Raw genomic sequence first — 72089 nt, forward strand, 5'->3', positions numbered from 1 at the left:
ACCTGCTTGAGGAAACTGTCTGCTGCTCTGTGTGGGCAGGATTTCTTGAAAGCATTCAGCAGGCACATGTTGGCGATGCTACGTTTGACAAGCTTAGAATGGGACGAGCTAAAAGGTAGTAATGGTTTGTTAGCACGAGGCTCATACTGCCAACATGTATGATCAGTTGTTACAAACAATCTAAGATCTAAAAACCTTATAGTCGAATCGACCGAAAGTTCGTGTGTCACTATTAAGGGCGATAAAACAAGCCTAAAAATTGTTAAGGTGTTAGTAACGACTTGGTCGGTGTCCATGAACTTTTTGTCTATGAGAACTAAAAAATCATCTACAAATCTAAAAACCCTGATGACACCGCTACCTTCGAGAAGGCTAGAAATGGTCCTGCCTGCGCGAGCTAAAAACAGGTCACTTAAAAATGGCGCTAAACAGGAACCTATACAAACGCCACTCTTTTGCAGGTATAGGTTACCGTCCCACTCAACAAAAGTCGACCTCAAATACAAATCTAGCATTGCCATGAATTTTCCCTCTGGTATACCTGCGTCATTTTGAAATGACAGGGGGCCGTATTGGTCAATGCTGTCCTGAACACACTGAAGCAACGCATTTTTCGGTATAGAATAATACAAGTCTTTCAGATCAATGGAAAAGGCGTCGAGGGCTACCCCTACTTGCCCGGCAAGAAAGTTTACTACTTCGCTGGAATCTTTACCCGATAGGGATCGTCAACCTTAAGAAGCCGGAACTTATCGAGCAGAAAGACGGCAAGGCATTTCTGCCAAGTGTTACGTTCTGACACGATTACTCTGAGGGGGCAACCCTCCTTATGAGTCTTTGCACTGAAGAAGACCTCGAGAGTGCCTGATTTGCTGTTTGCGACGTCCCTAACCAACTTTGAAAGGTTCATACTCTCACATAGTTTTTTAGCTTCACTTTTTAGTTTGTTGATCTGGACGTTCTCGCGGCATTGAAATACAGAACTCAACGCTTCAAGCGCTTTCACCTTGTAAAGGTCCCGTGGGAAGACGGCGAATCCACCTTCCTTGTCCGAAGGGAGAACGCAGTATGAGTTCGTTTTCAGGTAGGACGCCAAACGACGAACAATAGGACGCCTTGGTTCCCGTTGGTCACGTAGAAGTACATCTACACCACTAGAAACACATCTATCCTTTTCACTCGCGGGAGCTAGGCCAGACACCTTGTGCACCAAGGAGAGCAGCTCCGGACCGGAGGTCCGCGGCTGCACGGCGAACTTTGGCCCTAAGGCGAGACCCTTGCAGATATCCTCTGGTAACGTGACGTTTCCTTCGGTGTAGATTCTGTTCACTTGTACCGTTTTCACTTTTGGACGATGATGTGCTCGCAGTTGTGACAAAGTGCACTGCCAGAGGGATTCGGTTGTCTGATTGGCCAGATGACTGAAATGCCGAAACGCCCGCTGTGCTTGCTCCGCTCCCAATGAGCTGTGTAGTTGGCCTTCAAGGTGTATTCGGTAAAGGCGTGCCTGCCTTGACCATTCCGACTTGAGGATGCTGCAGATGCGCTTCCCATGACCCATTGAAGGGCTGAAGCCTCCGAACAGTAGCCTCACGTCCTCAGGCAAAATCCGGTGACGATTGCAGAAAGACAGCATGCGAGCTTTGCATGTGGCGACGGCGATCAACGCGACTGTGGTGCTTGGATTGGAAACACATAAAAGAGAGCCCGATGTACTAGAAATATACGATGTAAGAATAGCAGACTGGGCTTGTTGGTTTAACATATTTGCAGCTTAAGGCGCGAAAACGACACGGACGAAGAGAGACAGTACACACACACCAGAGGGAAAATTCATGGCAATGCTAGATTTGTATTTGAGGTCGACTTTTGTTGAGTGGGACGGTAACCTATACCTGCAAAAGAGTGGCGTTTGTATAGGTTCCTGTTTAGCGCCATTTTTAAGTGACCTGTTTTTAGCTCGCGCAGGCAGGACCATTTCTAGCCTTCTCGAAGGTAGCGGTGTCATCAGGGTTTTTAGATTTGTAGATGATTTTTTAGTTCTCATAGACAAAAAGTTCATGGACACCGACCAAGTCGTTACTAACACCTTAACAATTTTTAGGCTTGTTTTATCGCCCTTAATAGTGACACACGAACTTTCGGTCGATTCGACTATAAGGTTTTTAGATCTTAGATTGTTTGTAACAACTGATCATACATGTTGGCAGTATGAGCCTCGTGCTAACAAACCATTACTACCTTTTAGCTCGTCCCATTCTAAGCTTGTCAAACGTAGCATCGCCAACATGTGCCTGCTGAATGCTTTCAAGAAATCCTGCCCACACAGAGCAGCAGACAGTTTCCTCAAGCAGGTTGACCGTCTTGAGCAGGCGGGCTATCCACAGCACACTTTGGTGTCAGTGGCGGAGAAGATTTTGAAGAAGTCGCGGAACTGCCACACAAGCGAAGGGTCACCCCAGGATAATGTTAAGCTTGCTGTGATTCCTTATATACACCGCGTATCCCATAATTTGAAAAAGATTGCCGAACAGGTTGATGTAAAGGTGGTCTTCTCTGCGCCGTTAAAACTTTCCAGGCTCTGCAAGTTGACTAACCCCTTTCTCAGGAAAGCTCCGGCCTGCAATGTGAACCACCAGAACAAGTATGTAATTTGTCAGAAGGGTGTGGTCTACGAGTTCCCCTGTTCGTGTGGTAGATGGTACGTAGGCCATACCGAGCAATGCCTGAATGATAGGCTAAGACAGCATAATAACAACGTCAGAAATGGCAGAGAGGGCCACCTCGCAATTCACTGCCGGGATTGTCATTGCGTTCCTAACTTTAGCGCCTGCGCGGTAGTCGCCCGAAGCCCTGATAAATCAGTAAGACTAATCATTGAGGCCAAGAGAATAATCGAATTAGGTGATCTGTGCGTCAGCGTAGCCTCCATTTCTTTATCGCCAAAGGAGTTACGCTACTTAAATGCGGCTGCGCATTAAGGTACGGTGACGGCGCGCGCGGTGTCTATATATGTTCTGTGCTCTTTCGAAATAAATCTTTGTTGGAAGTGGCGCCCAGTGTGTGTGTACTGTCTCTCTTCGTCCGTGTCGTTTTCGCGCCTTAAGCTGCAAATATGTTAAACCAACAAGCCCAGTCTGCTATTCTTACATAGTTCATGGCATGTGACCGTGGCGCAGTGGATAGCGTGCCCGGTAGCAGTCATCACCTACCAAGAGATCGTGGGTTTGACTCCTGTCAACAGCGTTTTGTCTTCTCATCTGTGATATTTCATACGTCATTTTCGTGACGGAAGTGCGTCACTGAAATCGTGGAGGACCCCGGCATAAAATGCCTTCGTGTTAAAAAAATCACAGCATATACAAGGAGTGAATGGTGATGAGTAGGGCGAAGCTTCGGAGGGATTTATCGGTAAACCGTGAATCCTTCCATCCGTCTGTCTGTCACTCACACGAGCGCTACCTGCTGAGTCATTTATAAACTAGGCGGCCACGAACCAGTCACAGTAAAAGAACAAACCCACGGCTTTAGGGGCTTCGCCCCTAAAAGTAAGGCAACTTGTGTATAAGTGACATGTTTTTGGCATTGTGCATGTCTGCATTCGAATCCTGTACTTCCTTGACGAATTATAAATGACTTTGCAATGCCGTCGTGCTTAATGTGTTTCTTTTTGTGTGTGTGTGTGTGTGTGTGTGGGAGTTGCAGCCTTTGTATTTCCTCCTGCTCTTCTGCGAATAAGATCGTTTGTGAGTGCGACACTTTTTTTCTCGCGCTTTTTTTTTCTGCTGTTGGTACTTAGACGTCTTTCTCAACAGTTATGTGCAGTTAGCCCAGGAACAAGTTTATGGTGGACACTAAATGCGATTTTATTTTCTTCATTTATCTGTTTATGCTGATAACCATCTTACGCGAAAGAGAGATGGATAGACCGATAGATGTATGAATGAAAAGTCGTCTTGGTGAGCTATCACATAAATATTTACGCATTAAATCGCCATAAATATAGGAACTAATAATATCTTCAGAGCTTTACGTGCCGAAATCGTCATATGATTATGAGGCACGCCTATAGTGAAGGTCTGCAGAAATTTTCACCCTCTGGTATTTTTCAACGTGCACTGACATCACGCAGTACACGTGCCTCAAAAATTTGCCTCCATTAAAATGCGATTCACCGTGGTTGGAATCGAAACCCACGACTTCCCGGTCGACCACTGAGCACCGTAGCCGCTACAACACCACGGTGGCCTGAAATAGAGAATGATAGTTAAAAGAGTCGCACGTTCGCCTGTATAAAAAGGAAAGATAAAAGTATAGGAGGAAAACTAGAACAAAGACGACGTCACCTCAAACAAAAAAAAAACTCCAATTATCCCTTACGCATTTTCCTTAAAGTGACTGGAAGCTGAGAACCGTCTTTTTTTTCTTCTTCTTCGCAGTCCATGTAATGATTCTTCACCCTCCGGATGCTTTCTGCGTCAGCTGCGGGGGCGAAGCGGTTATTGTGCTGGCCTGAAGGCCGCGGGTGTGATCCCGGCTGTGGCGGTCCCACTTCGATGGAGCCGAAAAGTGCAGTTAACTGGGCGATGTCAGTGCAACGTTGAAGAAACCCAAGTGGTCGAAATTTGCGGAGACATCTACTACGGCGTCCTTCCTAACCATATCGTGGTTTTGCGACGTAAAACCCGAGATATCATTAGAAAGCTTTCTGCACCTAACCTGGTCGTCGCACTGCTTCCATGATCGCACGTATGACAGGCATTCTGCAGTGGTTTGACCAAGCGACCATGTCATCGTGATGTGACGTAACGTTATGTGCCTCCATTGTGACGTCACAAAGTTTGGTGATTTGTGACATCATGACGACGTCATGAGATGAAGTCACATCTCGTGGTTGTTTTTTGCGTCCCTCGCACTGACTTCGGGGGCACCGGTGGTTGAACTTTAACATCCACAATATCATTATTAGGGACGCCAATGTAGAAGCCACAGTTAATTTCGACAACCCGGGGCTCATTAACATACTCCTAGCTTAAAATACACTGGCCTTCCCACCGCCAGCGCAATGAACGTTTGACGAGGCCTCTAAGGCCTTCGCCTTAAAGCTGTATTCATACGACAGATGAAATAGTTATTCAATCTCGGGGATCACGTACTACTTTACCATACGACACTCGTTCCTGCGCTTCTCCTCCAGTCCATGCGAAGCGATTCGTGAAACGGCGGAGACCCAAATCGCTGTTCGGATCAGTTGGGATTTTCGGTGAAAGATACAGAACTTCTGGCGGCGAAACGCGTTCGGCTGGCAACCACGGTTCTTTCCAATCCAAGGCAAGTAACTTGTACAGTTCGAGATCGCTGGCGAATACCTATTCGTGAAGCTGGTTTTGCATGCCAAGATAATCCAGATCGATCTTATCCCCTGAAGAAATCCAATCTCCTCTTTGTCGTCTGCTGCATCTTCTAGAGCAACAGCCATCTTGGCAAGGGTACTCGACGTCCATCTTGGTGATGTATCCTCTACTCCAGAGCTACCGCGGCCGTCTGCGTCATCGCCTACGGCTCCTGGGAGCGGAGGTAGCGGTGATTCGTTTCCGCCGTCATTTGCTTTTCTCCACTGTCGTGTGAATGCAAGCCACAGAGAGGTCCCGAACACGTCACATGTCATGTCACTGATTCATCCGCGATAATGTTCGTCGTGTGAATACAGCTTAATGTTGTTGATGCCTTTTTCGTGGAAATCTGGTATAACTCGAATGTAAACCGTACCTCCATAAATGTAGTTACGAAATATCAGAGCATCCCTTGTGTGCACTCAACACGGCTGTCACAACCAAACCAATGGCAAGACCCTATGCCCAAGCCTGCATACCCGACTGGACTAAATTTCGGAAAACCTACACTAATCTGGCGCCTATTCGCGAAACAGGTTACCACGCACGGTTACAAAAATTGTTCACACACCTTCGTTCAACGGAAACTCAAGCTCAACTCTCGGAGACTACGCCGGGGGTGGACAATCACATCCTTCACCTCTGTGAGGCGCGGCGCAGCCTCGTCCGCAGATGGCACCGTTAAAAACACAATCGGAAACTCATAATTCGGATTGCCGAGCTCATCCAACGAGTGGCAGAGTACGCGGCCCAGCTCGCCGACTCGAATTGGGTAGACCGATGCAACACAGGTGTTAGACAAATGTTCAGCCGGAACACTTGGCGTCTCTTTCGTGCCTTGATTGATCCGACCCAAACCAGAGCCGAGACACAAAAACATCTCCAACGTGCAATCTATGCCTTCGACGAAGACACCTCAAGGTTATCATGCAAACTACGCTATCAATGCCTATGTGTCCGACATGACACCCAAGGGCCAGCGTACTCGTATGCAGCTTCCAAAAACGTGGAGCTGGATCAACCGTTCCAGCTCCATGACTTGAGGGCGTCCCTGACTAAAATGAAGCGAGGAACGACGCCGGAGAGAGACAAAGTAACAGTGAAATTAGTTGCCAATCTTCCCGACCCGGCCTACGACGCACTTCTCGGGTACATAAACTCAATATGGTTTGGCAGAACACCCCTTCCAATCGAATGGAAGACTGCCTGGTCACTTTCATTCCGAAAGCCGGCAAACCATAAACACAGACAACCTTCACCCTATCTCTCTCACGTCTTGTGCGGTAAAGCTGATAGAGAGTGCCAGATCACTTGTCCGAGTTTTCGGAAAACCAACACATATTTGCAGACACAATGTTCGGGTTCCACCCGCACCGGTCCACACAGGATGTCTTGCTTCAATTAGACTGCGAAATTCTAAATCTTGTCGAATACTCTCTTAATGACAAGGCAGTACTCGCCCTTGAATTGAAGGGGACTTTTGACAACGTCACACATGACATAATACTGAAGCACTGTTCCCAAACCAACTGTGGACACAACATGTTTCAATACATCCGACAATTCCTCTCTGACCGACAATCATACATCCGAATACAAGATGAAGAACACGGCCCCTACCAATAAGGTACGAGAGGCACCCCACAGGGGGCGGTCCTCTCACCCCTATAGTTCAAAATGGCTATGATGAAACTCCCGGCTCAGCTGGATAATGTTGAAGGCATACAGCACGCGCTGTATGCTGACGATATTACCATTAGGACTGAACATGGCTCGGTAGAAGACATTGAAGACAACCTGCAGCAATCGGTGGAGATCATGGACGCCTACGCCCGCCGCTGCGGCCTCCAGTGCTCCCCGACCAAATCGGAATTTGCGCACATACGCCCCTCAGCAAAATGCACTACCCAAAATTGAACTATCCTGACAAAGCGGACCCATCCCAGAACACGATGAGATCAGAGTACTGGGTCTGTTTATTCATAAACATCGCCGATTCAATACAACATTGACAAAACTGCGTAAGGTGGGGGACCAGGTGGGCCGTATGATCCGGCAGGTTTCGAACAAGCCCTAGGGGGTTGCGCTGCAAAGATGCCTTGCGGCTGGCGCATGCATTTGTAACCAGTCGAGTCCTCGGCTCCTTACCTCCATCTGCACAAGTTCGACGAGAACGCCCTTAAGGTGATTCTCAGGAAGATGTACAAGCGTGCCCTCGATCTCCCAATAACCACGTCCAACCAGCGCTTTATGGGCCTGAGGATGGTAAACACTTTCGCAGAGCTCCGGGAGGCACACTTGATTAGCCAATACACGAGACTTTCGAACACTCCGTCAGGTCGCCGCCTATTAGCCCGACACACATCCACTACCCAACACAGACGGAGGAGCGCGTACGCATTCCAGAAGCATAGAGATACTTCTGCACGTGCTCCCTCTTCCGGCCAACATGACACGTGACGACCACAGTGGCAGGCGCCTTGCGCGGGTGGAGGCACTAGCCTGCCACTATGGGAACTAACACGGCATATTTTACGTGGACGCCTCCGGCCCTCAACGTGGGGTGTGGTACACGGCTGCAGTCGTCCATCAAAACATCGCGGTGAATGGTCTCACATTGAGAGCACAGGACATAACACGTGTGGAGGTAGCCGCCATCGCGCTAGCTGCTGCAGACCAGGACTTGCGCGTCATCATTACGGACTCGAGAGGGGCCTGCAGAAAAAATTGGCAGATCTCACGTACCTGGTAATCGACGTTATGCGAAGCATGCGGAGGGAAGGTGACTGTATTGCAATTTTTTATTGAGCGACTAGTCATACAACGACGCCAAATATATGAACAAATATTGCACGCACAGACATATATGTTGAAGACTTGCAGATGTTAATATAACCACTCATTTGAACTTGCGCAACGATGACCCTTGGAACATGCACAATAGCAACACCAGAAGCTGATAACAAGCGCTGATGCTCGCCAGCATGCTGGCCCTGGACGCTGCTACATAAATCAACTTCAGCGCATGACAACTAACCACAATTGACGTTAACCCGACGTGACGGCTGTATCAAAGGAGTACATATGTAATGTTTATAATATTAGGTAGGCAGCACTGCAATCACTATTGACGTTTCAAGAAGATTAGCGTCTATCGGAAAAGTAGTCTGGCGATCTGGCATAGCTCTGTGGTACAATGCTTCATTGCCACGCAAAATGCTTGGATTCGATTCCAGCTGGGACCATGACATGTATTTTTCGAAATAGTTGGGTTGATGCTACCGCTGTCAGGTATTACTTAACGCTCACGCGTTAAAATTGCCCAGGTGTGTCCTCGTCGTTCCTGGGTAGATACGAGGTGTCAATCACCTGTGGCACATACCCGCATATTATCGGCACATACCTGCCCGTCGGTATGTGCCACCATCTGGCGGAAAGAGTTTGATGACGTAGGTGACGGGATTGTGACAATATTCATGTCCTGACCAGCGCGGCGTACTTTTCAAACGATATTACCCACCCGTGCTAATTTTGGCTCACGATAAATTAAGGGAGTGACCACGAGAGCACCCAAACGTAAGTGGCTACATATATAGACAGATACGCTCAAAGTCGCCGAAGTTCACTAAGAAACGCTTCCCATTGAAAAAGTGCTTAACGATTTCGAGCACTTCGTGCTCAACTAAGGGAGAGCATTGGGCCGTCCCGACCACTTTGCGAAGCAAAGCCAAGAATTATTCACGTCTAGCGCCATTCATGATCGCAACGTAACGGCCGCTGCAATAGCATGTTAAAGTGAAAAGCCTGCGTGAAGGTTCTGGTTTGATTGGCTATTTTGTTCAGTGCATGTGAATATGGTATGACTCCAACGTAGCTCGAGCCTGTAAATCAAAGATGCGTTAGGTTTGATTTATATTTTTTACACCAACATCTCTCATCTTAATGCACACTGAATGTTCTTGAGGATGCAGCCAAACCATCTTTGCCACCCCAAGAAGAAGTATACGCTGACATAAAAGAAAATTGGCAGATCCCACGTACAGTGTGAATCGATGATGTGCGAAGCACGAATGAGAAAGGTTGATATGTCACTTTAAAATCAGCGCAACGTTACAAGGTGCAAGTAAATGATGCCGAACGTGACTTCCGTGTCATGATTATCATGTTTGGATGTTTCATTTAGCTTCGTCATCTATTCACGTCACGTAATACCAAATTTGATATATGTGAAGCCAACTAAACGGCAGCGAGCCCGCTATGAGCGTGGTATGTTGTCATGTTCTTACATGACACGCGTGTCAGGATTATCATGTTGGCACCATTCATACATTTCGTCATCCATTGACGTCACGTAACACCAGATTTCGTATATCTGGAGCTAGCAAAACGATAGCGAGTGCCCCATGACGGGCCCATAATACTGCAATGTAGCGTTGACGCGCGCGCTCACTGGACACAGCGATGCTACGTTAGGAAAACGCGAGCACTCTATAGTCTGACTGACGCCAGGCGCGACCGGCGCGACCAGCGTCCGTCGGCGCGGCCCGACAGCAACCGGCGCGAAATGCTACGTGCTGCATTTCGCGCTGATGCGTTACCCAGACAACACTGCGTCTCCCTCTTTTCGTGACGGAGGGACGCCGGACGCGCAGAAACGCGCATGCGTCTAAGCAACGCAGCACGGCGGCGCCACCAGTGTATATGGTAGGACCGGCGCCTGCATGGCGTGCGAACGCCGGCATGACGCGGCTAAATGAACGCCGGTGAGCACGCGCACCGCGTCACGTCGAAATGTATTGGCGTCTTGACTGTGGCATGTAGCCATGTTCTCACATGACACGCATCTCATGATTATCATCTTTGCATCAGTCACATACCTTCGTCATACATTGGCGTCACGTAATTCCAAACTTGATATGTGAAGCTAACGAAACGCCCGCGAGCGCATCATTAGTGTGGCATGTAGTCATGTTGTTACGTGACACCCATGTCGTGATTATCATGTTTGGATGTGTCATTTGCCTATTTCGTCTGTTCACGTCTTGTAATGCCGAGTTAGGTACATTAAAGCGAGCGAAACGGCCGCGAGCGCATCATGAGCGTAGAATGTAGTCATGTTTTTTTATGACATGCATCTCATGTTCATCATGTTTGCACCATCAGTCACATAACTTCGTCATCCATTCATGTACTGTAATACGAAATTTGGTATATGTGACGCTAGCGAAACGGCAGCGAGCGAATCATGAGCGTGACATGTAGTCATATTGTTACATGACACGCATGTCGTGATTTCCAGGTTAGGGTCTGTCACTTGTGTTGGTCATACAGTCATGTCATACCTTGCCAATTTTGCAACTTCTCATGTGAACAAAGCCACCGCAAGAGCAGCAAGGCCATGAAATCTAAATAATGACATTCATTGCATACATGTCATGATAGTCATGTTATGACAAGTCAAATATGTTCTTCATACAGTCATGTTATGCCATACCAAGTTTGGTATCGATACCATTATCGAAACGACCAGAAGAGCCAAACGTCGTAGGTGGCTAGACAGACAGACAGACAGACAGACAGACAGACAGACAGACAGACAGACAGACAGACAGACAGACAGACAGACAGACAGACAGACAGATAGATAGATAGATAGATAGATAGATAGATAGATAGATAGATAGATAGATAGATAGATAGATAGATAGATAGATAGATAGATAGATAGATAGATAGATAGATAGATAGATAGATAGATAGATAGATAGATAGATAGATAGATAGATAGATAGATCCTCAAAGTCACCGAAGTTCGCTAAGAAATGCTTCGCATTTAATATTAAACGGGGTTACGTACCATACCTGGCGTACTGCATCTTACAAAATAGTAATTACGTCGGGGCCCCCTCGATCCGTAGCATCATATGGGCTCCAGCTCACACGGGCCTCGAAGGCAATGAAACGGCAGGCGCCGCTGCCCGCACGCTCTCTCTCCGGGTAACGCCTTCAGACCCTTCCGAAATGGATCCCGAACCTAATCCGGCCTTAACATTTCGAGAACTAGCTGAATTCTATCGATTCGGCCACGCGATTTACGATAAACCCTGTAAGGGCTTCACAATGGCAGAGGAACGCTTACTCCTCCACCTTTACCCCAAACACTGCTGTGCCAGGCAGTTTTCAAATATCTTCATCCCGCGTGTACAGGAAAATGCCCGCACTGTGCGGAGAAGTCCTCTGACATCTTCCACGTGGTGTGGGCATGCCAATCAACTCTGCACCTCAGCCCAAAACCAAACCCCACCCGGGAGTACTGGGAGGCAGCCCTGCTCAGTTGTTCCGATCTGGCGAGCCAGAAGGCCCTGGTCAACCGAGCTCGAGTCGCGTTGGCTGCCAATGGACTCTTGCAACGAGGAGCCCTCCTAGTGTGTGAGAGGGATGGCCCACCCCAGGCCGTCTCCCTCTTACTCCTTGTATATATATATATATATATATATATATATATATATATATATATATATATATATATATATATATATATATATATATATATATATATATATATATATAGTTTTTCTCTCTCTCACTTGTGCGCAACAAATAAAGTGTGCAGTTGTGTGCAAATGAATGTGTTTATACTTTTTGTTCGGTGTTGCAATCACCAACGAATCTATATCAGCCCACATCCTGGCGCTAAACGAACGTCAAGATTAGTCAGGAATTTCCAGCTCGGGGCACTCGTATCCTGGACCAATCTCAGTGCAGAGACTGCCGAAATTTCCAGGAAAATCATACATTTTTTTTCACTTATGCTGAGAATTTCGTAGTCTCAGATAAAAACGTCACGCAGAGGTCAAAATGCTCGGACATTAGCTTGAAAAACATAAAATTTAAAGATTTTTCTACGCAAACTGCCGACGAAATTGCCGGACAGGCCTATCGCAGACTTTAAGGGTGTGTACAGTGGCGTGTAGAAGACTACCCGTTTTTTCAGAACGTGTATGAATTAAACAATACCGGCTATGATGGACAGATGCTGCTTGAGATTTGTCAAGTTGGACTCATTAAATGTTAAAGCATTACCGATTTTTCGTAAACCGGCTCCTAGTGAGACAGGCCCACGGGACGGCCCTATGCTCTCCTATAGAAGAGTACCAAGTACTTTAAATCGTTTGCCACTTTTTCTAAATACAGTGGTATGTACTCTACATCGTTAAGCACACATTCCCACCGTTGCTTCGTGTTGAGGCAACGCCAAGTTTTGCCTATGCGCAATTGTAGCAATGTAACATCCATTACGTATTGCCGCAAAAACTACAAGCCCTCGAGTGCCACGCACATCCCTGTCGTGAACCAAGCGAAACTCGAATAGCCCCGTTGGGACAAGCGAAGCCTGGTGCAGTGCACGTGCCAGCCCTGCACGCGCAAGAGCTCTGGCCTAGAGACCAGAGCACGCAACGAGCCGAAGAAAGCGAGGTTAGAGGCCAGTAGCTTGTGATATCGAGACTCTGCGTTCGCTCTGACGTCCTTGTTCAGTGTCAGTTACATCTGTGATGCCTTTCACCGTAGTAAGGAGCACGTACACGAGCTTTTGCCAAAAAAAAATCTATGCCCACGAAGTGAATGATGACGAGTGGGTAAAACTAGGCTATAAGTCCATAATATTAGTCTACGTTGATGTGGCCGACTACTATAAAGGATGGATTGGCGGCCGCATGCGCGCACGGACCAACGGATCGAAGGACGTACGCACGGACGTCCACGCGGACAGGATCAATGGGTAGGATGGAAGCACTGACTTTAGATGGTTTAAGCCCAGCTGTTTTGCACCTGCGCTTTGACTGTATACTACGGCAGACAGAAGGACATTGTGAGGTCTTGGACGCCAATTGGAACGAAATTTGGCAGTCCGCAAAAAGTCAACATATAGGTATACTCTAGCTAGAGCTAGTGCTACCTGCCAAAGGCAGAAATTCCTCGACGCTCGGGAGACGCGGGCGCTTCGCGAAGTGATCGGACGCGACGCTCATCGGCTCCGTCGATTTTCGGCTGGAACCGTGCTCTCTTCAATGTGGCTGCTCTAAAACTTAAGTGACTGCATCTGCCAAGTCAGCAAGATTCTGGGGACAGCGATCTCACCCAGGTACGCCCAATTTTCGGCCACTTCGAGCAACTTTGCATCACAACGTAGCGAACGAGCTAAGCCTCACGGCGGCGGCTCCGCCGCTGCTGGATGCGGAGACGCCGCTCGGTCAACTCCTCAACATGGCGCTGCCTGAACAACGTGGCTACGACCCTACGACTCTGTCGTGGTCGTATATCCCGACAAATCCATCAGACGACGGCCCATCTACCATTTCGGCGGAGCAAGCCGACATTTTTCAACTCGTCGAGGGTCGGCGTCGCCGCCGAAGAAACGCGGAAGGAGCGTCTGCATTGAAAACTCCTCTCAACAATTGAGCCACTGGAGACGCTCGCGCTCCATCTCCTAAAGCTCCACAAAAGACTTCACCAGTCTCCAAGTGGACGCCGAAACCAACGGTCAGGATGAATCCTGGCGACTACGTGATCGTGCTCAAGCCATGCATCACAGTAGCCCTCAAGGCAGCGTTTCAACAAGGTGAGCTCGGCGCTGCCATTTCCCAACTCATCGGAAGGCAGCACATGAATGACATCAGCATTTCTCCCAATTGGGAGCAAAACATCATCATCTGTGGCACGCAGAATAACGAGGTGGTTCAGAAACTGCTGTCGGACTTTCAAATCAACACCAGCAAAGGACCGCTGCCGCTTCGCGGTCACCTCAAGCTCACCGGTGATGTGTGTCGCGGCGTGATTTCTGTGCACAACCTCGAAACCAGTGCGTCTCTGAAACATAGTGTGCAGTGGCGTGGCGGTGTACTAGTCTATGCGCGCAAGCTGGGGAACTCCAACGTAGCTGTGTTGACTTTCGCGGGAAGAAACGTTCCGCGTTTCGTCCACTATAACGCAGAACTGACTCCCGTCAGGGAGTACAAGAAGACAGTGCCAGCGTGCTACCGCTGTGGTGCACTGGGGCACCGGGCGGATATCTGTCCCAACCCGGTCACCGAAAGATGCAGCCTTTGTGGCCAAAACGTGGGCGCTGGTCCTGAGGGGATGGCCCCCCACGAATGCAACCCAACGTGCATAGTTTGCGGGGGTCCGCACCTCACCAGCTCCCGCGAATGCACTGAAAAATTCATCAGGCTTCAGCAACCAGGGTCCAGGACATCGGGGACCCCAACAAAACCAAAGCACCGGTCAACTGGCAAAGCGCCAATTCCTGGCAAAGCAGCAACGGCAACGCTGCCACCTGGCGCGGCGGAATCTCCAGCTTTCGGCGCTCCATCTGGCAACGCTGCACGCAACCAACCCAAGGTGGGCAGTTGGGTGGAGGTCGCCTCCTCTCCCTCCTCTCTCTCCTCTCCACCTTCTTCTGCCACAAGCACTACCGAAACACGAAAACTCAGGCATGAGCTCGCCCTTTTGCGATCTCAGAATGAAAAACTAGCCAGCGAACTTGACTCGCTCAAAACCAATCTCACTACTAAACCCTCGTTGAGCGACGAAGAGGAAAATATAACAGACAGGGAGATTCCTACTACTGTAGAGAGTCGCGTCGCGGCCCTGGAGACCCAGGTGAATGCCATAGAAACACAATTGGCCGACCTCCCCAAAATTATCCACGACACCATCGCACGTCATATGGAGACTGTCATCGCACAGGTGACACAAACAGTAACTCACATTATCCAAAAGTGGATACAAGACAATCCACGCGTCCTCAAGCACGTAGGGCCAATTAGGGACGTTAATCGCCCCTCAAAATTTAACAGAGTGACTCCAGATGAGTCGGACTTTTCTGAAGACTCCAGTACGTCAGCACAGGGTGCTGGTGAACTGAGTAATCTTAACAACACAACCCCACCCTCTATCTCCGAACATGGCCTCCAACCCTAGGTCGCGAGCCAGAGCAACTCAGCCGTTGTTACTAACACAGTGGAACTGCAGAGGTCTCAAGAACCACAAGAAGCGGGCTCATTTCCGCCTCTATCTTGAGACCTTTGAGTTCCTCGTTGCCGTGGTTGCCCTTCAGGAACACGGCTCGGACGTCAAACTCACAAATTACACTACATTTCAACACAACCCGGAGACATGTATACTTGTTCACAAGCAATATACCGCCCAGGAAGTCACACTCCCCACAACACCGCCTTTCCCATACACAATGGTGTCGGTGCTGCCTATAAGGCGATCTGACCCACCTGTTCATATTTTAAACATTTACTGTCCCCCAAAGCTTAAGAACGTCACGTTCAGCGAAACTTTCACACAAGCTATGCAGGTGGCAGGACGGGACCCCCTCCTGATCGTCGGCGACTTCAATGCCCCAAGCAGGTTATGGGGTTACCCACGAGAGGACACGCGTGGAAGGAAGCTTGCGGAACTTCTTTCTACACTTGGACTCACCCTCCACACTGATCCCGCCAGCCCAACACGTGTAGGCAACTCTGTTCAACGAGATACTTGCCCGGACCTCACAATTACACGCAACATACGCCATGCCGACTGGCTGAACACACAGGACACTCTCGGTAGTGATCATTGTGTATTAAACACAACTGTGTACATGCGTCCATTAAAACGCCCACTTACACAAGCTCGTATTCCAGACTGGACAACTTTCCGCACCACTCTACCTATTGTAGACCCTCTCCAGTCGGGATACGACACCTGGTCTAAATCACTGACGTCTACACTGAAACAACACGAACAGCTGATACAGCTCACGGAAACTCAAACGGACGTGGACAACCACCTCCTCCATCTTTGGCAGGCCCGCCGCAGCCTCACCAAACGATGGAAAAAACAGAAACATAACAGACGCCTCAAGAAACGCATCCTAGAACTCACGGAGCAAGCTGCGGAATATGCTGCTCAGCTAGCCGACACTAACTGGGTGAACAGGTGCAACACGGCTGCACGCCAGATGTCTGGTCGCAACACGTGGCGCCTGTTTCACGCTCTCATCGATCCAACACAAACACGCACGGAAACTCAACGTCACTTACATAAGGTCATGCACAACTTTACAGGAACGACAACACAGCTGGCAAACACGCTCAGGGACCGATACCTGTGCACCACCAAGGACCCCTGGACGGCCGCTTACTCCTACGCAGGCAAAAAGAACACGCAGTTGGACATCCCCGTTCCAGCTCCACGACCTCCAGGCGGCCTTACGCAAGATGAAGCGTGGCACTGCACCAGGGCGTGACCAGGTTACGGTCAAACTGTTGGCCAATCTTCCCGACGCAGCCTACGCCACGCTCCTCAAATACATCAATAGCATTTGGGACGGAGAAACTCCTCTCCCTCTTGAATGGAAATCAGCTCTCGTGACCTTCATCCCGAAGACAGGTAAACCTATTGACGTGGAGAACCTTCGCCCCATCTCCCTCACGTCTTGTGTCGGCAAGCTGATGGAAACGATGGTGCGCGACAGACTCTCCGAGTTTCTAGAAACACAGCACACTTTTGCGGACACCATGTTTAAATTCCGCCCTCAGAAGTCAGCCCAGGATATACTTCTACAGCTCCACCATGACATATTAGATCCTGTTGAATGCCCCCACAATGACAAGGTAGTCCTGGCCTTGGATCTTAAAGGGGCATTCGACAACGTGAAGCATGAGGTAATCCTTGACCACCTCAGTCAGACCAACTGTGGTTATAAAACATTCAATTATGTTAGACAATTTCTTACAGACCGTCGAGCCTACATACGCATACAAGATGAGGAACATGGGCCTTACGTCATCGGCTCGAGGGGAACTCCTCAAGGCGCGGTCCTCTCTCCCCTCCTATTTAATATAGCCATGCTTCATCTTCCCCCCAAATTGGCTTCTTTACCAGGGATACATCACGCTCTTTACGCGGATAATATCACGATCTGGGCCACGCAAGGTAACCTGGGTCACATGGAGTCATGCCTGCAAGCAGCAGCGACTGTAGTCGACGACTACGCAACCTACTGCGGACTCCAGTGTGCCCCGGCTAAGTCAGAATTTGTGCACGTACGTCCCTCCCCTCAGGACACAACTCAGCTCCATATCAGTCTTCCCTCGGGACCGATCCGTGAGGCCAAGGAGATCCGCGTCCTTGGCCTCTTCATACACCACCAACGCAAGGCCGACACCACAATAGCCAAACTTCGCACGGTGGGAGACCAGGTGGGCCGTATGGTCCGCCGGGTCTCCAACAAGCGGGGCGGATTACGAAGCAGGGATGCAATGCGGCTTGCTCATGCTTTCGTAACGAGTAGAATACTCTACTCGACTCCCTACTTGCACCTACGCAAACACGAGGATGATCAACTCGAGGTCATCCACCGTAAAGTTATCAAGCGGGCTCTCGACCTCCCTATCACCACGTCCAACCAGAGACTTCTGACCCTAGGCGTGGTGAATACCTACCGGGAACTTCGAGAAGCCCACCTCGTTCACCAATACACGCGCCTTGCACAGACCCATTCCGGTCGCCGCCTCTTGGACCGAATACACATCAAACACGATTACTATATTGAGGAAAGGGTGAGAGTGCCAGAACCTTGGAGACGCGCCCTCCGGGTCCGACCCCTTCCCCGCAACATGTCCAAAGAAAACCACAGTGGTCGCCGCCAGGCGCGCGCGGAAGCGTTGCAGCGACACTTCGGTCAAGAGGAACACGTGTGCTAAATGGACGTTGCCGGCCCGCACCATGGGGGGTGGTATACTGCCGCAGTCATACACAACGCAAACACCGTAAACGGGTTCACTTTCAAAGCCTACAGCGCAACACACGCGGAGGAGGTTGCCATCGCTCTGGCTCTCACCTATCCCTCTTCTAAACATATCATCACCGACTCACGAGGGGCCTGTCGGAACTATCAGCTAGGGTGGGCTTCACCGCTTGCTCAGCGCATACTGGAACCTAGCTGCCGATACGTTAATCCAACTCCGCGAAATCTCGTTTGGGCACCCGGTCACCAAGGACTCAGGGGTAACGAACAGGCCGATCAGGCCGCCCGCGCACTCTCTTCCCGGGCTATCTCCCTGTCTTTGGAAGCCTACTCGCAATCAGACAATTCGGCCCTTTCATTCAAAGATATTACCAATTACTACAAGGAGGAGCACCGGCGCTATCCAGACCCTTGTAAGGGACTGCATCGCGCTGACGAGCGCCTCCTTTTAAAACTGTTTACCAATACCGTACTGTGCCCGGCGGTGCTAAAACATTTCAATTCATCCTTTGATGGCACGTGCCAGTTCTGTGGTGAGGTGGCTGACACCTTTCACATCGTCTGGGCGTGCCAGTCTAATCCATCTATCCCCCCCAACCCCAATCCCACGAAAGAGGACTGGGAGGCGGCCCTGCTCGGCTGTCAAGACCTGAAGGCCCAAGAGGCTCTGGTTCAACGGGCGCGAGCGGCGTTGCTTGCCAATGGAGCCCCGGAATAGGGGTTCCACCTAGTGCTGTGAGGGTAGGAGGCCAATAAGGCCCCAACCCAATCACCTCTCTGTAACCATTTAATGGTTATTAAATGTTTTCACCACCACCACCACCCCCTGCCAAATGTCGTCTTCCAAATACAAGCGCTTACCTTAGAGAAAAAGCTTGCAAACGACGGTGTTCTTTGAGACCGAAACTAGAAAAAACGACGCCATTAAGGCTGACCGGAAATGACGTAAACGACAGAAAAATCGTCTACTCCACGCACCTCGAGCACGCACATCGTGGACGCGCCCGTAAGTGTGTGTGTTTTATTTTTCTATATTAACTTAAAAAAGCTGCGTGAACATGCCTCTTATCGAACGCTGGTCCGAGCTTCCCACTGGTGGGTTTGCAGTGTCTGACTCAAGGAGGTTTAAAAAGAAAATGGCAGCATATCCACGGGGTGAATGATGGAGAGTGGGGTGAAGCATCCGTCCGTCCATTTGTTCTTGCTTCCATCCGCCCATGCGTCCGTCAGTGTGACCATCCGTGCGTCCATTCGCCCGTCCGTGCGTGCGTCTGTTCGTGCGTTCGCACGCCCATCTGTGCGTCCGTCCCTGCGTTCGTCCATGCATACGCCCCTGCGTCCGTCCATGCGTCCATTCGTCCGTGCAGCCATCTGTGCGTCCGTCCATGCATCTGTCTGTGTGTCCGTTCGTCCACCTATTCAACACTCCAAATAACTACATCTTGCATCTTCTCATCATATATTCCCCATATAGAAGCAGCGCCATCCAGCGGACATTCCAAGGACTGAACGAGAGGAGGCACACGCACACTTTCTTACGGCTTGCGCTTCGTGTCTACTCCCCACCTTTAACCACCTCGTGTTCATGGTATATACTAGTTCACTGTATTCGTGGCACTGCGGCCCAACGCTCGCTAAACCTTTCTAAAACCAAGAAGGTTACGCCCAGCGAGTATAACGTAGCAACCTTTTCCTGTCAGATAGTGCTCAATGTACATTCCGATGGCTGCTAATGGGAAATGAGAGACAGGAGAATTCGGCTTTAGTTAACGCGCACGCTGCGAATTTTTTATTATTTCAACAACGCACAGAAGAAGTCTCTCACCGGCACCACCTTGGAGGTCAAAATTTAAGACTGGTTACACACTACGACTACGACTACGAGGGACGAACAGGTGCCGCTATAAAAAGCTTCGCCCCTAAAAAATTGCTGGTAGGGAAGCACTCGCAATGCTTTGCCAGTAGTAGTGAAGCCTTGTTTTGCCCTCTAAAGCTCTCAGAAACATGCTATTTTCTGGTGGTGTCTATTTAGATATCACGTGACTTCGATTTGTTAGTCTGAAGGGTGCGTCAATTGTAAATTAAAAGATATGTGTTTCCGAATAAATAATCTACAGCGACTATTTTCGTTGACTTCATGTCCAATAAAATTTGGCTTGAATTCGAGGCTTACTAAACAAAACTAGTAACACGAGGACGCACTTTGAGCACTATCCGACCCTAAAAGATTGCCACGTTGAACTCGTTGGGCTTGATGCAGGCTGTGTGACGGTCACCATCCCACGGCAGACAAAGAGTGCAAGAACAGGTTCTTAGTGCCATACGTCGTCAGACGCAGACGTTGGGAAAGATCGCGAGCAGCCGCAGAAGCCCGGGACGCATCAATCACATCGAGTCCAGACATCAATGACAAGCAGCTTATTCCAGCCTACGGGACCCAGAGCATCCAGACTACTCAAGAACAGCAAAGGCGGCCCCACTACAGGGGGAGGTCGCGTTCCAGAAGAGGTTCTAGACCCAAGGCCCGCTCCCAATCGCGGGGGCGCTCGAGTTCTCAAGGTCACCATCACGGTCGAGATCAGCCTGGGCGGCACCCGAATGGCCAGCTGCCTGGCGTAAAGTTCGAGATCACGGCTTCACACCCGGGGAGGACGCCTGCAGTTGCATCGAAAGGCAGCTGGGCTGAGCAAGTGCGCAACGGCGCGGCAGAGGTGATGACAGGTAAGCTGCCAGAGCATAATATAATTGCACAGCTAGAGCAAGAAAACGCGAGACTTACAAAATCGAATGAGAGGCTATCAGCTGAGTTAGAGGAAATTAAAATTCTTCTCACTAAGCTAACCAGCGCGCAGTATTCACAGCCAATGCCTCAGCCAGTCGATGTCCCTGTGGCTGAAAACGTGGGAGACTCGAGAAACACAAAAAAGACGGCAGTTATGGCAGAACACGTGGAAGCACACCAAACGAGCATGTCAGATATGAAGGAGGTCCTTGACACGCTCAGCAAAGTAGTAGCCAATCTTAGCGAGCAGATGGGTAGGCTACAGTCAAGCGTGGCGGCACTGGAAGAGCATATGACTTTGCGCATTACACAGGTCGAAGCATATATGCACAATACAGCAAGGCCTCCTCATGCACCAAACTCACCCCTTCGGCCACCAATACTAGTGGTACCAAACCTGTCGACAGGTGCAGCATCAGGCTCTGGCCGCCCATGTAATAACCATGATGGCAGCACTACGTGAAGCATTTCGTATCTGGCAATGGAACTGTAGAGGTTACCTTAAAAAGACGGCAGCCCTACAGCAGTATATCAGGAGCAGCCAAGAAAAGCCTCATAATATATTATTACAAGAAACCCTTTCACCGCAAGCAACGTCGCCTGGATTCCGGCCTGTAATTGGGGATACTGAAGGGAGGGGAGTCTGCACCTTCGTATGCAACAAACTAACGCACGTAACCCACGACCTCAAGATAGAAGCAGGCCGGTTGGAACACGTCATGGTAGAGATCGTGCCAGGCACCAGCAACCGTCAGAGCATTTTCATTCTTAATATATACAGCAGTCCAAAGGAACAAAAGCAAGGGTTCAAGACGGTTCTAAAGAAAGCTGTTAATATCGCCGGGGAATATCCACTCGTCATAGCAGGTGATTTCAACGCCCCTCATCATACATGGGGTTACAAGTACAACACTGGGAAAATAAATCGACTTTGGCAAAGTGCCAGTGAACTTGATCTCACCCTAATCACAGACCCCAGCCTACCAACAAGGCTTGGTACATCTTGCTGCAGGGATTACACCCCGGACCTTACATTTGTAAGGAACATCAAGAAGGCCCAGTGGATGAACCTTGCTGTAGACCTAGGGAGTGACCACTGCATTCTTGCCACTACCTTCTCCGTGGAGCGTAAAAAGCAGAAAGAATTCCACTTCACAGACTGGGATAAGTTCAGGAAGATAAGGATGGAAAGGGAACAAGATGGCCACAGTCAAGGCTTGGAGCAGTGGGTCAAACAGATTAAAGATGACATCAAATACGTCTCTTCCACCATTACCACAGATTTTCCGGTTGAAAGAATGGATAGCCGGATCGCTCATCTTCTTGAGGCAAAGCTAGCACTACTGAACCGTTGGAAGCGCCTGAACCGAAGACTGAGGAAGAAGATAACTGAGGTAAACAGATCAGTCGAGGAACATTGTCGCGCACTATCCAGGCAGCAATGGGACGAAATCTGCAACTCTGTCGATGGTCAGATGTGCAATGGCAAGACATGGAATATGTTAAAGCATCTCCTCAACGAAAACACCACTAAAACAAATCAAAAGCATGTTATCGCTCGAATTTTGCACAAAGAGATAGGGCGCACTACAGAAAAGCAAGTTGTGCAGTGGATCGTGCATAAGTACCTACCAATCAAAAGAGGATTGGCACCACCAAGTAGACAGTACAAGGGCAGGCCCAATCCAGGTCTTGAGGGCGACTTTAACATCGAAGAGATCAGAAGAGCCTTGCATGATCTCAACGGCAGGTCGGCCCCTGGCCCGGACGGTATATCAAACAAGGCCCTTCGTAACCTTGATGATGATTCAATTGAAACCCTGAAGGATATGATCAATGCAGCATGGAAAGAAAGCAGGGTGCCAGAGCAGTGGAAGCTGGCCAGGACGATCCTTATTCCTAAGCCGGGAAAGCCCCCTAACTTGGACTACATGAGGCCAATATCCTTGACATCATGTATCGGCAAGGCTGCAGAACATGCCATACTGCACAGGACAAAAGAGTACTTGGAAGATAACGACATATATACACACAATATGGTTGGATTCAGGGCAGGGCTATTCACACAAGATGCATTGAAGCTTATCAAACACCAGGTCATCGACAACGAAACGAGAGACGTGAGAGCCATTCTGTGTCTAGATCTAGAAAAGGCATTTGACAACATCCACCACTATTCATACTCGAAGCAATTTCCAAGCTTGGTCTGGGGAAAGCATTCTATGACTACGTATGGTCCTTTCTTACAGATCGGAGAGCCGTGATGAAGATTGCAGATATCGAGACCGCAGCAATCGAACTAGAAGCAAAGGGCATGCCGCAAGAGGCAAAGATTTCACCAATGCTGTTCAACATTGCCATGATTGGACTGTCAAAGAAATTATCGAACATTGAAGGATTGAAGCACAGCATCTACGCAGATGACATTACCATCTGGTGCACAGGTGGAAGCGAGGGGCAGATTGAGAGCGCCCTGCAAGAGGCGATTGACACCGTAGAAGAGTACCTTCGTCCTTCTGGGCTCAAGTGCTCCTCGAGTAAGTCAGAACTTTTACTGTATAGGACTGCACGCCGGGGACCGAAACCCAGGGGATGGAAGCCGTTAAACCAGATGGACATCCACCTCCGTAAAAATCAAGGGAATTCCATCCAGAGGGCCGACTCCATCAAAGTCCTGGGCATGCTGATAGAGTCTACCGGCACCAACAGCAAATCTATAGCCAAGTTAACTTGGAAAACAGACAGTGCGGTGCACCTCATACGCAGAGTGGCCAACAAAAGAAATGGGATCAAGGAAGACACCTCATCAGGTTGGTGCATGCGTTTGTTCTAAGCCACTTCTCGTACGAGGCAGCAATGCACAACTGGTGAAGAGCAGAGTCCGAGACACTGAATGTGCTCCTCAGGAAAGTTATCAAGAAGGTCCTGGGCCTACCCATACATACGAGCACCGAGCGTCTGCTTGAGCTTGGCATTCACAACATGCTCGAAGAAATAGCAGAAGCCCAAGAGAGAGCACAGTTTGCAAGGTTATCTACAACAAGGTCGGGGACAATGATCCTGCAGGAGCTCGGCCAACACCCAATGGCAATCAGGCACAATTACAATGATATCCCCGACAACATCAGGGAGAATATCACGGTGTCTCCTATACCAAGAAATATGCATCCAGAACACAACGTTGGAAGAAGAGTAGCGAGGGCCAGGACTATACTTCGTCAAGTCTCAAACGAGGAACGAGGAGTCGTATTTGTTGACGCGGCTTCCTACGCCAATGGGAAAACGTTTGTGGCAGTGGTGGTCTATGGGGCTGGCCATGTCGTCAACTCAGCAACGGTCAAGACGAAAGACCCAATCATTGCGGAACAGGTGGCCATCGCCTTAGCACTCAAGATGGATAACATTGAAGTCGTCTACAGTGATTCTATGGCATCACTACGGGCGTTCGCCAAGGGGACGGTCTCTGAACAAACGCTGAGAATACTGCAAGGCAAGAACATAACGCATCATCTTCTGAGTTTGTTCCCAGGTCACCTTGGGCAAATCAACGATTCCCCTTCCAATCTCAATGAAGCAGCACACGAGGCGGTGCGAAAACTCTCCAACCGCGCCTCCCCGGGGATGCGTTCTACCGGTGAAGGGGATAACCGGGAAATTCTTACAACATATAACGAGCTCACTAAACATTTCTACCTGTCTAGAAGGATTTTCCCTCCACCTCACAAAAATCTAACCCAGCCCCAAGCACTTACATTAAGGCTTTTGCAAACGCGGATGTACCCTAATTTGAAAATGTTACACATCATGTACCCTGACTTATACCCAAGTAATCTTTGTCCACATTGTGGGGAAATAGCTTCATTAGAACACATGCTCTGGTAGTGCACCAAATTCGCTCATATATCGAACATCACCTCTGCCAGATGGGAGGCGGCAATCCGCAGCTCATCCTTGGCAGATCAGCTCTGGGCTGTCCACCAAGCCCGCGAGGCGGCTGAGGAGCTTGGCATCTCAGTCCCCACGTGGGAGCTGCCCGCAGCACAGTGATCTGTGTTTTGGAGGACCAAATAAAAGTTTATTCAATCCAATCCAACTCACTGGGCTTGCATGGAAAACGCTCCTTCCCGAACGTCAACAGCTCATCATGCCCCTAGTAAGATGGCTGCCGCATCCGCCATCTTACGGTGGGCATGGCTTCACTCGTGGACAAGAATTTCCACTTCAGCATTTTTTTTAACATTTGGTGTGCATGACACAATTTATTCAGATTCCAAGACAACTATCACGGCATTTCAAATACGTACAGTGACTCCCCAGGTCCTACGGATGCTTAAAAATGTCAAAGACCTCAAAAATCACTCATAGGTATGGTTTCCTGCACACCTTGGACGAATCGAGGGTGCTTCGATCAATACAAACGAGGAGGCGCATTCGGCTGAACAAAGTTTGACTGACAATGTGCCGGGTGACGCGTCATTTCTTGGGTGATCCAAGCCACTCTGCACGCACAACGAGATATGTAAGCACAACGAGAAGAGTGCTGCCCCTGCCACACTCCTCACTGTACAGAGCCGAAGCTGTGACCCTCAGACTTCTCCCAACAAGAACCTACCCAAGCCCTGCGGCACTGGACACGAATGGTTCTTGAGCCCGGATTGCCCCTTGTGTGGCGGTTATGCGGACTTCGAGCATGTCCTGCAGTGTACATTTGCCAGTCTTTCTTTCCAAGAAGAGGAAATGAACAAGCTGATTAAGGCCCAGGACCTCACCTCTCAAATCCTGGCCGTCCAGAGGGCCCACGCGAGGGTGGTCAGGTTTAACCTGACCGTCCCCGACTGGGCCTAGCCAGGTGATGCTGAGTTAACTCGCGTCTATTGTGGAGCTAATAAAGCTATATCACTCACCTAGATATTAAGGCTTCTTAAGGAAACTCGTCTTACGAAGCACACGTCGAGAGTTAGCTGGCTCGAGAAGTTACCCACGTTAAACGGGCAGGGTATCCGTTAGGCTCACGCCGCTTTTAGATCGAAGCTCCTTGATGTCAAGGCTTGTGCGTTAGCGACGTTGGCGCGCGCCGTAGCCGTGATGAAGCTTATGATGACGAAGATGAAGATGATGATGACCACGGAAAACGACTGACTTGTGCGGTATCTGACGACTCGATATGCTCTACGGTGCATTTTGTATCACTGGAAGCAACCAACAACCACTAGGGGAACTTGCACAGACCTCATCCTTGCCAACTTCAGGCTATATCTGATGCAACAAAGCAATAGTTATGAAGGCAAAATTAAATTCACTAATCAACACAACAAACCAGGTATGACCAAACATTACTGTACACCGCCTTGTCACTTATTTTCATGCGTAAGTGGTTAAAGTCACGAGTGATTTGTGGAAACACCAAACGATCCCACTGCTTCGCCCTCTCATCATTCTATTCATATATATTCCGTGTTGTTGTTGTTTTTTTCTTGCAAACACACCAACCTCTTAATTTGCCCCAGGTAAGATGGTGGATTTTTGGATTCACTCCAGCCAAGTTATTAATCCTCCTTGTCTTAAACGTAGCTCCAAATAATAATAATAATAATAATAATAATAATATGCATGGTTTACGTCCAAGGCCACGATATGACTTTAGAGATGCCGTAGCGGAATGCTCCGGAAATGTCGACCATCTGGGGTTCTTTAAAGTGCACCTAAATAAAAGCGCGCGGGCCTCAAACATTTTGGTCTCCATTGAAAATGCAGCTTCCGCAGCCTGGATTCGTTCCCGCGACCTTCGGGTTAGCAGTCGAGCGCCATAACCGCTCGACCACCGCGGCGAGAGGATTATGAAGGATGCTGTAGAGGAGGGCTCTGAAAGTTTACACCACCTGGTGTTCTTTACCATGCACTGCCATACAACGTAGTTCCTGATAGACATTCCAGGACAGCCTTACAGGGCCGCCATGATGCCCGACCACTTGATGCGTGCGGGAAATCACTCACCTTAGTTCTCGGCGGAGGCAGTTTCTGGTGCGACATTCGCGCCGAGTCACTCGCAATCCGAACGTATCCCGTGAGGGCGAAGGTGGTCTATGCGCGCGGTCCCACAACAGGCACTTCACGCGGCCTCCGGACGACGGCCTCTTCCCGCACGCAGCCGGCGTCGGTCTGTTGAGAGCGCGGACGTCATGGGCGCTAGTAGGGCACGGAACGCTTCGAAGAACGAGGCTCGTTCGCGCGACTTTGATGCGCATTTTATAACTCCCACGGCGCGTTTATACCTATAGACGGAAACGAGCAATCGTCCCATCAAAAAGCCATTCCGGGCGGCAATTTTGCAACTCGCGATGGTTAAGCCAAAGGCGGCCATCAATATGCAATGGCGGCCCGGGCGCGTTTATGATCGCGCCGTATACAGACCGTTGAGAAGGCGATTCCCGAGCGCCTTTTACTTCGCTCGGAAATGGCCCTCTACGGGAGGACGTTACTGCGCCCCCTTTGTGTCAAGATGTGCCACTTCGCGCGTTCCGTTATCCGCCGCCATGCCGCCCGCACCGCACGCGAAGTCGCCAGCTTCGAAAGGAGATATGTATGCGTCCCGATATCCGACGGAACACGCAAGCTCATGAGCCGCAGCCCCGTGCAGGTGCGGAAACATATGTGTAATACTGGCTAACGAGTGGGCATAAACGTTAACGTCCTTCTATAAAGTTTAGCAACATATACGAAATGAAGGACTATTGTAGTTATGTTTAATTGGCTCGTCAGTGCCAGCCGTGTGAATATAATGGGAAATAATTATACAAGATTGCCATGAAGTAAAGTAATTACTACAGCAGGGATATGTGTATCGTTTTATGTGCTAGCAGAAGATATGGTGAAAGGATAAGACAGGCAGAGTCATCGCTGAAATTGTCGCCATGAATACACCATTAAGGTAAAGTGTGTGTCAAAACAGAAGAAAAGAGAGGTGATAAAGAAAAGAGCACCTCGTTCAGTTTGCTACCCTTCACGTGGGGTGAGAATGGGAGAGGAGTATAAAGAAAGAGAGAGAAGGTTGGCCAGTCGCTTCTTTAGCGTTCAAGGTTTGCGAGAAGGTTCGTACAGACTTCGGGGCTAATACTGTGGGCGACCACGCGCTCACGCTTATTTCTTGAGATCATGGACGATCATCGAATCTGCAACAGCGCGCTTTTGATCAAAGCGGATGAGTTGTGATAGAGCGTGATTGATGGTCTCTTCACATTTTCATTTATAACAAGCGGATGTGAGAGAGGACAAAGAAATGGCAGATCCCACATAGACTTATTTAACGCAATCGTCGAATGTACGTGTTCGGTATATAGTTGTTTAGAAAAAAAAAAAAGGTCGATTGGATGATGCTCTGTGTCACTCATAACATGCGCACCTCGGACTGTGAAAAAGAAGAATTTCATTAATTTTCACTTCTAGTACGTGTTTTCGAAGATGCAGGAAACTCTGAAAATATTTTTTATCTTGATGTCGTGTTGAAATGTGGGCGTTGTTCAGCAGTTCATTGTGCGCCGAGGTATGTTGCCATGCTGTGACTCTTCATTACCGCAACCATATCATCTGCTATAGTCTATCGGCCAGCTATATTTCAATAGTAATAACTGTTGCGGTTTGACGTGTGATTAGGAGGGACGCCGCAGTGGAAAGCTCCGGAAATTCTGACCACCTGATGTTCTTGAACGTGCGCCTGAATTCAAGTAAATGGGTATCAAACATTTTCGCCTCAATCAGACCGGGATTCAATCCCGCAACCTTCTAGTTGGAAGCCGAGCACCATAAGTACTAGGCCATCATTGCGGATGGCAGACGTACTTCGAGGAATTGGATTAACATTTTGCGTTATTGAGATTTATTTAGTTCGATTAAATTTAATAAGGCCGAAGCCTTGTGTGTCTCATCTGTCGAAAAATCCGACCAGTCCCGCCAAGAATGCTTAGCATTCTTACCGGAAGAAAGCTGAGCATTCTTCAAGACCAGCCAAGCAGTCCTGGGTGTACCAGTATTTTCAATGCTAGACGAGTTGTTTTAATGTTTTATATTTAAGGGTTGCTCCACTTAAGCTGACAGCCCGACAGTGTAACACAGCGAAGAATATGCATTTTTTCGTCCCCCTCCGTAGCAGTGAGCTTGGAACACGTTCCAGAAATACATTTCTATCTGTTGGTACTTATATTTCAGCAACGGTTAATATGCCGTGAACATTCTTTGGTATGCCACCTGTTATATAAGACCTGCATGGATGGGAAAAGAAAAAGAGCAAGCGTGACGTTACGCAGGCAGACTTGACAAGCCGTATCGTTTTGAAGCCAGCGCTGTAAGGCCTACACGTGATCTTTGGCGCAAGATCATGCCTGCAACGAGACTTGCCGATACTTCGGTGTACGGCACTCGGTATCGTTTAATAGAAACCCGCTTGTCCGGCGCAGACCGGCCAGCTCACTCAGGTGGTTCAAAAACTAAGCACCACCGAGAGTACTGTGACCTACCGCAAGCGCCTGCGTTTCGAACACGTGTTAGGTCAACAAGGTGGGCTTCCCTCGTGAGACGTAATGTTCCCTCCTTTCTTTTTCTTCCTCCATGCCTGCGTGCCCAATGACCGTGCGAACCAGTTTTTAGAAGCGAAGCAGTTCTTTGCTTAGCCTGTGTAACGCTGTCCCGTGTATCCACACAACCCCCTCACCGCCGGTGTTGGAGCGGTGCCAATCAGGTTGAGTGGCAGCTGCGCGTAGACGCCACTCTCTCTCTCACGTGCAGCAGCTCCCGGCTCCTCCTCCCGCTCGCAACACACTTCTCTCGTTTCACCCTCTCCACCACCCGCAACGCTCGACCACACGTCGAGTGGTAAACTCACTTTCAGCTCGTTTATTTTAGATTAGATTTACATGAAACCCAACTCACCTCCCATATTTGCGTTTCAAACAAACACTTACTCGAGCAAGCGTACGCTACACCGAGTTTCGCTTCAAACCGTCCTTCCAGCACCCACGTCGACGCCCATTCAAACTGGGTCAACGCCGTGCGCACCACAGCTGCTTCACATCTCATCAGGGTTCCCTTCGAGGAGATGGTCCACAATCATATCTCCTTGCAGATGTGAAGAATTTCGCTATCGCTGTCGTCTGTGCTGCTGCTTGTGAACCTATCGCTTCACGTGCTTCATGTCAGTCTTGTGGTTTATAACATGGTTATACAAAGTGGTAATCAAAGTTGTAAAAGACTATGTCTACTTAGGGCAGGTAATAACCGCGGAGCTAAACCACGAGATTGAAGTGACTAGAATAATTTGAATGGGATGGAACACATTTGGCAAGCACTCTCAAATTATGACAGGTAGATTGCCACTATTCCTCAAGAGGAAGGTATATGACAGCTGTATCGTGCCTATACTTAGCTACGGAGCAGAAAACTTGAAGACTTACAGAGAGGGTTCAGATTAAATTGAGGACGACGCAGCGAGCAATGGAAAGAAAAATGATATAGGTGTAACCTTAAGAGCCAAGAAGAGAGCAGAGTAGATTAGGGAACAAACGGGGGTTAAGGATATCATAGTTGAAATCAAGAAGTTTGATTGATTGATTGATTGATTGATTGATTGATTGATTGATTGATTGATTGATTGATTGATTGATTGATTGATTGATTTGTGGGGTTTAACGTCCCAAAACCACTATATGATTATGAGAGACACCGTAGTGGAGGGCTCCGGAAATTTCGACCACCTGGGGTTCTTTAACGTGCGCCCAAATCTGAGTAAACGGGCCTACAACATTTCCGCCTCCATTGGAAATGCAGCCGCCACAGCCGGGATTTGATCCCGCAACCTGCGGGTCAGCAGCCGAGTACCTTATAGCCACTAGACCACCGTGGCGGGGCGAAATCAACAAGAGGAAATGGACATGGGCCGGGCATGTAGCACATAAACAGGATAACCGCTGGTCATTAAGGGTAACTAACTGGATTCCCAGAGAAGGCAAGCGGGTTAGGGGGAGACAGGAGATTAGGTGGGCAGATGAGATTAAGAAGTTTGCGGGTATAAATTGGCAGCAGAAAGCACACGACCGTGTTTACATGGCGGAACATGGGAGAGGCCTTTGTCCTGCAGTGGACGTAGTCAGGCTGATGATAATGATAATAATGATAATAATACAAAGTGCTTCAGTTAACTTAAGCCAGAGTTCAAAAATATATGCCAAACCACTCAATTATGGCACGCCAAGTAGGTTACATGTTGCTGACTGCTTCACCAAGGAAATCAAAGTGCTTGTATATTCTGTCTTCTTGCTTAATTAGGCAAGATTTCCAACCAACATCCAAATCAGTAAAATTGGGCACAAATTTCCAAGAAGGAAGTTCTACAACCGCTTGAAAAACTTCCGATTCGACAGTTTCCAACTTTGCATCAGTTAAGCATTAGTTTGTTTACTTTTTCTGCTTACTGCAGATGCCAGTGAAATACAGAAAAAGAAACCATGTGACGTTCTCGCTTTCGCGCTGTGAATGCAGTGGTCGCTGACGTTCCGTATGCAAACGACTGTTAGGTCTGCTGCCACTTAGAAAGCTACAAAACAGCGACGGTCCTTGCAACAGTTCTATTACACCCGTGTTACTTGCGCCAGCACAAGCGGTTATCACTGCATCCACTGCCGTCACGAACCTCCGCGAAAGCAGCGTATCGCATGTACATCAACTGTTTGGTATAGCCCTGAAATGACGGCTCCTGACGCCGTGAAGCTCTCGCTGAGTGGTATCCCGTCCTCGGACTCCTGCGACCGTGTTCATCTTTATCTATCTTCTCTTTACCTTTGTATGTGGATGTCCTCATCTCCATGCCTATCCCGTTTCATCCCTCTTTACCCCCATCCCTCGTGAGCTACTCATATGCAGTTGCGGGGATTTTTTTTATTTTCTTTTCATCTCTTTTTGCCCCGCCGCGGTGGTCTAGTGGCTAAGGTACTCGGCTGCTGACCCGCAGGGCGCGGGTTCGAATCCCGGCTGCGGCGGCTGCATTTCCCATGGAGGCGGAAATGTTGTAGGCCCGTGTGCTCAGATTTGGGTGCACGTTAAAGAACCCCAGGTGGTCGAAATTTCCGGAGCCCTCCACTACGGCGTCTCTCATAATCATATAGTGGTTTTGGGACGTTAAACCCCACATATCAATCAATCAATTTTCATCTCTTTTAAGATTCATTTACACGGCACACAAGCGGTCATGTCACGTGATATTCATTTGAGAGAGAAGTTTCTAAAGCTTGCATTGAAACGTTCGGTGTCCGCAAACAACCATGCGCGCCGTCGCTTATCAGCCGCGCCCACCGTCGTCCACGCATGCAGCTGCCGCGGCAAGCTTGCCCGCGCTTCTACCGGGCGTGCCACAGCTATAGATTGGCATGTTAGTTCTTGTGCCTCAATTTGGACGTTCTTGCATGGCCTGTGGCAGGCCGTGGTTCATCTATTATACTTTGTCTACGCCAGAGGAGACCTGCAATCGAAGGTCATGTTAAACACCGGAGATCAACTACCTTCACTATTTCTTAAGATTTACACGGCAAATGTCTCTTCCCTTTGTGCGTGCATGTGTCTGTATTTACCTGGAAATCACTAATACGTTCAAATGAGGGTGCTTGAAGACTTGAACAAAATGAGACACGGTCAAAAGGCTTAAGTTTCGGCTACGGCGTTCGCGTTTCGATAGAGGTGAAATGCTTATAGACTTGTGGATATACTTTGCGATGACAGTGCACATTAAAGAACCCCAGATGGTCTAAATTTCGGAGCCCGCCGTTACGGCATCTCCAATATTTATATCTTTGTTTTGTGACGTAAAATTCTTTTGTACCGACCTGGTACTGCTCTTCTTTTGCTTTGACGCTGATCGCAGGTGTGAAGAAACGTGTGTAAGAACTGGAGTTTCACAACATAGGATAGGACTAAAGCAACAAGACCCTTTCATCTTTTTTCCCCTGCTGATCCGGCAAGACATATGTACAGCTATGTCACTTGAAGCGAGCTATTGAAAAAATCTCGGTAGATTCCACGCATTGTGGGAATCGATTTCACGCGAAGTCTGTAGTCAGCGAGTAGCAGCGTATGTTGAATTTTTCGCATTAAGTCAAGCGCAGGGGGTGGGCAGATATTTTTTTTCGGGATGGAAGCGCACCTCCGTGATCCGAAGTGGGGGTAGGGCAGGCAAATGCTCATTTTGCACTATGTATGTCATGTCGAACGCAATTCGGGGGTTGGGGATGTCCCCTCCCCCCTCTCAATGCCACATTGTCCCTAAGACGTCGATGTGCTTGGGGAGGGATGGACGTCGATCCATCTTGTACAACGCTTGGGGGTGTGGGGGCACATCATTCCCCCCAAGCTTTATGCGAAGTAGATTGACGTCTGAGCGAATTTGGCCGTAGTGAGCATACGATGGGCTTGCCAGGCACGTCTACTATATCCACATGGTCGCGTAAAAGGCACACGTCTGCACTTCGTCACGACGAAGTGCGCGCTATATACGGTGCGATTATGCGCATGTCATAAGTATATAGCGGTTTTAAGCATGTTCGAATAACGGTTTACTACAGGTTGCGGAGTGAGCGTTTATTCATAAAAGTCGATAGCGCCCGCCTCAACCACAATTCAGTCGTCCTGACATGACGTTTCCATTATGTATTCTTGCAAAGCAGACTGAAACTGTTGCGTAGTTCTGCCGTAGCATTCTTGACTGTCATGCAGATTGCATGAGTCCGATTCCGAATCAAGCCGTTATTTTTATTTGCTTCTTCCCTCATCGAAAACAGCGCCGGCCCCGATGTTCTGCAAAACGAGCTCCTTCACGCCGTCGCTTAAATATTTACGATGTTCATTCTCACTGCACCCTGGATCAATTGATACATATGCTGTGATTCATAAGTGCCACATACCCTCTTTCCATGAGATCATGGTAGACGAATATGCATCGCCGTCACAACGACAAAAATTTGCATGCTCCTTAAACACTGGCTCGGCGCATCCTCGGTTATGTCCTGTGTAATGCACTGCTTATTGCCGGCACACTATGCCTGTTTCGTGTAGTTTCCTTGAGCGAGCGAGTACTTTAAAACGCGACCTGATCAAGAGTGCAGGTCCAACCTATAGGTGTAGGACCGACTTGTCGCCCTCCCTCCTTCGAAGATTAGAAGGGACCACTGCCCCGCGTCCACACGTTCATAATGAGTGACGAGCAAAAGTGAAAGCGGAAGTGAATATTCGGTAGTGCGAAGAACCTTACCTTCGTGCGTGTCGTAGGCGGGGGGCTCATTTTCCGATGTGTGGGATCAATTCGTTTGGTGTTGCACGACCTGTCTCACCTTGTCAGTACGTAAAGAAAGTGCACCGTAATGTCCCGAATAGTTGGGCACGACAAACTCGCTCGTAATCACACCTATGAACGTCGCTTGGCGCACATTGATAACGCGTTTGAGAAGCGACACTGAGCAGCATGCCCGCAAGATATAAAAAAACACACCACATGCGAAAGAAGGTTGCTGAACCGGCGAGATTCTGCTGCTGATTGCAGCCGACAAGCCGCAGCGCCGAAAATTTGGACACGGGCTTACATAACAACGCTCTCAGAGGCGCCTCTTTTACCGGTTGAACAAGCCGTCATGCTCACAAGTGAATTACGCCCCCGCCTTGGAAATGACGTTGATTCTGGAGACATCACATGACGCACTCTTTCTGTGCCCATTTAAATGGTCATATTTCGCCTATGTATTTGCTGTAGCATTTGGGCTTTAAAGTGGAAAGTTGGGTAAGAGAGAATGAACTCACTAAAAAAAATCAGCGTAGAGGCCTTATAAGCTAGGCAATACAAAGCTATTGTCAGGCATATAACAGAGTGCAGGCACTAAATTTACGAAGACACCGAATTGAATACGCAGTACTGATAAGCGTCTACAGGGTTCCCCTGCATGGGGGAAGTAGGGGCGAAGGTTTCGTTTGAGCGCCCCCCCTCCCTATCATGTCAATATAAGGAGCTGACTTTGCACTCTCCTCACTATAATGTTAACGTATGGGGCTAGCTTTACCCCCCATTCCCCCGAACGCACGCCTATTGCGATACTGCAAATTGGGACTGTTGGACTAGTTAATATTGAGCATAACAGGAGAAAGTTACCGCCGAAAATAGTTGGACTCTAGTGAAATGGAATAACTTGTGGCGTAAAGGGGATAAAGAAAGAAAAAGAACAGACCTAGTGTGGTGTTGTGTTCTCTCTTACGTTTCTAATTAGTACAATATAACTAGACTAATAACTACACGAGTAAATATGTATGATTTTGCGTTATAGTTAAGCGACGCTGTTTAACAGCTTCAGTTGCCAATCATACATCAGTAGGAATTTGCACTCTTAAAGTGTATTGTTTTCGGGTGATGGCACAGGCAAATGACTCATGCTAGCCTCATTCATTCGAGGCTGTGTTCATATCGTGACTTCATTTCTTGCTGTCATCTTTTTTCTTCCCTTTACCGACGCCATCCTGTGTGGCGAATGTTTGACAAGTCGAAACCCGGTTGTCGCGAGTTGTATCATTCTTGAAGCAACGTGCGTTCGAAAAGTACCGTATTTACTCAAATGTAACACGATTATTCTTTTTTTTCTTTTCGGAGTATTGTTACCTAATGGTGACCCTGGCGTTGACCCTCGCGTTACAATCGAATAATATTATTAATATCTGGGGTATCGCGTCCTAAAACCATGATATCATTATGAAAGACACCGTAGTGGAGGGCCCCGGGAATCCTTGCCATCTGTTTTTCCTTTAACGTGTAGGTGAGATCGCACAGGACACGGGCCTCTACCATTTTGCCTACATCGAAGTGCGACCGTCACAGCCGGGATCGAACCCTCGACCTTTGGGTCAGCAGCTGATCAGCCTATCCGCCGTTCCATTGAGGTGGACTACAATCTAATACTGAAAATTTCATTTTTTCTTCTTACTGGACGCAATGAAATGCCACCTCTCGCGATATAATCGTGGTCGCGCTACAATCGAATAAATGCGGTAACAGCGTCACTCATCACGCACTGCGCGGAATGAAAGCTGCGTTGCGCGACCGACCTTCCCGCAGGTCGCGGGTTCGAATCCTGGCTGCGGCGGCTGCATTTCCGATGGAGGCGGAAATGTTGTAGGCCCATGTGCTCAGACTTGGGTGCACGTTAAAGAACCCCGGGTGGTCAAATTTCCGGAGCCCTCCACTACGGCGTCTCTCATAATAATATGGTGGTTTTGGGACGTTAAACCCCACAAATCAATCAAATCAATCAGCGACCGACCTTCGATGACACTTCATCCAGCACAGCTGCACCGTTTCTTCACTTGAAACAATCCGCGGCAAACATTTTGTTGGCCGAAATGCCGGCGTGTACAGCTGCATACTCTCCCCGCACTTGCGTGTTTTCGTAGTTAGATGCAATTGCGTTGATAACGTCACCATCAATACGAAATATATAGCTTTGTAAGTGGCATGCGACGAAGTGTCAGCGCTCACTACACTGCATAATATGCCGACATGACGAAATCTGTATAGGTATAGGGATGAACAGGTAAGAGATAAGGAAGCGTATTTTGGCGCCATCATCTGCGTAACGCTCGTGTTTTTTTTTTTTTTTAGAGCCACCATTCGGCGATGTTTTTTTTTAAGTGCACTGTGAGTGAAACGCTACTGTACACATATTGCCCAATCATCCAAAGGTAGTTTGACAACTGCCGCCACATGTTGACATGCAACAAGTATACCTACACAGCAAACTAGTGAAGGCATTTGTAACTATTTCGCCCCATCTTTTAATGGTTGCTCTGGAGGCAGCTCCTGTTTCACACTGAATTAAAGCTAAATAATTATAATGTTCAAACTCGTCGACCATTGGTGGCGGAAAGGGTTGGGTGGTACACCAACGACAATGACTGCGCATGTGTATATCAGTTTGAGCACGAACAAATGCGTTTCATCCCATAACCTGCGTTTGTTCAGCATGATGTACTTTTATTTATTGAAAACTTTCACAACTATGGTGGCGATACTGTGAACATGATGTGTAGATAGAGTCCTCTTCAGGCAGACTGTTCCTATCGGCGTCTTCTGTACAGGATAGCGACTGGTTGAACAAAGTTCAGCAGGCCGGAACTAACAGCACGAACGATGACGGCTGAATACCACCTGCATGGCGAAAAATTCGCACTACGAAGGCACATTTCTGTCATAAACACACATGCACACGCACTCCATGCAGATAAAAAAATAAGGAGAAAGGTTGACCAGAGGGTGTTTTCCATTGGATACAACCAGCCTCCACAATTAATAGTGAGGCTAGAGCGTTTAGCCTTGATATAACGACCTTCCGTGATGCCGTCACGATGCTTGTGCATGGACTCCAGTTTGCGTGCATCAGCACCAAGGAGCAAGAAGTTACGTCACGCATTGACCACTGGCAAGTGAAGTCAATTTTCCTCACAATGTCAGCCCATCACGTGACTTCTGGGACGCAGCCTATTGGTCGAGTATATATATTCCTGCGGCGGCGCTGCCGTGTACATAACCTCACATTCCTTGCGCTGCGCTCACTTTCTTGCTCGGTGATAACCAATATATGTTTTTTTTTGTTTTTTTAGTTATTCCTTCCTCCGAGGATCGCACGCTGAGAATTGTTTTCTCTTTCGCCCACGTGGCATTCTTAACACTGCACGATAACGACCGAACCAGCTGCGATCTTAACAATCGTGCAATTTGCTTCGATTTCGCCTGTATCACACGGGACATTCTGAAGAATATTTTGGTAAAAGTGTCCTTAGCTCACATATATTTCCTTCGAATGTGTTCGTCTAGAGATGTGCGACAATGAGCCAGAAGTTTTTCAAATTAAGCCCCTTTTTAGAATTACGCTGACTGCAGCCGGCTGATCTTTTTACCTCGTCAATGCAGGACACCCAATGTGAAATGCACGGCTCGTACAAAGAAAAACGGACATGCTTTATACGTAATTTTAAAATGTGACGGTCGTTTCTAGAGGTTCCCCAGGGGCATACTTAACGCATGTTTTACGTGAGACTGCGAATTAACTTCAGTTGGAAATAATGTTCGTTTTTTTACACGGACTTTCAGATAATGTTTGCAAGAAATAGCCAAAATCTTCGCTCACCCTGCGCCTCACAACAAGTAGACTTTGCTGCACAGCTGTTTTGCTATGTAGTAAAGCCAACTTAAAAAGCACTTTATATGTTGGGTTAATATGTGGGCTTTAATGCCCCAAAACCACCATATGATTACGAGAGACGCCATAGTGGAGGGCTCCGGAAATTTCGACCACCTGGGGTACTTTCACGTGCACCTAAATCTGGAGATACGGGCCTACAGCATTTTCGCCTCCATCGAAAATGCAGCCGGCGCAGCCGGGATTCGATCGCGCGACCAGCGGGTCAGCAGCCGAGTACCTTAGCCACTAGACCACCGCGGCGGGACAACCCCACTCCATTCGTCTAAGTTTTTAAGCGCTCTCTACAACACGCCATTCCGGCCCATTTGTCTTCCTTCTTGCGGCTGCGATACTTCCCCAGCCTCCTTGAGGGGCTTTCCTTGTCGACTGCGTGTGGCGCGCGGGCTCTTGTTAGTCCGTTGCAGGAGGCAGATCGAATGACCCTCACCTTTATTTTCTCTCTTCTCCCATATCATCCTTCCTATGTCTTTTATTACCCATCCCCTTCAACCGATATCAGGCGGTTGTTTAAAATACCGCACCCCTCATCGTCGGTGACAGCCGAGCTAGCAGCAATTGATGTCATCCTCAAGTACTTACAAGAAGGGTTACCAGCATCGAAGGTTGTCATTCTCACCGACGACTCTCATGGTGCCCTTAGCAGATTCACAAGCAAGGAGACCTTATTCTGAGCAGCATCACGGAATCCATTAACAATGTTCGGTCACGTGGGGCATGCCTAGCTGCACAGTGGGTACCTTCGCACGTGGGTATTATGGGCAATGAAGAAGCGGATCGCCTTGCTGCATCATGCAACCATGATGGCTGTGACTGTGCGGGTATTCTATGTACGATGGACAACGCTCGTCTGCTTATACGCCGACACCTCCTAAAGCAGCACCCAGACCAGCGTGTGGCGAATGGATCGTTCCCTCCCCTTGTTCGTGGCCGTGGCTTGCCTCGTAGTTCCCGAGCGCTGTTGTACAAACTAAGAGTGGACTCTGTGCTGGTGCGTGAACGATTACACCGTCAAGGGCGTGTGGACAGCCCGTTGTGCGCAGCTTATTTTCCTGCCAGGCACACGGGACGGAATTTCGCTCTCCTATAGTAGAGTAGCAAGTACTCTAAATCATTAACAACTTTTTATAAGCACTTTACCTTGTCCACTAAAGTTCTGCTTCTAATTCAGCATTCTCAGAAAAAAAAACTTCCGAAGAGCTCACAGAAGCATTTCAGTTGAGCCGAAGAGTTACTACGCCGAGAGGCATACAGAGCTTTACGCTTGATTCAATGTCATCTCCACGTGCACAAAAGTGTGTTCTGTTGCCTGTCGGAGCCCCAATCGCGATCAACTCCAGCAGAACGTACCGGTATCCCCCGCCCTGGAATCAGCTTGCGCCGCATAACAACCTCGCGCGGGACCCTTGACATGGTGACGAGTCCCGGTAATAGAAATAACTGCGTTCGAACGAAGGCTACGAATCTGTCCATCCCAACTGCTACTCGTGTTCTCTCCTTTTTTGCGTTTTCCTTTCCGGGGCGGTGCAATTACTCGATTGCTGCTCTGCGGGAAACACGAGACCCTGTCTTCCGAACGTGGAATAATAAGAAAGCGTCGAGGAAGAAGGCGGTTCAATCAGCGCGCCGTCGCGCCCTCAGACAGCGCGGCAGAGAAAGAGCACCAGAACATCAGCGGGCACGGCGACGGCGTCGGGACGGCCAGATACCGTGCCGCCACCGCTACAACCACCACCGTCGAGGCTCGGCGCGTAAATCACGACGCGCGCAAAGACTGCGATGGCGCCGAAGGCGCGAGGAAGGTGAGGGCCAGCCACCGCTTCTTGTTCTTCCTCGTCGTCCATCGGAGAAGGCAGCGCAACCACGACGGCACCTCCGGCGCGCCAGTGAGACACCCTGCCTCTCCCATCCGGCATGCGGCTGAGGAAGGCGAGGAAGTGAGTACCGTGCCGAAGTGGCACCGTCGGTGCGTGTGTCTGCGGCACCCGACTCGGCTCACGCCAGGACACAGCAGCGTCTCCCGGGATCGGCTGCCGCTGCAAGCACAGCCGCCGCAGCCTCAGCAACGACTCGTAAATCGTTGCTGCCCTGCAGTGGCGCGCGCGGTATCCTTGCGAGGCGTCGCTTCCTGCGTTCTCTCTCGGTCGTATTATGTAGTGTTCACGTGATCTTTTTTTCTTGTTTTTTTTATGAGCGCGTGCGCATTGTTTCTCGTAAACTCTACAAACATACACGCTTGCGCAGAATCTCTCTCACTCGCGCAACAAACAGCATGTGGTAAAAAAAATATACCTGCTCTGTCCTTACTCATTTCCCGCCTCCCGTGTTTTGTCCCGTCTTTCCATTGTAATCTCTCGTTTCCGTGAAAGCCAGACGCGTTCCCCGCTTATTTTCGACACTGGTTGACGAACGCTAAACGCTAGTTAAATCCCTGCCGACTTTTGTGCGTGGAGTCGGAAGCGGGCGTCGGGGGGCAGATAAACAAATAAAAAAGAGCCCAGAAATTACGGTGCAGCTTATCTGTCTCTTCACGTTTTGTGTTTACGACGTATTTGGTAGTGTAGACGCAATAGCTTACGACGTTAACTCCCAAAGTGGCCACAACCCCCGCTAGCCTGTAAAGCAGTCAACACAGAAGTGGCGGCTAAAAGGCCGCGTATTTTATTTATTTATCCACGACTAGCATCTGAAGGTAAGGTTAGGTTAAAGCCGGCTATAGCATCAGCGTCATATTATTTGAGCCCTTCTACCATTCTTGAAGACAACGTCACTGAGCGACCGTTGTGAAACCCTGCACTGTGTGCGCGGTGTGCGATGTGCATCTCCTTTTCTTTTTCTTTCTCTTTTTGACTACTCTATTCCCCTCTCTCCCCGCGTAGAGTTGCGAACTGTATATAGTCCAGTAAACCTTCATGCCTATCCCATATTCCTTCTCTGACTTGAAGGCACACTCAAAAATGAAACAGAAAGAACAAAGGAGTGGGAATGCGTAAAGAAAATACGGTTTTCTGTTTATCTTCGCGCAACAAGCAAAAGAAAAATTCGGCAGATCCCACGTATCTGGGATTTAACGTTATGCGAAGCATGCGGAGGGAAGGTGACGATGTTGCAATTATATTATTGAGCGACACGTCATGAAATGACGCTAAATATATGTACCAATGTTCCACGCACAGACATAAGTTGAAGAGCTGCAGATGCTTATATAGTTGTTTCCACTTGCGCAATTACGCCAAATGGAACATGCGTATTAGCAACACCAGAAGCTCATATTGCCACCCAGAGTAGTGAGCCGGCAAGCCCCGGCCAGCCGAAAAGGGCGAAGAGGACAAAGACGAAGTGTGTGTGTGTGTGTGTGTGTGTGTGTGTGTGTGTGTGTGTGTGTGTGTGTGTGTGTGTGTGTGTGTGTGTGTGTGTGTGTGTGTGTGTGTGTGTGTGTGTGTGTGTGTGTGTGTGTGTGTGTGTGTTAGCGTTTCGTTCAAGATACGCGCTCGTGTTTTCTGCCCCGCTGTTCCTGGCTTGTCTCTAAGGCTCTTGGTGCGTAACAAACCGGTGGAGGTGCTATGTAGGCATATGCGATGACAGTAACAGGAAAAAGGTGTCGGCGCTCGTAGCAGAAGTTTGTAACAAGAACCTCGCAGTGGTCATCCTGGACATCTACTAGGCTTTGTGCTACGCAGACGTCTTGGGAAAAGAGTAGGGATCAATTGCTCTTCACGACATTTCACCGTGTGCTAATCCGTTACGCACCACTTGAACCATTACACTTGAGCGCGGCGGTATCATTCCAGCATCGTCGATTACACGCAGACATACTCGATGGTGGCTAGGATCATGCTCTGCTGTGGCGCTTTTTGTTGAAAACGTGACGTGGCGTTGTCGAATGTACATGACAGCACCGTGCTCCCTCAGCAAATCCATGCCAATGATCAGGTCTCGAGGACAATGACGGAGAACGTTCAAGATGACGACAAAGGTAGAACCACGAATCTGTATTCGTGCCATGCAAACGCCGAGTGGCATGACGATGTGCCCGCCAGCAATGCGAATTGACCCGAGGTTCCAAGGTAACATTACTTTCTTCAGGAGGGCGGCCTGTTTTTCACTTGTTATAGAAAAATGCATGCACACCCGTGTCCACTAAAACACTGACTTTGCGACCGTGGAGCAGCTCTGAAATGTCTAATGAAATCTTCGCGGAACCAGCTGGTGTCGTCATCGTCGGGGAATCGTCAGTTTGTGGAATCGTCTATGGGAGGCCTTGAGCTTGTCCCGTCAGAGCGGCCTCGCCCCCGAAGATCGCTGTGGTTAGTTTTCCGGGTGTGGGCTGGGTGACCGACCCTGCACCACGCAGGGTCGGTCACCCAAATATCATATCTAAGGCAACACAATGTTCCGTCCAGCCTGTTAGTCATGTTCATGAACCAGCCACAAAAGTATGGCTGTTCTTCTGTGACGAAACAACCAAAAAGGTAGAACTTTCAATTGTTTAGTAATCATGCACTGCAATGAAATACAGAAAAACATCCGTGATACAAATCTCTCGGGATCAACAAACTCATTCGTATCATTCTAAATTCATATGACTAGAAAACATGAAAAATTGTGGGTTACAAAGAAAGCTCGTCTACATTCTCACTGATTTTTCTTAAGGCCACGTGCAGCAAGGTCATGACAAGCTCCCAGCGATTGTCAATGAAGTTTCCAAACGTTCGCGACGGTAATTACACCTATGTAATATTGGAATGGGCAGGTATCTGTAAGTAATGACAGTTACCTAAGTAAAACAGCTAGCAGCCCCTTCAAAAGCTTTGCACGCTTTTTCCGAAAAAAGTGACCTAAGGAGCTATTCGCATGCAATAGATGAAGGCTAAAAAATTTTCAAAGCCCTGTTGTAAGTTCTTTTTATTTATGCGATGGCAATTATGTGGACACTGTCGGCTGGATTTTGCCGTCGGTGTCGCCGTCACCTCACCAGGGCGTTGACATAAATCCAACGCTTTCTGGCGAAAACAAACGAAGGCTGAACGACCTGTTGATAGAATTCCCCGCCTGCTTTGCACGTTCACCAAAAATCCGTCAGACATCGATTAGCAAAGACCATATTATCACCTTCGACGACGCGCACCTTATACGGCAACAGCCTCACCGCGTTTCACCAACCGAACGGCGCGCGATTCGAATGCAAGTGAAGGAAATGCACCCATAGTCAACCATAGTCCTCAAGCTCCCATAGTCATCGCCAGCCCTCCTTATAAAAAAGGATAGTACACTTCGCTTTTGTGTCGATTAGAGGAAGCTGAATGACGTCACAAAGAAAGACGTGTACCCGTTGCCTCGAGTGGACGATTCTATTGACAGTTTGCGGTGAGAAAAGTACTTTTACTTAATCAACCTCGAAATTGGTTATGGTAAATTGAAGTTGATGAACGGGACCACGAAAAAAGAACCGCTTTTGTAACTCCTGATAGTCTGTATGAATTTGGCCTCTGTTCCACTCCGGCCACATTCCAATGAATGATGGATACCATTCTCGCTGATCTCAAGTTGAAAAGTTGCCTCGTCTATCTCAATGATGTCGTTGTCTTTTCAAAAACATTTGACGAGCACCTTCGTCACCTTCGGACTCTTCTTGAAGCTATACGATCCGCTGACCCTCTAGCCTGAGAACTGCCACTCCGGCTACAAAGAACTGAAGTTCCTGGGTCACGTTGAGAGCGCTTCAGGCGTTCGGCCCGATCCCGAGAAGACTGTCGCTGTGGCCACTTTTCCAGCTCCAACAGACAAGAAACGTCATCGACGATTTCTGGGGCTCTGCAAATACTATCGCCGCTTTATTGAAAACTTCTCTAAGATTGAGGGGCCGCTCATCAGACTTATGCGTGACGACACCTTATATATGTGGACTGACGAACAAGTGACTGCCTTTGCGGAACTGCAACATCGATTGTCTTCCCCTCCTGTACTTGGTCGTTTCGATGAGGACGCTGACACAGAGGCGCGCACTGACGCAAGCAACATTGGTCTCGGCGCTATCTTGGTGCAAACACAAGATGGGACCGAACGTGTTATTGCATACGCGAGCCGCACTCTGTCACGCGCCGAGACCAACTATTCAACGTCAGAGAAGGAGTGCCTCGCAGTAATATGGGCGATTACGAAGTTCAGGTCTGATCTCTACAGGCGCCCATTTAAAGTTGTGACTGACCACCACGCTTTATGTTGGTTGGCTAAACTGCGAGACCCCTCAGGGCGATCAGCACGATGGAGTCTGCGACGTCAGGAGTTAGATATCACCATAGTATACAAGCCGGGTAGAAAGCATGAAGACGCCGACGCGCTAGCACGAGCACCGCTGGAATCCGACCATACAGCTGTAGAAGACGACAGTGCCTTCCTGGAGACTCTCAGCGGGGCGGACCTCCTCAGTAAGCAACGAGCGGACCCCGAGTTAAGGCCCATCATCGATCATTTATAAGGCAGCACCACGTCTATTCCTCGTCCACTTCACGTACTTTGCCTTCGTTTTATTTACGAGACGGCATATTATACAAGAAAAACATCGGTGTCGGCAGCAGATATCTTCTAGTCGTTCCTCAAGAGCTTCGCGATGACATTCTATTAGCCTGCTTTGATGAGTCGACATCTGACAATCTGGGCAACTCACGAACGCTCGACTGGGTACGACAGCTATATTTCTGGCCTAAACTTGCAGCTTGTGTCAAATGCTACGTGAAAGAATGCCGCGAATACCAGCGTCGCAAGTCACCACTGGTAAAACCTAAAGGCCTCATACAACCCACCGATTCATCACGTACGCCATTTAACCAGGTTGGGATGGGCTTCCTGGAATCGTTGATTTTGTCTTGCTCAGGAAACAAGTGGATCGTCATCGCAACTAATCACTTGACGCGTTACGCCGAGACGAAGCCACTGCCACGTGGTACAGCATCTGAAGTCTCCCAGTTTTTCATACACCACATTGTGCTTCGTCACGGCGCCCCATCATTCATCATCACTGACCGAGGGACAGCGTTTACGGCAAAACTGTTAGACGACATCTTCAAGCTCAGTTACACAAACCGTAAGACAACCGCATACCAGCCCCAGAGTAACGGCCTGACAGAAAGGCTAAGCAAAACGCTGGTGGACCTGATTTCTATGCAAGTGGATGTGCAGCATAAAACGTGCGACGAGACCCTACCGTGCGTAACGTTTGCGTACAACACCACAACCGAGGAAACGACAAGGTTCGCACCCTTCCGCCTCGTTTAAGGTCGAGATGTGCAAACCACGCTAGACGCCATGATTCCTTGCGACATCGACCAGCACGAGCAGTTAACTCATGACGACGAGGAATACATTCAGCGTGCAGAGGAAGCGCGTCAACTAGCTCACGTACACATAAGATCGCAGCAATGTGCAGACGCCCGAAGGTACAACATCGACCATCGACAAGTCACCTGTCAACCTGGCGACCAAATGTGGATTTGGACTTCTGTTAGATGGCGAGGTTTCAGCGAGAAACTCCTGAGCAAGTACTTCGGACCCTCCAAAGCATGACGGCGTTTGAACGAGGTCAAGTCATTCCATGCAGACGGAGGCTCGGCAACGAACCAGCGCCATTCACTACAAAGAGAGATAGTGCATGTCATCCGCCTAAAACTATATTTTACGCGGTGATACTCGCCTTATTGTGTCCGGGCAGGAAACTTTTTTTGACGTTGTCTGTTGGGTCTCCAACGAACTTATGAACTGTGCTAATCTTTTTTTCGTATGGCTAATCACAGACATCTGTTTTTTTTTTTCACGTACACGTGCCCTGTGCACTATAAGTATCGTTTCTTCTTATTTTTTATTTCTTATGGGCCTTGGTGTCCCCTTCACGAATTTCGACCACAAGCTACGACTGCGGTCGAAATTCGTGAAGTCCGCTCCGTCTCACCTCCAAAGGTCCTTCCTCCCAGGTTTAGGCACCAAAATGTTGAGGAAAGGACGAGCCGCCGTGCCCATGGCGAAGCCCACCCGTCAACCTCTTCTTTATTCCGAATGCCAGTCTCATAATATATAATTATGATAGTGACTATATTCATCGTTCACGCAATATTTAACACGGCTCCTAGTGCTTGACGATATGAAGCGCTGATGCTCGCAAGGATGCTGGCCCTGGACACTGCTACATAAATCAACTTCAGCGCATGACAACTAACCACAATTGGCGTTAACCCGACGTGACAGCTGTATCAAAAGAGTACATATGTAATGTTTATAAAATTGGGCAGAGAGCACGGCAACCACTATGGACGTTTCTCGAAGAATAACGTCTATTTGAAAAGTAGTTTCGCGACCTAGCGTAGCTCTGTGGTGAAATGCTTCATTGCCACGCAGAATGCTTGGGTTCCGGATTCCAGCTGGAACTCTGAAATTTATTCTTTGCATTCGTCGGGTCGACGCTACCCATGTCGGGCATTTATTAATGCTCACGCGTTAAAATTGACCATGTGAGTTCTCGTCGTTCCTGGGTAGATACTAAGTGTCAATAACCTATGGCACATACCCGCATAGCAGCGGCACATACCCGCTCATGGCTATGTGCGACTGTCAAACGGTAGGTGCTTAACGACGTACGCGACGGGATTGTGACAATATTTATGTCTTTACTAGCACGTCATATTCGTCAAACCATTTTACCCTCCCATGCCAATTTTAGTTCACGCTAAGTTAAGAAGGTGACCACGAGAGCCTCCAAAACGTAAGCGGGAAGATAGATAGATAGATAGATAGATAGATAGATAGATAGATAGATAGATAGATAGATAGATAGATAGATAGATAGATAGATAGATAGATAGATAGATAGATAGATAGATAGATAGACAGACAGACAGACAGACAGACAGACAGACAGACAGACAGACAGACAGACAGACAGACAGACAGACAGACAGACAGACAGACAGACAGACAGACAGACAGACAGACAGACAGATAGATAGATAGATAGATAGATAGATAGATAGATAGATAGATAGATAGATAGATAGATAGATAGATAGATAGATAGATAGATAGATAGATAGATAGATAGATAGATAGATAGATAGATAGATAGATAGATAGATAGATAGATAGATAGATAGATAGATAGATAGATAGATAGATAGATAGATAGATAGATAGATAGATAGATAGATAGATAGATAGATACGTTTCCCTCTCCTACTCCCTCGCTATAGCCAACCACAGTATATAACTATCACTATAAAATCTAATTAAACCTCGAACATCGTATATTTGCCGGAAAATAACACGGGAAGCAAAGGCTAAAGGCTGTAAAGCTTGACGAGGTCGCTATTACAAAGAAAGCTACCCCTCCCCTATCCTCTGCATTTCAAGAATACTGGAATGCCGTAGCGTCGTCACGAGCTGAGTGAGAGTGCTCGGTGTAACCACTTCGTTCTCCGAGTCTTCGCTCGCTCGCACAAATACATAATAAGATTAAGCTCTGCTTTACCATCCCACGGCCTCCTTTCCCTCCTCCTCGACCTTCCCTCTCTTTCCAACCCGGCGCTTTAGTATGCTATACTATACTAGGCAATGTGTTACTCTCTCTCTCTCCTCTTTTCCTTCCTCATATGTAGCGTGCCTGGACACCCTAGTCATTCCGACACTCGCATTTGGATCGTGGGTATTCGGGTTCGAATGCCGCCTTGCCAAAAAAATTTTTTCTCGCCAAGGATTGCTCACTACCTTTTCCTTCATCTCTTTTTTGTTTTCTCCCTTCTCTCTAGCTTTTCTCTCTTTAAACTGTTTATATACTTAGTTTTTTTTTTCTGTGCATATGCTTCTGTTTTTCGCTTCTTCTACCTTACTCGCTCTTTCCTTCCTCTCTTCATCTCTCTCTCTTTATATTTGTCACTTTATCTTTCTATCTCTTTCTTTCTCTGCCTTCGTATTTCGTAAAACTTGCAGCTGGGCGAGTCGATTCGTGCTTCAAGGTAAACAGGCGTGCGCAAATAAAGACAGGGACTCGAAAAGACCGGTGGACAGGTACAAGCGCACGTTCCGTCCTGTTGCGCCTGTCCCTGTCCGGTCTTTCTCTCCTTCTTCTTTCGGTATCTCTCTTTCTGTATTTCTTTCTTATTCTGTTTTTCTTCCCTTTCGTTATCTCTATTTCGTAATATGGAGGCGATTGCATCGACAGCGTCTCCTCGTAACGCAATAAAGGAATTCACTGCCGGAGAAATCGTGCATCCACACACACTACCCCAGTCGCACTGCCAACTAGAAGGTATCGGGTTCGATCCCCGCCACGGCGGTCACATTTCGATGGACGCCTCCACTACGGCATCTCTCATAATCACATCAAGATTTTCGGACATAAAACACCACATACTACTACTACTACTACTACTATTATTATTATTATTATTATTATTATTATTATTATTATTATTATTATTATTATTATTATTATTATTATTATTATTGATGTTGTTGTTGTTGTCATCGTCGCCGACCGTGCTATGAAGTCACTGATGAGAGCTAATTTCTTTTTTCTCTCCTTGTTATCCCATTTCCTTTTTTCTTTCGTTTTCTATTACTACTACACGGGGAACATGTCACACCAGCGCATTGGAAAATTTTTGTCTAACTCGAACGCAAAGTTTCCTTTTTACGCCTAGGGTGATTGGCCGGGAATGGCGTATGTATACATCGTATGCTCGCCTGACTCGTTTCACAAACGACTCGTTTTGCAAACGAGAGTATGCGTGTAAATCGTGATTGCGGAAAACAAGCAAGTGCGCGTCCGCTTCATTTCGCAACAAAAACAGCCTTCGCTGGTGTAAAGCTGAATGCCCCGCTACCCGATGACAGGCCTGCTCCGCCAGGACGGTGCGTTAAAGCTCAGTTTGTTGACGGCTATTGCCGCAGCTAAAACTCGCGATGAGAACCGAGCACTTTCCGGTACCCGGAGTCAAAGCTACACGCCTTCGTGCCAGGCACAGATGCAGCTAGGCTGTTTTTACTTTTCTTTTAAATGCGAAGCATTTCTTTGGATGTGTGCCACAGGTGATAGACACATCATATACCTAGGAACGGCGTGTGCTGCCTGCGATCATCGCGGCAGCGATGAAACGATAGAGCACGTTCTCTGTGACTGCCCTCGTTACAGCGTGCAAAGATGGCAGCTAGCTGCTGCGTTAGCTCGCCTTGACGGCAGACCCTTGTCAGAACAGTCAGTGCTTGAAAGGCGACATAATCTGTCTGGATTCCATCACATGTGGGTATAGCAGGTAATGAGGAGGCTGACAGACTTGCCCGGAGTGCTCTGGAGCTTACACCAACGAAGAAGGCTCCCGAAGACAATCAGCGTATCTTACGAGAAGCTGTCAATAAGCATTTTCACTCGTTATGGCTGATGCCTCACCAGCCATGTGTGACAAAAGGGCTATCAAGGGAAGAGGCCTGCTTGCTTCATCGCATTCGAACGGGATCAGCGCGTACACCAGCATGGCTCCATAAGATCAGATTCTCCGCGACGCCCTTGACCCCGATGTTAAAGTGAAACGGTGATATAGAACACTATTTGCTTAAGTGTCGTGAACTTAAGAATGAACGGCAAAGTTTATTTGAGGAACTGCAACGTTTAGGCTCGCCTTGTGACAGCGTGAGTGATATTGTGTTTCCGCATGGTCACTCGATCTTCAGGAAACAGGTGTCGCGACTTCTCTTGAAATTCCTGAATGCCGCAGATCTCGCATATCACTGTTGATAAGTGACAATTGTGTTCGGTGTAAGGTGCAGCGAGATAGAGTAGCGGCACAATACTGCATGTGGAATAGCAAAGAGGTCACCGTCTTATGCAGGCTTACGTCGCCCTATGCACGATTTTTATTTTAAGAGCCTGCTCGTGCTTAGTTAAAAAACAAACAAAGGACATTAGCTACACTTAGCAAAGAGGAAACCGGACGGGGCAATTGCCTGTAAATTATGCAAGGCCAGATCCGCCGGCTACCTACAACATCCTTAACCTTAACAGAAAATCAGTGAAGGCCTTAGTCAACTTTTTGCGTGGTAGTGGCCTGTTGAATAGGCTATAGCACACCAGCTCACTTTTTTTCTTTTCTCTTTCCCGCGTCCATTTTGCTCTTCGCTTTCTTTCCCATCTTTATTCCCCATTCTCCCTTCCCTTAGTGCAGGGTAGCAAACCAGATGCTCCAATTTCTGGTTAACCTCTCTGCCTTTCCCTCATTCTATTCTCTCTTCCTCTCTATGATCGGCGTGAACACACATGGGTAATTTGAACGCATAAGCGTTAAGGAAAAGCTGATATCGGCTGCGTTGACCCAACGAATGTTAAAACAAAAAGTCAAGATCCCCGCATTCTGCGTGGCAACCAAGCATTCCACCTCAGAGCCACGCGAGGTCTTGCAGCTGCTTTTCAAACAGACCATTTCCTTCGTGAACCACCAATTGGGGATGCAGTGATGGCTATCCCATTGTATAAACATTACATGTGTACTCCTATACGATACAGCCCTCACGCCGGGTTAAGGTGAACTGTACTTGAGTGCAACACCCTGAAAATGACTGGGAGTTGAAATCAACCAAAAAACGGCGCCAACAGACATTCGGTAATTTTATTTCGACAGCGTTAAGAAAAATCAGTGCACCTCCGCGTAGTGAATGACGACGAGTGGGCAAAGCTATACGTCCTAAGATCCATAATGTCTACGTGGAAGTCGCTGACTAGTATATAAGATTGACAGAACAGACGGACCGCCAGGTGGACGTATGGACGGGTAGGTAGACGTATGTTCGGACGCACGACCGGTAGGACGCACGGACGGACGGACGAACAGAGGCATGAACGGACAGACGGACGGCGCGGATAGTCCCGTATTGTGCTATCATATAGTTCATTAGTGCCATTACACATAAAGTCGGTTGTTTACCCATATATCTTCATTTTTTGTTGGGCAGGTGTTTGGTTTCGGTTTCTTTTTTCTTTTTCGTTTTGTGGGGCATGATACGCGTCAGTCAGCTCGGCCCTAAGAAGCTTCGCCAGCTGATATCGGCAGCGTAGACCCAATGGACTTATAGAATAAACATCATGGCAAGAATTGATCCCCAAATTCTGCGTGGCATTTAAGTATTCTACTACAGAGCCCCGCGCTAGGTCCCGGAACTGGTTTTCAAGCAGACCATTATGTTCGTGAAACGTCAATTGGGATTGCAGTGCTGGCTATTCAGTCTTATGAACAGTAGATACGTACCTCTATCGTAGAGCCGTCCCGTCGAGATAACAGCAATTGTAGTCAAGTGCCATCCATTAAAGCTCACTTGTTTAGCAGTGCCCCAGGGGCGCCATCCTCGCTGGCAAAAGCGCTATATATCAGCCTACCGCTTCTTATCATTGTTGGCGACATTAATGTGGATATTTCGAAACACAACAAGAGCTAGTTCACTCAATACATGAATGACGTTTTCCATGTAGACAGAGCCTCTCAAGATCTCGTGCCGACGACTAGGAACGGAGTTCTCATTGACAACTTATTCATAACCGACATGAACACCTTCAAGCAACTAAACTATACTTCGGTGTACATAGGCTACTCATCGCCACATTAACAGACAATTATAAGAACAACGATACTTCTACTGACGGTGCTGACATTTCACGGTGATTTGGCCCAAGTTAAGGATGCGTCAACAGCACACTGGACGCGTGTTCATGACCCATCGACACATGCACGTCACAGATACGATACAGATGTACGCGTATTTGAGATGTGTGCGCACGTAAGCACTATCACATGCCAATAAAACACTTCAGCCTACCACACTTCAGGCCGATAGCACATGTAGTGCGTGTAGCTAACGTCCTTCAATTCGCATGCTTCGCACAACGTCGGTACCCAAGGTATGCCTGGGATCTGGTAATGTTTTTCTTCTTTTTTTTGTTTTTATTGTGCAGAGAGTCATCTGCAATTTTCTAGTTCTTCAAGATATTCTCCAATAAGGCAGGGCATGACCAGGGTTGCAATACGTTATAGTTACTGTAATCATTACATGTCACCGACAGCGAGGGGAACGCATACAGTAATTCCAGAACATTATAACTTTAATGTAAATTTAGAGTTATCGTATACGCTACCTTTATCTAGCAAGGTCGCACGTCCGTTTCGGGGAAAAGCTGATACTGAGGTCAATTCGTGTTTTTTTTTTTCGATGTCGACGCCGCGGTAAACTGGACTGAAGATATAGTCACCACAAGTGAAGTTTATTGCCAGCCAGCGGCACACCAAAGACGTCAGTCGGCGACACGCAGGGTATCTGACCTGCAAAAGCGAAGTGACTCTATACAGTAACACTAAGATACTTGTGCGCCTAGCGCCATCTCTCGCCTGCGGCAGCTGCGTCATGCAGCGAGTCAAAGTTATTACTTTATGCGAGTTGTGAAACTGTGTTCCGAAATCCGGACACGTAGTTGGCCCAATTTTTCGGAAGTTAGCTGACGTTTGCGCTACCTGGGAGCGCCAACGCAAAACACAAATAATGCGTTTAATTGTGGTTGTCACAGTAAACAGGATGGGGGGGGGGGGGGAAATGACGTGTCCGGATTTCAACACATGAAGCCTATCGGGAGTTTCGCAACTCATATGATTGAATAACTCTGGTAGTGAGTTTTGGGATATGGGTGAAAAGAAGATTATACATGACGACAACAGCTAGTTATTAAAAGCGACTTCCGGTTCATTGCAGCAGAGATTCACTGGTATATTCTAGTAAAATTTCTGCACTCTAAAGCACGCTAAAGTCTTCCAGAACATAAAATATCTTACAATGCGGCCCCGCGTGTTTCTTATACGGTGCTCGAATGTGCACGCTGAGAAGCCACGCGATTTGTAGACGGACACTTCATCTTTACCAGAACTTTCCAGTGGACATCTGCTGTATATAATCAGCCGTCAATTCTGATAACTAGTTGTTACCCTAAAGCATCAATTTTTGGTGTTTCTTTCCCACTCAATGACGACAGGATGCTGTTACCCAAAACCGGGGCTTGTATATCTTGATTGAACGAAAGTGAAAGGCGAACACGGTGTGTTTGACGGAAACAGGGCATACCAACGCAAAAAAATAATAAAATAACATTTACAGAGCATGTATTTTTGCCGTTAAAGCTTCATCAATTTTTCTCGTCTTCAAGGTGTACTATAGTTTTATTTAGCGACTAGTGGCTACTAATCTTTACTGCAACTTTGAAACACCTTCTGTGTGCGGCTTCTTGTGGATAGACAATAAATAATTCCACTATTTTTTTCTGAGCTCATGGAATGCCTCTGACCAAATGACTTCTCAAGAAGAAGCTTCCACCGATAGCAATGAAAAGTCGCCTGGGGGCAAACCCACGAAATATGGGTTGGCTTGAGAACAATGGTCTTGATTTTCTTCGTCGTAAAAGTGATGCGTTATGTCTTTAACGTCTTCGTACAGCACACTTCGCATGGTAAAACCGTTCCCCATTCGACGTTACACAGTTGAACACAGCTCGAGTTACCAGAGGATACGGGGTTCCGCTGCTCAGCATGAATTCCCTAGCCGATTCCCTTTCAGTGTCAATCGGACTTCGGTGGTTGCGCATTAGGAAAGCCCTCAGCGTCATTATTCTATTATCATCATTGTCGTCCTTATCATATTCATTGTTATGGGCCAACCTTATGTGCTATGAAAAATGAAGGTGCGCCAAACAATGTGCACCAAATTATTTATTTATTTATTTATTTATTTATTTCCTATACTATGAACACGAGTTTTAGAGTCATATTACACAGGACATAATGCGCATGATATTCGTTCATAAGAATCGAATTCCAACTAACGTAAAAGACCACTTACACTATTGGTAAACAAATTTCGGAGCACATTGTATGCAGCATATTAAAAAATGCGTATCAGCGTCTTGTAATGGGTACCTTTAAACTCCTGCGTTGTGCAACACACGTATCTAGAAAGCTGGCGCGATTCTACGCTTCTGCCACGCAACATTAACGCGCTCACGAGACTCCTTGCTGTGCATGACATTCGCATAGGTATTTTATCAGATGCATATATAGCTCTTTGGTATAGAACAATTGCCATACAGGAGGCGTCGGTTCGGTTGCCACTAAAACCAAAAATATTTATTTATTTATTTATTTGAATCTATCTGAATTTTCACTCTCAGACAACGCTTATTTTTCACTCACAACCAGCCATGCCGGCAGCAACACTTCTGCGAAACGATCTCTAACAGTATCGCGTCAAAACGTTGTACTGAAACCCTTTACCGACACCGTCATTAATTCTTGTTATGCATGCACCATCATTATTATCGTCATTATCGTTATCATCACCGGTAACCTCGCCTTTATTTGAACACAAGTCGCGCAAACGTAATCCGCGGGCTAGTCCTTTGCGGGAAGCGGTGACGATACAGTGTGCACTATCTGGGACATCGCCATTTGTTCCACCGCACTTTCAAATTCGGCAGTGCCGTTGTTATGAGCCAATAAAAGAGGTTGTAGCATCGCTCACGGCGAATAAGAGCAGGAAATATGGTGAATTCCACAACGTTGTGGATCTCGACAACGTTCAGTATATACGCTAGCTCCGCTCGCCTGGTATCGAAAGGTATATATACAAACAGCCTCAGGATATGTCGGCTACCTTTTATATATGCATACGAAGCGCGTGAAGAAATCCCCGTAATATAGCCGCGACTCACAGGCATTCAAATCGTGCACTCGGTGAGATGTCCGTAATTATCTGTGTTGCCTTTGGGTACTGCAAATCCCGCTAATTCAATTCAGCTGTCTATGTAGTCGGCGGTTACTTTTATTGGCATCACCTTTGAAACGGGAAAACCACGAGTAGTTACGTGATAATTCGTTTGTTTAGTGACGAAATCTTCAATTCTTGAAAACGTTTCGTTATGAAACCTTTATATTTAAAAAAAACGTATCGTTATCACGACTTTAATTTCTCAAACCTGTTCGTCTCGTCCATTCAAGGAGAGGTGCCACGTTATAAACGCGTCACGTGGAAAAAAGAGTCGAGTCTCGTTTGTGAACGGAAAGAATACGCATGACCAAGAGAGGTATACGAAAGGAGGCCCGCAAAGAATGTTCGACATTGAACTATAGTCGGTAACCCACCTTCGAAAATCATCGCGGGGCCCACAAATTGACAAGGAACGGTACAAAGACAAGCGCTGTAAAAATTTCATTGACGCCGGTCGGCTGGAATTTGAACCCGCGATCTCTCGGTCCGCGGCGATAAGTGCCGAGTGCACAACCGACTGCGCCATCAAAGCGCATGTAATGAAGCAGGCACTTGGTCATAAATACTCATAGGGTTTGCACCACTTTTAAACGCCATTGTCGTGTTCATCGGCAGGCTGAAATCACCATGCGCCGAGTCCGTACAACAGGTTGAATGTTATATGTTCATTGCTTGCAAGTTTTCAGCCGACACCATGACTCGACCATCTACAGTGAAAAATGATACGCCTCAAGTTCTGCATTTACTATCGAATGCAGCAGTGTAGTATAATCTCATGAGTATCTATTTAGCAAGTTACCTTCTTGCTATATCTATATTTTTTCATCTTTTGATCCCCTTTCCCCAATGTGGGTTCACTTTCCTGCCTTTCCGTCCTCTTCTCCTCCTTCTCAACATCTTCACTACACTTTCATTTAAACTAAATTTACCCTAATAACAAATAATAAGCACTTTTGCCTCTCACAAAGGTTTCTATAAAACAATCAAATTAGAATTTTCACTTATTAAATTATTCGATAAAGCTTGACATGCCGGAAACACTATCTCATAATGGGGCACACCACGTAGTATGAAAACAAGACGTTCAATTAGCTGCATACTCCTAAACCCTACTCGGGACCCTCCTTAACCCTCCTTAACCCTAAACCCTCCTTAACGCCTAAACCACTACTCGGGAGCTTCAAGTTTCACTTAAGATGCAGTTCAGGCCGGGAGGAAATGGAAGCCACGACTTCGAGCTAACTGAGCAGCCATTGAACTAACTACCGTGGCAGCTACAATGTTGCCATGCCGATACCATATTCTGATTCTTTATTCTCTTGCCACCCTAACGCCGATTTAATATTGATGTTCTAATGCAAATCGCTTTGCTGCACCACATCCGCTCTAAAATTTCGTAACGAGTAAAATGTAAATGTTTATCGTTTCCAAGTAGCCCGCATGAACCCGGGGATGCCACAACACCTACGCTGCAAGAATATATAATTACTTTTTTCTCTCTGATACTCTTTTCTTTTTTGTTTTTTGTTGAATGCAAATTCATGTAGCGCGTCGTATAGACAGAAAAACCAAAGCGTCATGGGTTGACTCCGTTTATTTCATCACGCACTTGTGTACACTCACACTCATGCGCACACATTTACATGCGCACACACTTACACACGCAGTTTGGACACATTATGAAAGAAGAAAAAAATGTACACACGCGGCACAGAGATACACATTTTCTTTCCGCGACGACTGTCCGGCGACTCAGCGCCAGAACAGCGCGGGAGTTGGGCGCGAACCGGACAGCAGCTAAGTGGCACAGCACTTCGGGGCTCGGGCCCTTCGACGAGGCGACACATTTTCACGCAACACGCGGACACAGAGCAGAGTTCAGCTGAGAGCACACAATATTTGGGGAACAGGTGAACATGGCAAGCAGAACACTTATCCCCACCAGGTGACTACACAGGAACGACGGGCAAAGTGACACTGGCTATGGGACTCTGTATACTATCAACACCTTATCCGAGGCTGGAGAAAGTGAGCGCGGTTTACTGCGGTACGATTAGTACGAAACCGGCGAGGACATGTCGTGCGGGAAGTCGCGTCGAGTTGAATGCCATGTCGACTCGGCCCCGAATGTACCACTGCGAATGGGATCGAGAACTGCCGCATCGATGAAAATATATACAAACATGAACGCAGGCTCGAATCGGTCCATTAAGAGTTTCCGGGAACTCGACAGTAAGCTTTCTGCTTGGTGTGCCTGATTCACTTAAACTTCTCAAAGTAAGCGCAAGCACCGTCTTTCAGGTGTTGGGGTTTTTCCGGTATTACTGGCGCACACAACTTTCGGTTGCAGTTTTTCCCATTTGTATTAAATGAAGTGGCGGGAGTTATCAGGCGTTCATCTTCAATAGCGGTGCGTTCGGCGCGGCTTTCTCTCAGAAATGTCAGTAATCGAATTTCAACTACAGAGTCCACAGTATTGAACAGTTAGGAGTAACAAGTTGTGGGTTCATACCGCTTTGTTTTTGGCAACCCTTTCCATATTTGTTCAGTAATTTTTTTTTTGTAGAACATAGATATGCACAATCTGCTTTTGTAGGAGCAACTGCTTGAATACGCAATTATTATCAGCATGCACTCATCAGCTGTTTGGCTAACGACTTTTGTGGATGCTTCTCTACACGATGTGTGCTGAGTTATGGAAGCATAAAATAAAGCGTCCTCTGACTCAACACGCTACAAGAGGTGTACTCAAGAAACACACGCTATTATATGCCTGTGACACTAGACAAATTCGTCGCTTTGGGTGATTTAGAGAGGAGCAGCGTTTTCTTACAGTTACAAGAAAAAAGAAAGGAAAGGCAAGTTAACATCAAAACCTGTGAACCACGAGGGATCGCAGCCAATAAAGAAAAAATAGAGAGTGAGGGAGAACACAATAGAGGAATGAACTTTATCAGGTCTTCGGTACTTTAGATAGAAACAAAAGACGATAAAATTTATTGACAGAGTAGGAAAGTACGTTGGGTGTATGCTGGCACTTTCAAGTTACGTCATAACCAGGTCAAGGTCTCGCTAAAGTGACGGCCACACGTAAAAACAGTCTCTTCACATTTCTTTCTCACTCACTTGTATGACCAACATGCCACTGTTAATATTCGATCGATCGAGAAGGCAGCAACGCATGAGAGGGTCCAAGGCAGCGTGCAACCTAAAAGGCGAAAAAAGCATTGTGCGTTCACATGCGCATATGCTCTTTTCAGTGAGTCTTTAAAGTTTTCCGATCACGCCCGCCAGAAAGCGAGAATGATCAGGGTTGCAGTGTTACCTCTGCTTTTATAATAACCGCTGTATCTCATATTTCTGCCAGTAGCGACGCAAACACCAGAATAAACTGAACGAAATGTATCTTTCTCACACATGTCATTCCAAATGTGGCCATCGGTTTCATACAACTCAAGAAAACTCGCTCTTGCATCCACCCCTTCCCTTTATTTCGCTGTAAATTTGTCAACAGTAATCATATTTCCAAGGATTCGTATCTTAGTTGGGTAATAGAAGCTTATTTATATCGCATGTCTTAAGATAATTTACTTGGCTTACCCTTATATGTCATTTTTCGGGGTGCGCGGCCTCACGATAAATTTTCGTGACGCTACAAGCGTTGCTTGTCGAACTTTGTGAACCTGACACGGAAATGAATAGGAACAAACGTCTAGATAAAGACAGGGGTTAGGCAAAGAAAAAAACATGAAGGTGGCACCTCAGCAGCTAGAAGCACCCGCACCAACCCACGGCTAAAATTAATTCGTTCACCGAAAGGTTTGAGGCCACGCCTAAAAGCACTTCGCCACCGCAAAGAAAGAAAAAAAAAACGCGACAAGGCTACACCGTACGCGCAAACTTACGAGACGTGAGCACAGGAGTAAGTTGGCACACAAAGGGTTAAAAAGGATCGACACCAAGTTGACTCTTGGCGACAGTTTGCCAGCTCTAAGAGCCCAATACATCACTGTCTTCAGTGCAGCGCGGGAAGAGAACCGGCGCATGAGCATTATACTCGAACAACACTCGCAGTTTCAGCACGCTGCACAACTCTTCTGTGTTTTTTTTTTTTCTTCAACCAGAGCCATACCGCCAGCCGGTCACAGGCGGGCAACAACACACACACGCAAGCACGCGAGAAAGTGGGAGGAACTCGGAGAATCAACAAAGTTAAAAGAACAGTGAAAACAAATGCCAAGAACGCGGACACAACACTTCCTCGCGCGAAATGTCACAGGAAATAAATACTACAATCCTCGCAAAGATTGAAAAAAAAGTAACAATCGCAACTGGGCAAAAACAACGAGCAAACGACATTTTTGTACTGTTTCTCAAAATAGGGCAGAGAAGCTATAGTCGCAGGTTATGTATAGACGCGAACGGCGTTCAAGGAGGGGAAACAAAATCAACAGACGAAGTGCACCATATTTATACATTGATGTGTCGCTTTCTACAAATAGTTACACATGCATTGTTCTAAGGTAGATTCAAGTCTCCGGAGTGAATTGACTGCGCGTGCGCGGGAGGTTAGCGTGGCGCGCTACATTTGAAAGCCAAATCAGTGCAACCAAGCAATGCTGCATTATTCCGTCGCTTAAAGATGTTTCGAAACTCGTAGGCAGATGCATTCGAAGCCTTAACAGGAAGATTTCAGTTCAAGGCGTCCCGTGAACGTAAATGAATTTTTATTTTGTTCGGCGAAGAATGAATAGCATTACAATACGCGTTCATGATCTCGCGTGAATTAGACACGGGCGGGAGTTCGAGAAATTTTGCTTCAAGAAAAATTGCGAGTCCTAGCATCTCCACTTGTATACCATCAGTGACGGGGTATTCAGGTGTCCGCAATAACCCCTAACGTCAGACAATAGTTTGAGGAATATTACCATAATGGCGGGGCGGCTACCGGTGCAATTTACCTCAACGGTCTATACAAACCATTCGTTCTTCTGAGACAGTCAAGTCGACAATTCGATGCCACTCTTTGTCACAGTCGTATCAACCACGGTTTATGTGACACATGAAGCAAGAAAAGCGCCGTTCATTTCATTACAATGCACCGTCAAGTAACGCGTTTTCGCCTTCGTTTTTAAGGCTGCAAGCATAATCGACTTCACCTATCGAAGCGGGCGACGCAAAAAAAAACAAACAAAAAAACGCTTCTCACGATGTTGTCAACTATACCATGACTTAGTTATGCAGGGGCGGAGGACAGCATCCCACCACTTAGCAGGGTATGGCACGGCAAGAAATAGTGAAAATGGCCCCTCTACCATTCATCGGTAACTGTTTTTGTTTTCTCTCGGAGAATAATCGAAGCATGCGCTGAGAAAGCAGTTTGTGAGTGTATATATCAAAGGTTGACAGAGTATCCTCGCTGTGGCAAGTCTGCACCGGATGGCGTCCTTGTGTTTCTTTTTTTGGGGTTTTTTTTTGGCACTTTCGAAGCACATTCATAGTGAAAAGGAAGCTCCAGACGCTGGCATATCGAACACAGGTCAATAACCGTTATCATGGCACTAGCAAACAACTGGTATACAGCTCTTGCGTGTACACGTTTACAGCTGCATCCAGAGAGGAGATCAATCTTGCTGAATATAAATGTTTTTTTTTTTTTTCAAGTGATTGCTACGCTGTCCAGACGGCAAGAGAGAGGTAATAGAAATAATCCTTCATATATATCTAGCCCAAATCCATAGGGAATCCCAGTCCATACATACGGCCTTTTCGGAAATGATATGTGGGGTTTAACGTCCCAAAACCACCATATGATTATAAGAGCCCCCGTAGTAGAGGGCTCCGGAACTTTCGACCACCTGGGGTTCTTTAACGTGCACCCAAATCTGAGCACACGGGCCCGCAACATTTCCGCCTCCATCGGAAATGCAACCACCGCAGCCGGGATTCGATCCCGGAACCCGCGGGTCAGCAGCCGAGTACTTTAGCCACTAGACCACCGCGGCGGGGCAGCCTTTTCGCAAAGAAAATTCTGTAGTAGTGAAAAACTTCGTTCTGTTCTTAGGTTCAAACCAGAGACGCCTTTTTCCTGACAGGTCGCTATATACAATCTCACCTAACCAGAAGGGTATGCGATTAAAGGCGAACTAACTGGCAATCCTAACCACAGGGTCTCTACGGCGTAGCAGCATTAGCTATAGAGTCGAGCGAGAGAGCACGACAGAAAAGCTGATGAGATAGCACCATCGCCGGTTTTGTAATGCGTGCACTGAGAACATTGAAAATTGTAAGCATGTGAGTTGCCCGTGCAATTAATTAAATTGCACTCGTAATCAGATAGCCGTAATTTACGCTTGACATAGGGTGAAAAGCCGGTGTGTTGAGGTTGGATCTGCGATCACTGTGACGTGCAAATATACGAGGGGTTCCCGCTTCTTCCAGGAGAGGGCGCCACAGCAAGGATTCGGAATGGCGTCCTTCGCGACGCCACGAAAGGAGCGGCTCCCAGACAGGCTGTAAAACTTTTCATTTAACTACCGCCAGCCACATTTAACGCGGTCGGAGGCGACAAAGATGCGCAAAGTTCGTCCTTCTTATCCGATAGTAACAGCGACAAATAAAGACAAGTCTACCGCGGACTTCAGACGCTCATGCTATCGCTGCACTGTACAGGTGTGATTAAGGACGCGATTTTACAGAACCACAGAAGCAGCGATTTTCCTTTATCGCGGAACACGGACGACCACTGTGGCCTCAAACACTTTCCTACCGCCTTCCTTCAATACTAAACTAATATAAATTAAGTGATGACAACATACGTTATATTTCCAAAAAGAGAATGCTTCGACTAATTTTATAAACCCCAATGTTTGTTGTTTATGATTGTGTCTGTTGAGAATGTTTGTTTTATACCTCTTGCTTCTCCTCTTATCGCTTTGCTTTATGTATTTCTATTTTACCATTGTGACAAGTAAGAATGCTTGTTAATGTTTGCTGCTGCTGTTAATGTTCTGGGAGGTGGGACTAGTCAAGCTGCCTACATGCAGCTTTTATCACACCATCCTTGTTGTTTAAACATGTTTTGATATATGTTGGCAATAAAGTTCACTTCACCTTACGCCACACTCCCTGGAAAGTCAGACGTCCGTCAAACTACAAAGCCCCTAACATTTTCGCGGCGCAGTTAGCAAATCTTACGCAAAATTTTCATTACTGAATTTCACTCTTAATCAAGCCGAGAATTCACAACCCGCCGCGTGGATGCTCTCTATGCGGGACTAAACGCTGGCCCCCCGCACAGTTGCTTAGTTTGCGCAAACGATCCACACACCTAGGGTGCCTAGTGGGGGAAAAACAAAACACAAACGGTGACGGCGAATAACGAGAATGCAGAGAGAGAGAGGAGGATGGCTGAGATCGTGCCCGACGGGCGCGGCTGGAGAACGAACGTGACTGGAATCGCATTACGCCACCGCCGTCACCACGCCGAGGCCCCACATGCAGAAACGGCCTGCCTGCCTGCCTTGCTCGCTCTCGCCGGGAACGGTCGGCCGCAAGGAGGCAGGGTTGAACGAGGGGCTCGATTGGTAGAACCGCTGCTGCTGCTAGTAGTGAGGGGAAAGAGGGGGGGGAGTGATATCGTGCACTGCGCTCGAATCTGGCGCAGAGATATGAGAGGGCCGGCACGATGCTGTTTGTGTGCGTTCGCGACTTGCAAGTGAGAGCAGCTGCCCTTTTTTTTCGAGGTCCTCGACGCGTTGCACGGGCGCCGGTGGTGCGGCAGCCGGCTCCTCCCATTAGTCGACGACTACTTCACCCTGGCCTCGCTCGGAGCAAGGCAGCGGTTCTTCGCGCGTTCTTACGCAACGACTGGCCGCTGATATCGCGATGTCCCGCGCGAGGGATCTACTCGAAGCGAATGAAACATGTGCAACGGTGGAAAAGACCGTCGGCTTCCTAGAGATCTATAAGCTCTATAAGTATTCTATATCATTCAGCTGCCACGGATACATGACGGGGTTTTCGTCTGATCTCCCTTCTTGTCCTTTGTAGCCTTCTCGTGGTATTCTTCAAAATCACAAGGCTTTCAGCTTATCCCGTGCTGTTTCTGACTGACCAGCAGACGACTTCACGTGTATACGTCCGGCGTCAAGGTTGACAAAAAAATTTCTCTTCCAGACAATCCTGGTGTACGGTATTTTTGAGGAAAGCAGGCTGATCTTTCCATACTTCTAAGCTATCTCCTAAGCCTTCTAGGTTCGCGTCACTAGGTGTAAATGATTGCGTTATTAGAACAATATTGCAATGATAACGGTCAATCTGGGTGGTAGCTCGTTTTAGGTCAGAAGAACGATACTTGGACCAATTCATATGCTGCCTGTCATTTCAATGCTGGCTGAACGAGCAAGAGTGCTATTTCTGACAAATTTGTACGAAGCCTTCTTTGTATTTTGTTTCCTGCCGTCTCTTACGTGGACCCATTACATGGGCCGCGACCAACGTAATCCGGGTAGAGCCAATGAAGAGCTTCCAACGCGGCGTGTCGAAGCAGGTGTTGAGGAACTTATGCGCAATCAATCAAACAACAAAAACGAATAAAATAACAAATGCACTTTACGCAAAGCATCCGCCTTGATTGAACTTAGCTGGAAATAATCAATTATCAAAGCGAGCGCTCCGCCGCGAACTACCGAAGTATAGCGGCGGCTGCGATCTACCCCGCGTTCTACAAGAGCGTCCCGAATGCACCACGAGTATAGGCGTTAGGTGTTCCAGCATTTCGATATTGCATGGTATACCTTGTATAGTATACAACTCACACGGTTCTTTGCCGCATAAAAATACGTCTTAGACAGCATTCGGGTAACTGAGTCGTTCTACGAGAGCGTCCCGAATGCACCACGAGTAGGTGTTAGCTGTCCCAGCATTTCGATATTGCATGGTGCCTTGTATAGTATACAACTCACACGGTTCTTTGCCGCATAAAAATACGTCCTAAACAACATTCGGGTAACTGAGTGAAACCCCCCCCCCCCTTTGAAAACAGTAGTGATCACGCGGATGTCACATCCGGTGATCCATGAATGAATTAATCTAATTAGTGAAACGAAAAAGAAACGAAAACTGTTTCTGAGAACCACATTCATGATTACCTCACCACTGCATCGTTTTTCCAGTGCGTGCGTGTTACTTTCAGCACTTCAATTATTCGCCAGAATGTTCGGAACAGTGTTTCTTTCGAAACAACTGCATCGAAGTTCACTATTCTGTCACCAGATAACTGCAACCGTGTGCCATATAAGGTCATGCAGCTAAGTCACCCCTGTGGGTCACGAAGCCTGGTACAGGTAATCACTGTAAAATCGGCCAAATGTTTTCTTGTACCGAAGATTTACACGGGTATGCCAGTGTCTGGAGCTTGCCACGAGTGTAAGATTACAGGGAAGGGCTATGGTTGATAGCCAGCGTTCACGAGGCACACTCCTGACGCGCGAAGGAGAGGAAAGATTAAAGCCCCGACTGCGCGAAGGGCCATTGGAGACTACACCACATATACTATACTTATATTTGTATATAATATAATATTAATACTAAAACTACAATTCGCGAAACACACACACACACACATACACGCACACGTTCTGTACACATGGAGAGATGATGAGGAGGGGTGCTCAGACTAGAGTCCCTTGACAGCGCCCAAAGCGAGCGACTGGGTCGAACCTGCTTCTGAACTCTGGATTTGTCGCGTATGCAAGAAGCGCTGAGCACTCCAGAAGCCTGGGCTAACGCAGTAAGATCTGCTTTTTGTCGTGTTTTTTTTTTATTATTTCTGCTCTCTATCCATGTCGAAATTCTTTGTGGAAAAAGGTTTTATATATAAGTTTCTGAAACCTTAGAACGTTGTTTCCAGCTAAATGAAATTTACACCGTGATGCATCGCATCTTCTTGCCTCAAGACTGACGGTGACCATACAGTCTTAGGATATAGCTAGATTGCAATCTTGGCAATCAGTAACAAGTGATAACGTAATGGCTGCCTCACCCAAATTTTGCTAATGTCTCTCATAAGCAAGAGACAGCAGAGCTTGCAACATGACGCAAGCACAATCGCTACTTTCACCACTACGAATAGTGTCAACTTTGTCAAGCACACATTTGTGTTTTTGATGCCGCGAATTACCATGCCTAAGGACAGGCTTTCGAAATAAAAACAATAGAGAAAAGAATTTGAAGTGATCATACAAGGCAAAAATGGGGGCGGTTTCAGTTGTGCGACCCACCGCCTACCTCAAGTTATTGACTAACTCTTGTAAATAAAATTGATTGTTTAATTCATGTCGTCACAATTAATGTCAACATGAAGCGAGAATTCTGCCAAAAATTAAACAGTGTTATTAGAACAGAGCCTCACCCTTTGACCTTGTAGCACTAAAGAATTTGCCCGTCAGAAAAGTTTCGTGCCTCAGGCCTCGAGGTTAGCTCAGCGCATCTGCGCTTAAGTTCTCGCTAGAACGACATCACCAGAAACGCACGATTCGTTATTTTTTTTTTCCCCACAAGACGCCGAGATACCAGAAAACAGAGAAAAAATAAAACAACTGCACGAACACACAGTCACATTATGAAAGTCTGATGAACAAGGAACACCACGTGCGCGGAGCACTCGATAGGAAGAGGGCGAACTCACGCAGTTCTCGAGACATTCCGAGACGGCGGCTGAGGCTCACTCAGGTGCGACAGCGGCTAGGAGAAGGAGGGCGCCTTGAGAGCGGGGAGGTAGTGGCTGAGACATGGTAGTTCGTGGGATGATGACTCGTCGAAGGCGACGTAGACGACGACCACGTCTTCTGCGACGGCAGACGCCTCGAGAAAGAAATAAAGCGCCCCGACCGTCCTTTGTGGGACGACGCAAAGTCTCTCCAAGGGAGCTACACGTAGTGCGCACACTTCTATGTACACAAGAAAACACACGCACTGAACACACACGAACAGACGCGACCCCACTCTGCGGTGAGGCAAGGGGAAGGGAGCGGTTGCGCCAAAGGCGAACCTACCCCCCCCCCTCCCCCACTTGATAGCACGAACGTCATCTCGTGTCCCGCACAGTTCCACGGCAGTCCCTGGCTTGGGTGTCTCGTAAGAAGGACATGGCGCGTTAGCCGTGACGCAACGGTCACCGTAATAAACCACCGGCCGGCGGCTGGTCCAGAAGGTCGAGGAAAGGCCCTGGTACGGTGGCCGCCAAAGAAGGGAGAGATCATCGCTTGCGCTCGCGGGCGCCCGCTGACTCGAGGTGGACCGTCCTCAGCGGGTCTGATCGCGCACTCGTGCTCGCACTAAGGCGTCTGTATATGTGGCGCACGTGGGAGGAAGGGTTGCCGTGGCCGCCTGTGCGTATAGGCTGCCGTTCGCAAGGCGGCACCTCGTACAGCGTCCATATGGCGCTAGCCAGGGCACAGATCACGAAGGACCGATGGGTGGCACGCAGGGGACCGGTTCTGGTGGTTTGTTCGTAGCGGAGAACGATGGGGACAGCTTTGGAAAGCCTAGCGGCCAATAAAATTCAATAGGCGGATCAGCTTCGACTGTCACATAGTTTCGTTTCTATAGGCTTAAGCAATGATGAAGCGTTCGTTTCTTATGCACAGATTTGTGCACGGGAAGATCCAGAGTGCGGAGCGCCATACTCCAGGAATGATTCGATCAAGACATACGCATCTCTTTTGCTGCTCATCTCTGAAGGACTACGATGAAGTTCCTGTAGCTCCAGCAATGGTGGCTGACAGGCAGGTAATGCCGTTAACGATTAAGCAGGCTTTGCGCACACTGAATCTGGTCTCGTTACAAATGATCTAAGTCCGGTTATAGCTTCCCAGAACAGTGCGTTCCCTTTTGGTAAGCAGTCAACGTTCTTCGGCTTCGTCGCAACAGTGTAAATCCCCGTTTTTTCCGCGTAGCCGGCGGTAGGCAACGCACGCCCCCTGTGGACATCCGTGTGCGGCAGAAAGAGGGTGGTGGTTGTGAATGATGCATGAGGTGGCGGTGGTGGTGGAGGAGGCCTGCTCAGGCCAGCAGCTACTTTGCCGCCACGACCGCGGCGTTGTGGTGGCTGTTGGCGGCGTTCTCGGAGTTCTGACGCTGGCTGTTCTTCTTGCTCTTCATGCGGCGGTTCTGGAACCAGATCTTCACCTGGCGTTCGGTAAGGTTGAGGTTTCGCGCCAGTTCCCAGCGCTTCTGCTTGGACACGTACGCGTTGAAGAGAAACTCCTTCTCCAGTTCCAACGTCTGGAACTTGGAGTAAGGCTTACGCTTCTTGCGCACCGTCACGTTGCCCGTCCACTCCAGCGGGTTGGCCGTCAGCGACTCGCTCACAGCAGGCACTGCGCACATAGAGCAAAAGAGGGCATGTTGGCGTCAGTTCAATCAACGCAGTACACCAGTAATGACAAAGACGTACTTCTACGCGGCCGGAAATCGCCCATGTAAGCTATGTTGTTGCAACATTTTTTTTAACTCAAATGGCCCAAGTAGGCTCCTTAAGATTGGTAACATCACTCATAAAAGCCTCGCAACATAGGAACTATTGTGAAGCACCCTATTTGAACATATCGTTGATGATTTGTGGGGTTTAACGTCCCAAAACCACTATCTGATTATGAGAGACGCCGTAGTGGAGGGCTCCAGAAATTTTGACCACCTGGAGTTCTTTAACGTGCACCCAAATCTGAGTACACGGGATATTTGAACATATTGTGAAAACAGCTTAACATTTGCCTACATGTACCAAGCAGACATAGGTCTCGCCTGAACAGCATGCTTCAATGTATGTGCCTTCCTGAAGTTACCATCACTTTTATTGCGATAATTAGTATTCTAAAAACCATGAAATCTGTTTTTCTGAAGTGTACGGTTCAAAATAGGACTTGCAATTTGAGTGAAATGTGTGTTTTGTTTCCTCTCACGAAGCACACTGGGCTCATATATGCATAGGATAAGTACATGTGCCTCTCTTACTCAGCCACGTCAGGCTGTTAGTTTCCCTTCAAGAAGACCCTTCAATTTATGACATGACTAATCGGCGAGAGCTAGCACTACTGGTCTAACCAGGAAGGGTAGGGAATGCAGGGAAATTCGAGCACCCACCGAAATTTTTCAATTTGTGATGTGTTCATACACATCTTTCCACCCCACCCCCGCAAAAAATGGCTACGCTAGTCATCAGCAGCTTCACATTTGTCTCAGATCTATCTTCCTGCCCCCTCCCTCTTTTTATTATCTTCTCATACCGTCATCCTCGTGTTAAAGGGCATTTCTGTTCTCGGTTCCCTTCTTTAGCTGCGCGAAGTATCAGGTAGGCGCCTATCCATTCTTGCGGATGTGTTTACTCTCAACAGTGAGAAAGTAGTCCGGTAGTGAAGGTGGCGACTGTTGTATTTCACGCCGGCAGTAATCTAAGTTGTTAGGCTTTTCTGAGCGAAGCAAAGCCCCCTTATGAACGTGGTGTCAGCTTCATTAAAGCGACTTTATGCAATTAGAAAATTTCTACGCCTTGGTTACAATACAATTTTGTTTGTTGCTCAACGTATAGCCTGACGAGATGCTGCCGTCAGCAGTTCTGTTTGAGTGTACGAATCAGAAGTCATTGTAGAAAAAAAAAAGAGGACACGTTAACGCACTCAAGCGGAAACACCAACACCTCTAACACGAGAGAATTATAGCAGACCGGTAATCCAGGCCCGGTATGGTATACGTGGCACGGAGGCCGCGTTACTGAGCATGCGCACAACGGGTTTCGACTCACCTGCGCATGCGCCAAACCCGTACTGCGCGCCGTACCGTGACCGGATTCCTGGTCTGCCGTAACTCTCTAGTAATAAAACAGAAGTAAACGACACTAGTATAAAACATTTCAGCAGAGAAAAAAATTTAAACGCTCATGCGATAGAAATCATGCTAAACGGTGGCCAGTGTTTCCGGTAAGCATGGTGTGGCAGACACTGCAGCCTAGAAAAACCATAGAGTGTATATATAATTTATTACTATTGTGTCAAAACAAGGAAAAACGAGCCATTAAGTATACACTTCTTTTCCTTTATATATATATATATATATATATATATATATATATATATATATATATATATATATATATATATATGTATGTGTGTGTGTGTGTGTGTGCGCGCGCGTGTGTGTATTCATTAACAGACTGGAAATAAGTGAAAGCGCCAAAGAGTAGTGAACATGCCACCAACGTAAATCTAACACACGATATTCACGTGACGATTGGTAGCGTTCTTTCCAATAAACTCATGTCAGGTGGGTGATATCTACCCCCCCCCCCCCCCACTACTTAAGTTATAACGAGGTCAGCCAGACGCCAAATATTTTTCGTTACATGGGCCAGTTCACTATTGATGTCACGTCACACGGCTTGTCCACCGTTCCCCGGGGCAGGGTATTAAAACAGGACTAGCTTTGTGCATTGCGAGAGATAATGATGATCGATTGATATGTGGTAGTCCCAAAACTACCATATGATTATGAGAGACACCGTAATGGAGGGCTCTGAAAATTTTGACCGCCTGGGGTTCTTTGACGAGCACCCAAACCTAAGCACACGGGCCTACAGCATTTCCGCCTCCATCGGGAATGCAGCCACCGCAGCCGGGATTCGATCCCGCGACCTGCGAGTCAGCAGCCGAGTACCTTAGTCACTAGACCACCGCGGCGGGGCTTGCGAGATATAAGCACACAAGATCAATCGGTAATTATTGCTGCGACTCAAATTTGGAAGTTTGTGCACTCAGTTCTTCCGATAACTTCGTAGGTGAGACGTTCGATCCGTTTTCGGTTCTGTTCATTTCAGACACGCGTACACGTACTTTTCGAGTCTAACATTCCATATGGAGAAGCAAAAACAGAGCGTTTAGAACACGGTGGTTTGGAACTACAACTTTCATGGGCGTATAGCGGCTATGGCGGCCCCTACGCACACCGAGACCAGCCACACGCGAGCTGCCGTTTGTTTTTACAGCGCCTAACGGTACTGCTGCTGCCATCTGTAGGCCGCAGAAAGAAACGCCGCTTACGCCGAGCGATTCTGCCGCTTTCGTTGCGTTCGCCGCCACCGTAGCAGCCTGCTACTCGATCGACACGCCGCGCCCTCGAGTTGCGGATGATGGAGCGACGTAGTATACGTACACCGGCGGCTTAAACGGCGGCTAAACGCGGGTCTGCCATAGTCCGGCACAACGGCCTAACGCCTGCGGGGGCCTTGGCTTCGGCTTGGCTGAGAAACGAAACAGGCGGGCTTGCCCTCACGATTTCCCTCCGGCCGCCGCCAAAGCGTTTCCAGCGAGCGTGGGCGAAGCCCACCTCCTCTCCGCTCTCTCCCCTCAGAGTCGTAAAAGCGAAAACCCAGGAGGACAATGGCGGAAAAGAGGCTCTTCTTTTCTGAGCTGCCTTTTATACTACGCCGCGCGCGCGTTGGGAGCAATGAAAATAACAAACCAAGAAAATGCTTCCTTCCTTCCTTTTTCTTGCCGCGCACAACACAAGAAGACGACGTCCACGGGGGAGAAGAGGGCAGCAACAATAATGATGGCGGCCGTACAGACGCCGACGCAAAGCGGGCCGCCGGGACGAACCACGCCGGAGGAAAACGATGGAGGGGAAAGGAGCACGAGGGAGGAAAAGCCACGCAGCCGCAGGCAAAGGCCCGCGCGGGGCAAACGAAGGTTTTCGCGGTCACAGATGTCAGGGAACGCTAGCGTTGTTGCTTCGCCACTGCGAAGCTCTTGCTTTCCTGCTCGCTGTGCGCGTACGCACGCGCGACCACTAAATATGATGTGCGCATGTGTATCACCGCGCGTTGAGGCGCGTAAGCATCTTTATATTTAGAACAACTTTCGCTAAGCACTGAGACACCTGAGTGACAACGTTCCTTCGATGCCTCATTGAACTCGAAAACTGCCCATCTGCGTCAACACGAATGATGTAAGAAGTCATCACGTGATAACGTGATCAGGTCGTCCTGGTGACGTTGTGGGACGTCACCAGGACGCCTCACAACGCGAAGTCACATGGTCAAAGATGGTCCTATCCCGAAGGCAATGCAAAATTAGGTGGCGTGCTGCAGAAAGCTTTAGAAGGGAATCGGAGGAAGGTTCAATGCATTGACTGAGAAGAAAAAACAAGAAGCAGGTGGTTTTTGCCCTCGAGCCGTCTTTGGCCAATGCGTTAGAGACCCTGAAAGTTTTTTTGCGAAAGACGCACAGCGTCACGCTTGTAATACGTACGGGACGTAAATAATACTTCGTTATAACCATACTTTCGTTGTACAAGAGTTCCATTAAAATTACCTGTGCTTGTATGCATCTCGTGATTGTCTCAAAGCCCCTGTTACCAGGTCAGACCTGCATCATTATCAGCCTGGCTACGCCCACTGCAGTGAAAATGCCCCTTCCAGGTTTCAGTTTCTTTAATTATTCATTCAAGATACGTACGTTCATGGTTAGTACTATGCAGACAATGGTTGTAAAGTCGAGCGCCTGCAGCGGGACCCTAGGTTAGCATTAACACAAGAAAAATAAATTAGGTGGCATGCCATAATTACGTAAGGCAAATGGAAGCATATAGTGAACGATTAAGAAGACAGGAAAAACAGAAAAAAATCATCCTCAATGCTATACGAAAAGTGCACAAGAATTAGTTTAGATGTAAATATACAGGCGATAGAATATAAATTTAAATTACAAACATTTTTGAGATATGTACAAATATTTACGTTATACCCTCAAATGTTATACCCGCCATGTCACACCCATGACCTTTCTAATCCCATCTGCCCACTTAACATTGACTGCCTTCTCTTGGAATGCAGTCAATGGTACTTAATGACTAGCTGTTGTCTTGCCATCGCGCTACGTGCCCTGCCCATGACGATTTCTCCTTGTTGATTTCGGCTAAGATGTTCTCAACACCTGTTTGTTGCCTGATCCACTCTGCCC

At 47.8% G+C, this 72089-nt stretch overlaps 1 protein-coding gene and 1 pseudogene across 1 annotated transcript in view; one reads left to right on the top strand and one right to left on the bottom strand.

Annotated features, from left to right (window-relative positions):
- Nucleotides 1-7842: 7842 nt before the first annotated feature.
- On the top strand, nucleotides 7843-29544 carry LOC142814417 (uncharacterized; annotated as a pseudogene).
- Nucleotides 29545-66735: 37191 nt separating this feature from the next.
- Nucleotides 66736-72089, bottom strand: part of LOC119171459 (uncharacterized) — an 81651-nt gene continuing 76297 nt past the window's right edge. The window contains exon 3 of the mRNA XM_037422271.2: nucleotides 66736-67457. Coding sequence (XP_037278168.1) covers nucleotides 67153-67457 — 305 coding nt within the window. The 3' untranslated portion in view covers nucleotides 66736-67152. The remainder of the gene's footprint in view (nucleotides 67458-72089) is intronic.

The sequence above is a fragment of the Rhipicephalus microplus genome, chromosome 4 (assembly GCF_043290135.1).
Source record: "Rhipicephalus microplus isolate Deutch F79 chromosome 4, USDA_Rmic, whole genome shotgun sequence".
Taxonomy (NCBI): Eukaryota; Metazoa; Arthropoda; class Arachnida; order Ixodida; family Ixodidae; genus Rhipicephalus; species Rhipicephalus microplus.